Raw genomic sequence first — 72,089 nt, 5'->3', positions numbered from 1 at the left:
ATAAAAAAGTAATTAATTAATTATATTTTAAACATGAAATTTAGACGGCATTACGGACATGGTATCCCATACTTTTCAGGACCTGTATATCAACGTGGACATGGTATAGGTAGTTTCTTCCAAGGATTATTTCGTTTTGCATTACCATTTCTTAAACAGGGTGCAAAAACTTTAGGTCGACAAGCATTACAAACGGGAATACAAGTAGCGGGTGATGTATTAGAAGATAAACCATTTAAAGAATCTGTTCGTGCGCGTGTAAAAGAAGCTGGTGAAACATTAAAGACAAAAGCTGTTAACAAAGTTGGTCAGTTATTAACTGGAAGTGGTAAGAGACGGCCACGCAAGCGTAAAGCTCCTGCAATTGTTCGGTTTGGACCTCCAACTAAACGTAAGCGTACAAACAAAAGCAAAAGCAAAAGAAAAGTAAAAAGAAAAATAAGTCGTGTTACAGATATATTTTCATAATGGCACTACTTAATTCAAACAGTGTGGAATGCTGTACTAACGATTTCGATTTATTTAGTACTCCAATGACACAAACTGCAATTGAATCTTGCTTTAATGCTGAATACCGTCCAATTTCAACATTAAGTTCTGATGGACCTATTGAATTTTTTATTCCCGGTGAAACAGGAGAATTTATTCATACTGCATATCTTTATCTTTACGTACGTTGTAAAATTACAAAACCTGATGATACAGCATTAGCTGACACTGATGTTGTAGCACCAACAAATAATTTCCTACATTCATTATTTAGTCAAATTGACATTTCATTAAATGATAAATTAATTACTTCTTCATCAGGATTTTATCCTTATCGTGCGTACCTTGAAACATTATTAAATTATTCCCGTGATGCTTCTGATACACATTTGAAATTAGGTATGTGGTATAAAGATACCGCTAAACAATTTGATACCATAGGTAATGCTAATGTAGGTTTTCAACAACGTGCTAATTATATTAAAAATAGTAAATCGTTTGAAATGTATGGTCGTCTGTATACAGATATTGCTGGATTACCAAGAGCACTTGTAAATAAAGTAGGTCTTCGTATAAAATTACATCGTAGTAAAGATGCTTTTTGTTTATTATCTCCTGCAAATACTTCTTATAAAGTAAAACTTGAAGATGTTACTTTACATATACGTCGCATTGATGTTGCACCTCATTTGGCAATGGAAATCAATACTAATATGAATCATGAAACAGCAAAATATCCCCTTACAAGAGTACAAACAAGATCATATACTATTCCTGCAAACGTTAATTCATACAATCTTGATAATATTTTTCTGGGTAACGTACCTAAAGGTGTTGTTATCGGGTTTGTTTCCAATTCGGCATTTAATGGAAAATCTGAACTAAATCCATTTCATTTTCAACACTTTAACGTTAACAAACTGCAGCTACAAGTTGGATCAAAATCTTTTCCTCCCAGCCCCCTCACCCCCGATTTTCAAAACAATTTGTACCTTCTAAGTTACCATTCTCTGTTTTCCGGTACTGGTTTATATTATAAAGATGATGCACATACTATTACTCCTGAAGAATATCCACACGGCTATACTCTTTATGCATTTATTCTATCACCTACAGCAACATTAGATGATTGTACGTGGGACCTTGTGCGTGATGCACCTGTAAATATTAAAGTTTCCTTTTCTCAAAATTTAACTGAGCCTATAACATGTATTGTGTACGCTCAGTTTGATTCTTTAATTCAAATTGATAAAGATAGAAATATATATACTGATAATACTTTTTAAAAGTATCATTTTAATAAAAGAAGTATAACTGTTCACTTCTAAGCATATGAATTACATGTGTCCTACTGGTACAAAGTGTGTTAAACATTGTATATTGTAATATTTTTGCTTGATTATTCAAAGAGTTGCAAGGTATCATACTATGAAGTTTGTCAAAAGTATTTTTTATGCGTTAGCACCATTCATCGTTATTGGAAAAGTTATAAAAAACTCTGTCATGAATATTTTAAACATGTTATTTCGTTTTATGAGAATATTCCATATACTCCACTAGGTCTTCCAACATATACGCGTATAAAGTGAAGTGAAGTGATGTGAATTTAAAAAACAAAAGTTATGTACACGGATGATTTAATAAAAGTGTTACTTCGTGATAAAGTTACTGGTGCAAATGTGCATGGCATTTATCCTATTGATAGAATACCAAAAACTGTGCAACCACCGGCTGGACTTATTATAAATTTAAGCAATTCATCTTCAGGTGGCACACATTGGGTGTGTGTATTCATTGATGAAAATCAAAGAGGATACTACTTCGATAGCCTAGCATTACCATTTCCAAAAGAAATAAAAACTTTTTTAAATAAAAATTGTAAAATATATTTTACAAATAGTTCCGCATATCAAGATGATAATTCAATCTTGTGTGGACAATTTGTGTTGTACTTTTTGCATCATATTGTACGAAAGAAAAGCTTTAACGAATGTTTAAATTTGTTCAAAAAAAATAATCTTAAACAAAATGATAAAATTGTATTCAATCATGTAACCAATATAATGAAAAAGAAAAAACAAGTAGATTAGTTTAATAAAAATTTTTTATTTACAATTGAAAATCTTGTATTTTTATTCACAAGAACATATCATATCCTTTTTACAACTTTGCAAATGCATTAGTTAATGTTATAGTACGTTGAAACTTCCACCAATAACATAACTGTTGTGCATTACGAAATGCACATCCTGATTTTTTCTCAAGTTTAATATTTTGTTCATGAAAAGCACAATAATCATTAAATACATTTGCATGCATTGTGTTTAATGGTGGACACTGTTTACTTTCCAAATCAATAACATTAGCTAGTGCAAAAATATTTTTAATCCAAAGTGTTTTTTCTGCACCTTTACAATAAAAGGTTGCATCTTGTTTACAAAGTTGATATATAAGGTTACGTATGTGTGATACAGTATAACCGCATTTATCATTCCAAGTTAATCCATGTAAGTTTAATGTTAACCATTCAATTTGTTTTTGACAACCTAATGGAAGTATATTGTATTCTACTGGTGATTTTATTAAACAATGTAAATTTACTGTATCATCACACGCAGTTAAACAAAATTCACGTATAATAAATTCATGATTTGAAATCTTAAAACCTTGTATGTCAATAATGTATTCATTAACACATGGTGAAATTTTATGTTTACGTTCTAAGAAAAATGGTATAATTTGTCCAACAAATTCAGTGTTCTTTAAACAATCACGCACTTTGCGTATAAAGTTTATACTTGAAATTTCACTATGGTGTTCTTCAAACACTTCATATAAATCAATAACAGTTATGTCGTTGGATAAATATCCTACAGCAAAAGTTCCAATATCATCGTGAAATAAACATTGATGTTCAAGATGCAGCAAGCATTGTTCACAAGAAATATTATTATTAAAACGTAAGTATGCACTTATAGTTTTTAAAACACAAACTTCACTAATATGTTCTTCACTACATGATACACAAAAATTATTTTCGAAATACATTATGTACAGTACGTTTTCTTAACACACTTCACTATACTCGTTCGATCTGTCTTTTTCAAGGAAAATACTTAAAAGTTCTTTTCGCACATTCACATCCACTGATAGTTCACCAAATGTAATATTAAAATAATCTCTTGTCAATGTTGTAATAACTGTATGTGTTTCTGCATAAATGTCAAATAATTCCTCCTGTACACGAGGATTCACTAACACAGACCAAACACGAATGTCTAAAACGTCATCATTACAATAAAAACATTCATGAGACCATTCACATGTATCATGCCAATAACATGCATAGCATATTAAATAATCATTTGGTTTCCATTTCGCAATGCAGTCTCTTACACAGTTCACATCCACATAGTTAACACCACATTCACAATTCCAACTTAATTCTGATAAATCAGGTGAACATGGCGGCGTATCCACATTTGATACCACTTCGTCATTTGATTTTGCCTCAAAATCTGAATTATCTTGCGAAAATTCATACACTTCATTATCTATTCCCGCATCACTATCACTTGCATAAACTTTTATATTATCGTTTTCATATCTTTCTAATTCATTTTCATCAAATGTACAATCTGGAGAATCTGGATATTCACTCTCAGCGTCTAACTTATGCTTCACATCAACGTCTTCTACAAACTGACGGTTCTCCATCGCTAACAAAACTATACATGCCTATTTTTTAAAACCAATATTTAAATAAAAATTTCAAATGACGTCACGCGCTCGCGCCCGCGCACGCGGGTATTTTCCGTTCGCGCCCCCGCGCCTTCCCGCGCCGCGTCCGCGTTTCCGCCGCCGCCGGGTTAAAAACTCTTTTTATAACAATCCGCTATTGTTCAACACCTAAATTAATATTCTTTAACGCATACAGCTGCGAGGTTTCTCTTTACATACATCTGCAAAGAATTGTATAGTTCTATTATTTCTTTATACCCTTGTTCAATGATTTTCCCAAGATTTTTCTTTTATTATTCTTTATAACAAGTTAGCATTGTTCAACAAGTTTCCAAGGTTTCTCTTTTATTATTCTCTTTTGTGTCAGTACTATACATACAATAGTACTACAGCCATTACCTGTCATCATATGTCATTTAAACAATACTGTATTTCTATAGCCCTATACTCTCTACCCATTGTCTCCGGGCACCCCGGTGGTACTTCATTATTACGAATACAATAGTATTTGTCGGCAATCCTTTGTTCTATTACCTCACACGTTGGATAGATCCAGGACCAAGTACTACTGCAATACGTTGATAACGAGAAAAATCTTTTAAAAGTTTGTGAAGAGCACGGATTAATTAACTGTTAGGTAGTCAGAAAATAGAATTGTGCCTATGAAGATTTATGATGAGTTAGGCATAACAAGCACTACTTACTTAACTATGTAAATTTATCTACAATATAATGTTGAAGCAGCATATAATATATATAAAACATTACGTATACTTGTCACAATATATTTATCGTATTTTAAAAGTTAAAACGATATACAAATAAACGAATACATAGAAATTATACAAAAGTTCATTCTAGCCCAAGATGTAACCACAGTGTCCTCTTTTAACTTCTTCTTCTAATCTTAATCATCATAGACATGGCCTAATTTATGAAACATTTCTGATCAACCAAGTACTTATATTTTTCATCCTAACATAAACCTAATAAATTGCAGAAAATGTGAAAAGGAGATAAGAGCGAAAAAAACGTGGCGAAAGCGGACGCCCAACTTTTGAATAAATGCCATTTCTATGATCCAGAGTTGTAGTTTGATATACACATGAAATTTTGAAGAGTTTAATTATATCTGTATATTTATATTTTTATTTTATGCTGCGTCATCTTCCCATGCTGGTGCATGGTTAAATGCGTTACCTTCTCCCCAATTAGGTCCTCACATGTCTAATGAAACCTTTCGAATCGCAGTATCCCTAAGACTAGGTTCAGCTGTTTGTGAGCCACATCACTGTCCAGCTTGTGGGGATCAAGTTACCCAACGCGGCCTGCATTGCCTCTCATGCATGAACAGCACAGGCAGAAACACCAGACATTCATCTGTTAATGACATCATTTTGCGAGCCCTCACGACGACAGGAATTCCTTCGATTCGATTCGTCAGGCTGTTGTCGTTCCGATGGTAAACGACCTGATGGCATGACAATTATACCTTGGATGAGAGGCAAATCTCTAGTATGGGATTTTACATGTTCGGACACATTCGCCCATTCAAGCCTCCCATTGATCGTTGTGAATGCTGGAGAAGTTGCTAGACATAGAGAAGCAGAAAAGGAAAGGAAATACAATAATCTCCTCGATAAATTTATATTTGCTCCAATAGCTATCGAGACCAGTGAAGCATGCATATTTTCGAAATACACTCAGCCCTAGCCAGAAGGCATTAGGTTTGGCAACATCGCACGGAAACGAATGCTCAATTGCATTCTAACCAGTTCCTATTATTATTATTATTATTATTATTATTATTATTATTATTATTATTATTATTATTATTACTACTACTACTACTACTTTTACTATGGATCTGTATAAGTACAAGAGCAAACTTATTTTAAGGAAAGAAGTTTAATGAAAATTTTAAAAAATAATCGTTAAATCACTTTTTCAATATTATGTTAATCTTATTTTAACGAAAGAAGTATTATAAAAAATTTTTAAAGTAGTAAAAAAAACTTTCCTAAAGCAGGACTTGAACCCACGCCAACAACGATTTTACTTACTAGTATGTTGCGCTAAGCCACTTTTATTATTATTATTATTATTATTATTATTCACTTATTATTTACATTATTGTCGAATTACAATAATAAAGTTACATAATTGACAGTTATAATTACATTGTCAGTACAGAATGTGTAATATAAAAATTATAAAGATTGACCATAGAAGAGATAATTCAGATAATTAGCAAATAATATTTTCTTTCTTGGCGGAGGGAATTTACCATATCGTAAACACAGGAAGTCCTTGTACGTGTGACGTGCTTCAGGAGAACAAGGAGACAGAATAAATTCAATTGTGTTCGCACTCAGCCAAATGACAGAATGATGTTTCTGTTTTGGAAAATACTTGAAATCAGGTAACAGGAGCATTTGGACAGTAACACAGTCGCAGCTGATTTTACACAGGTATTGAATCATTTCACAATAGATTTTCCAAACTGGTGTTGATCTGTTGCAAAGCGTGAAACGATGTTCCAACGTATCCACTTTTCCACAGATATCACATCGATTGTCGTCAGTAATCTGGAGATGATGTCGTTTTGCCTTAGTGTCTATGATGTTATTAACAACCCTGTACCATAACGAACGAGCTGAAGTTGATATAAAATTGAAGGAAATGTTCCTCCAGATCTGTTTCCAATTCTCATTTGGTAATGTGAAGATTATGTGATGACAGTGGCTATTTTGTTGTTGTAAAAGCAGAGTATAAAGAAGTTTCACACGTTGAGGAAGATTTTGGGCGCTACTGGCAGACAAATAAAAATAAGTACATAGAACCTCTGTAAAATACCAAAATTCGGGAGGAATGAGAGGCAAAGACACTGGTAATGTTTTATCATTGGTAGCGACGAGAGATGAAAGTAATGTAGTGCTGAGTTGATCTCCAATGCCTTGAATGTTTTGGAATCCTCTGTGGTAAAATAAAGCTTTCATTTTACTTTCAACATGTATCAAGTTCAATCCTCCTTCATGATATGGCAAACATGTAGCTGGATAGCGTACTCGAAAAATCATACCTGCCCACATAAACCAGTTACCTATACTTGTAAATTTGTGAATATAAGGTTTAGGCATTGGCAAAATTTGACAGATATACCACAACTTGGAAAAGGCATATGTATTCACAAAATATGCACGAGATATCAACGAAAGTTGACGATATTGGTGTTGATGTAAAACAGATCTCACCCTCAGAAAAACATCTTCATAATTTTTTGATATGCTGTCATGTAAGTTGCGGGAAAAATAAAAGCCCAATATTTTCATAACCGGCACTACTTTCTGAAAATGGTCATATGAATTTGTAGAACCATTTCCTAAGGGCATGAGTTTAGTCTTTACTCGATTAAGAAGTGCACCTGAATATTCAGAATATTTTTGAACACAGTCTTCAACAAGTTCTAAATCCTGTGGGTCTCTCAAAAACACATTTACGTCATCAGCAAAACTACACACTTTGATAGGAACATTACAGATACGAAGACCTTGTATACGTTGATTGATGTTGTATAGTAAAGGGCATATAGAAATTATAAATAGAGTCATACTTAATGGACAGCCTTGCCTGACACTACGTTTTATAGCAATAGGAGTTGTCAGAAACCCATTGACTTTTAGTTTCGATTGTGCTGCATCATACAAAACTCGAATCCAACGAATAAATAAATCTTCGACTCCCATGTGTTGCAACAAAGACCACAAATAATTGTGATTTACACGATCAAATGCCTGGTTGAAATCTAAGGCTAGCAAAGCATGACTAGTATTTTGAGACTGGTAATTTGCAATAACATCACGTACAGTTTGTAGCACATAGTAAATTTTCTTTTCACCTCCTCGTGCATACTGAAATGGTCCAGCAAGAATATCAATATATGGTAGGAGTCTATTGTTCAAACAACGAGCAAGCAACTTGTAATCGCAATTGAGAAGAGTTATCGGTCGATAGTGATTAACATTTATAGGATGTGCTTGTTTAGGTATAAACACTGTAACACCAGGAGTGCGATACAGAATCTGTGGATTATCACTGAAATATTCGTTAACAAGAGCAGTTAGTGTTTCACCGATGAGAGGAAAAAATTTAGCATAAAATTCTCCAGGTATTCCATCTAGTCCTGGAGATTTTGTTTTAGGTGCTGTTATTACTGCCTGTCGTACATCATCAATAGTGAATGGGCGCACAAGAAATTGTTTTACTGTATTTTCAAGAACACAAGAGGGTGGTGCAAAAGAGTCCTCAGGCATGTTATGAATTTCAGAAAAACTATATAGGTTGTGGTAATACGACAGAAATACATTTTTAATGGATGCAATATCTTCATGAAGTTGTCCTTCCTCATCACGGATGTGATGGATCCACTTACCTTGGCCTCGTTTCATCTCACGAAGTACATGATATAATGATGGTTCTTCATCAGCATCTACAAAGGGGACCTTGCTTCTAATCTTGATTCCAGATTTAAGACGATTCAAATTTAGAAGCAATGCTTGATAACGTTTAACCTGAGGTAACATGGACAAGTCAGAAACAGCAGCACATCGAGCTTCTCTTAAGCATCTGTTACAAAAGTAAAGCAAATTGCGAAGATCTCTGGATTTTTCAGAGGAGTACCAGCGGCAGAAGCTAGTAAACCGTTGTTTGAAGTAACTATGCCACCACTCGCTAAGAGTAGGAAAATATTTCCTTTGCCTAATCCAGTATTGCCACTTCGATTGAAACTCAGCACAAAAATGATCATCTTCCAATAACGAAGTATTTAATTGCCAATAACCCCTACCTCGTTCAACATTTAGACGAGTTAAAGAAAAAGTTACAATATAAGCACAGTGATCAGAAAAGGAAGTAGGAACAATTTCAACTTGTTTAATACATGGCACCAATGGTGGGGAGACATATATACGATCAAGGCGTGATGCACTTTGATATGATAACTAAGTATAATCACGTGCCTGTGGCCTCAGACATATCCATGTATCTTGTAAATGAAGTCCAGTTACTAATTCCTGGAGAGCGTGACTGAAATTAAAGCCGGGCGTTTGATCTTCAGGTCTTAAAACACAATTATAATCACCTGCCATAATTAATTTTTCAACATTGGGTCCTAGTGTGAGAGCTACATCCTGTGAAAAGAAGGAATTTCGCTGGATTCTAGCTTGCGAGCCACTCGGTGCATAAAGGTTGATAACATTGATATCCCCTAGTTTGCCACTTAAGATGCGAGCAGACGGATGATACATAGGAGAAGAAAAACGTGTTGAAGGCCTGAAAGCAATTGCTGTACCTGTGCCACTATTGTCAAAATTATTTTCAACTATGTATGATGGACTTAAATTTAGTTCCGCGATACCAACTTCCTGTAAAAGAGCAACATCAATTCCTTCATTTCGCAGAAAATCACAGAGTGCGAATTGCTTCAGGGGACTTTGTATATTGTTAATGTTAATTGTAGCTATTTTAAGCAACATCACATTGACAAGGAAATACAATGACCACTGAGGAAGAATACAGTTCTTCAAAGAAAATAGCAGAAACAGCATAGTAGTTAACGTAAAAATGAATTTGAGAAAACTTAGAACACAGAAGTATCATAAAGTAAACCTAACCTAACAAAATCAGCACGGTAGTTAACGTAAAAATGAATACGATAAAGCTTAGAACACATAAGTATCATAAAGTAAACCTGACCTAACAAAAACAGCACAGTAGTTAACGTAAAAATAAATTTGATAAAACTTAGCACACAGAAGTATCATAAAGTAAACCTGACCTAATTAATAAAAGAGAACTAATCTAGTTGCATATAGCTTAACTTATTAAAATATAATGTGCAAGAGAAATAATCACATCATAACAGCGCTTCTTGTAGACATACTAAACATATTTGTGTTAGCTTCAGTTCTTTTTGAACAGTTTTTGACTTATTTCGTTTCGTTTGGTACGTTTACGACGAGTACAAGTTTCTTCGGTAATTTCATTTAAGTCTGTGATAGAAGAATCAACATGTATGTCACTAGAATGAGAAGATATACTGTGATCAGTTATACTTTTATCAGACAAGCTATCTTGCTCTTGGGAACCAGGCAAGTTGCAAACCTGACCATTACTGCTACTCTCTGTAAAATTCAATTTATCAGAAGAAATTTCTCGCTCATCAGGTACATTTTCCATTTCATTGGTAGAATGAGATGGAGGGACATCCGCTGATACGTGTGTCTGTTGTACTGGAGATAACGGCAACTGAGAATCATGATCACAGTTATCTGACTTCTCAGTAATAGTGCCACTAGATGTATTTCTTTCAACTACTGAAGAACGAGAATTCACACTGTTTAGTTTGCACACAGAATTTGTATTATTTAAAAGTTGCGGAAAATTTTTTTCGTCAAAAGTAGGCATACTAGGATCAGATGGGCACGAAACTGTATTTGATGTTTTATTCCTGTTGCAAGAGATAACGGGCATGCTATCAAATTTAGGCATAAGAGATGCTGAAGGGTCACTATGTTTAATTGCAGGAGCTACTTTTCCAGCATAACTGTTAGGATCACTAGGAACTCGAAGCGGGCAATTCGAATACATATGTGCCCCATTGCACCTGAGACAAGTCCGTATCTGATTTGGATATGTTACACAAAACTTTTGCCCTTGTATAAGTACAAAAGATGGAATAGGTTTTTTAACTTCCATGCGTATTAGCTTACGTCCCGTTCTTATTGGATACACATGATCTACAGAATACAATTCATCAGAAATATTAGATATAACACCGTATTCACCAAGAACTTTCCTAATTTCTAAATCTGCAAGTTCCATTGGAGTACATAACAACTTAACAGTAATAATTTGAACATCAGCCCATGAAACTGGAATTGCATGTTTGCCATCTGTATCAGTATAATACACAGTTCCACCAGAAGTACGCAAAACATTTTCACATAGGTCTTCCGTACGAAGTTTTACATACAACAACTTACGATAAACATCTATTTCTATGCTTAGGACATCATCAACAGAGAACTTGAAATTATCACTAAGCCACTGGTGCAAATTCAATGTACTTGGTCGTTGGGAAACATTACCAAAATCATATTTTAAGGTATTTACCCTTTTTAACGACATGATTCATTCAATACCAATTCAGTCACAATAACAGACAGAAAAAAAAATAATAATAGCAAGGATGATTGATCAGTAAGGCAACGCTGAAGTTAAACAGCGCCAAGGCTTGTTGCACAGAGCGAAAACACGTCTATACACTTCAACAAGCAAACACAGACTACCGCCACTCGGCTACCAGGACCGACACCAGCTGGCGTTTACTTTGTGGTATATGTAGGTCATGACTCGTGATCGCGATATAAACGTCATTCATTTTTCCTACATTGTTGCCAAGCGTAACCCCGTTCACAATGCCTTCTGGCTAGAGTTCAGTGTATTTCGAAAATATGCGTGGAGCATGGGGTTCTAGAAGTCTTGATTTTATCAGAGAGGTAGGCAGACGCATATCGTTTCTGAAGATGTTTGTTCAGCATCCTTCTTATTCCAACAAATATCCATTTTGGTCCAACGTGGCAACTTTTCGTCAGTTCTTGGTACGTTGCCGCCTGGAAGGGAACTGGAGGAGGTGTTTCTTCTCTAGTACAACAGAAACAAGCGAACAATAGAATCAACGTAATATATCAACGTTCAGAAAAAAAAAAAACAATAAATTATTTTTGATTTCCATTGTTTATAAGCAAGTTTTATCCTGATCGGAAGCTTAGAAGAAAGAAGTCCTGTTGAAAATATTAATTTTGTGATTACTCTAAAAGTAGAGCCTAACAATGGAATATTACTCTGTGTATTTTATATTTTAAATTTCATATTTATGGTGGCAGAGGATATTGGGAGAGGAAGAAAGTCTCTCCCGACCTAAGTTTTCAGTTAGTATTTCATTGCCACTTTTCTGCCACCAAACAACAATTAAATACTATTTATATATTATCTGTTACAGTTAACTTTACAACTTATCCCAGGTTATATTCTGTTGGAATTCGAAGACATTTAATCTAATTTACTTATTTATAAACTTCCAACATCACATCAACACTTTTAAAAATCATTAATCTATGTTGCTTTTTTAAACTTATATTTCGCTTCGAAAAAGTTTTTAGTCTTTTAAATTTAGATCATATGTTACGGACCGGAAAGCTTATCACCACACTTCCAAATATGTAATGCGACGGCATAGATTAAGAATAGTAGCGCATTACAGCCCTACTACTTAACCATTGTGGCAAGTATGGCATCTTACCTTCATACCACACTTCGATCATATTAAACTGTCTAGAATTGGGGGTGAGCTTCTCTTTACTATACTACCTACAGTATTTAATCGAATAGTAAAGTTATACAATTCATGTTTAATTAAAATCTGCATTAAGCGGAAATTTGTTCACAATTCTTCGTAAGTAGCATAGATTTCCTTGTATATGTTATTATAAGATAGGAATAGACTCGCTGAATCTCTTTGCTAGAGATATTCCTAGTTAATAGTAAGCGCATAAGTATTCTTCTTATATGTATTATTTCATTATTCCACTTAAATACTTATTCCAATAAGGGAAATTGTTATTGTAGTGGTCCATTTCAATAGCGTACTCAATGGTGGTTTCAACCAAGATATGGAAAACAAGCATTTATTCTCTCTCTCTTTATATATATATAGGCTTATCCAAAAATGACGCATGTCCTAATGGAAAGGGTGTTTGGATCTCCCATTGATGAAATTGTGCGTAAGCCATTGGTCCACTTAATAATTTTTTTTTCTCAATTTCAAAATTCGGTGTTCCAGAATTGAAAATCCTGATTGAAAAGACTACGTAAGTATTAGTGTTGCGTAATGTTGTCAAAGCAGCTACGTGTGGAATACCTAGTAGTAACAAGGATTATATTAACATACGTTACACAAGTACGGCTAATATTAACCCACCACAAACATGAAACACCACATAGTGGAAAGTGGGAGGAGTGCAGAATAATTTCTCAGAAGTGCAAAGGAATTTGCTTTTCATAAGCTAGATTTGCATCTGATGCCTTTCTTCCGCTACAAGATTATACATATATTGTTTACAAAGTCGCAGTGTTTCACATTCCTCCTGATTATTTACGCGGCAGTTTCTTTCTAAAAGAGTACCCGTTGACAGCTGCTCTTCCATTAAAACTTACGTCAGCATTTGTAATGGTAAGTAGCTAGGAGTCGCAGACAACCAACCTTGAATTCAAGTTTCTTTTTCTTTATTTTGTCTTTCTTTCTTTCTTCACGTATCCGACTGCTGCTTACTGAACCTTTCAGTTGTTTAATCATAGAGTTCATGATGAAAAATGGAGTAACGCTTTTGTTTGTTTGTTTGTTTGTTTGTTTCTGTTGCGAGAAAATCCTGAAATGCATCAAACTTCCCTGAATTTTTTTGATTGAAGACAGGAATGAAGTGCAACTCGCAGCTAATCGTTCACTTGTTGGAATGTTTTTAAACAGCAGCCTCCGGAATGGTGCATAGTTGCCAGGTAAGCAAAGTCTATTTCAGTCAATATCAAGTTTGTGATGAGACAATAGAGACCGACAAGACTATATAAAATGAATTCGTTATGCACTTTGAAATATTCTTCTTAAAATATTTTAACTTGAACACATTAGATTGACAGAAAAAAGAAGAAAAAACTAGGTATAATTATCTTTACAACTTTTGCACTGTTTTAATTGGTAATATTAGTTCATTAAGCTCCTGACTGAAATTTCAAGTTTTCACTACTAGTCGCAGTACACCTCTGGTGCATGGGGGCTTTGATTCGAACCCAGCTCGCACCAAGTGAACTTTGTCGTAGACGAACACCGTGTCTGAGTGGGTTTTCTCGGGAGTCAGGGGCGTCATTTCAGACTTCGCTTGGGAGGGGGGGGGCAAGAGCACCACAGACATAAGACTTTAACGTTTTGTACTAGTATATTAGTAAACAATCTATTAATGTTTATGTATTCCTCAAACTCTTAGGGGGGGCAATTGCCCCCTCCTGCCCTCCCTAAATGACGCCCCTGTCGGGAGTCCTCCCGTTTCCTTCCACTTTCTTCATTCCTCCATTTCATTCATTTCTCATCATCACCGTCTCCTTTAACTTAGCTGGCATAACTGAGACGGGAGGATCGCAATTTCATTTCGGTCAATTAAATTCAATTTCATTTTTTCATGTTCATAAATCCACATAGGCAGTGTTCGAAGTGGAGAAAAAGCAGAAGCGGTATGTTTCATTACGATTTTGACTCGACATACCGGCTATCTAAATGTTGAAATACAGTGAAGGTACGGTATGTTGCCTAAAAGATTGCATTTCTATTCACATAATGACTCAAAACCACGGAAGAGCTTTTCCGTAGTTATATGGGGAGTGCAGGAGAGGCTTTGCTCCCGCTCCTAACTCTGAGAAAAAGTTTAAAAACATCCCCTCATGTTGTATTATAGATAATTTCCTAGGTATACACGAAAATGCTGAAAAAACGAGCTTTTATATTAACAATTTTTAAACAATTTTCCGTGGGAGAACTCCCGACACACACATACATAAGAAAGAAACAATTGAATATGACTCCTCTGTAGATACCTCGTTTTTAAAACAAAATGTAGGAAAAAGATAACAAAATGTCGGTGTTGGCATCTTAGAAATTATTTCTATACAAGAAATAACATAGCATTGCGAAGCTATTCATCAATTACTGTGTAAAAATGGATTTACTAAACGTATATTACCATCCATTTTCCAGTGACGGTATGTTTTGGTCACTGAGAAACCAGAGGCGGTATGTCTTCATTACTGAAAAACCAGAGAGGGTATGACATACCATTGCATACTGCCCCATTTCGACCACTGCACATAGGCCTATGTGAAACATCTATCTGTGCAAGCTGGTTAGACACAACTTACTTGTGAACATTTGCAATTAATCAATAACTCATATCTTCTATACCATAAATACTGTAACTACATTTATTATTCTCTCCGATTACAGGTCACCTGTGATCTACTCACCACTGACCTCTGGTCCATGTGGATCCTGGTTCGATCCTGGCCAAGTTTCTTGTAAATAACATCATGTCCGTGGGTTTTCCCGGAGTACTCCTGTTTTCTCCCACTTTCTCGTTCCACCACTTCTTTCATCATCATTCACTACTGCCTTAATCATTTTTCTCCTTTAGCCTAAAGGACATAATCACAGGACGTTAAACTGAAAGAATTATGCCTGTGTATGTCAAATATTGCACTGAATTATAACTACAAGGTTCACAAGGTTTATCAGAGTACAGATGCGACAGAATCACATTAAAAGTAAGCTACATGTGTCTCTTATGACTATCGTTAATGTTCAATCGACTTGAAAAAAAATTGTCATTTAGAAAATGGTTCTCAACCTTCTGAGCCTAGCGTCCTTTTGGGTATATGCGATTGTCCTGATCCCCCATCCCCCTTCATCTTAATCCAATTCACCCTTACACCAAGGTTGCTTGAAATGACAGGTTGCCTCACACGGGATAAACATCGCGGCGTGACATCACTGAAGGCCTGCTTTCTCCCTGCGAAGGCAGAAGTAGAGGCAAAGATCAACTACTTTTGCCTACGAACGTTGCATTTTTACTGAAGTTATTAGCATTGTTATTCTTTTTGTAAAATATTAGTACATATTGCTGTGTCTGGTAAAGAAATTGAAAAGAAAAAATGAAATACGCATCGAACTTCCTTCACTTCCTTCCTCCTTCGACGCGTAAATACCCCTACAACGGAGGAAAGAAATGCAAAAGATCGTAAATAATAATAGTACAATGCAATTAACATATTTATGAAGTCAATGAAGTGCTCGGAAATGCAGGTTACGAATTCAAACATACCACTTCAGCATATATATAAACGCTTTTTGGTACACGATAGCGGTCGCGTTTGTCAACCGAATCAAATCAAACTTTGTACACAATTAGTATGGAGTAAAATATTGGTCACAGTCGAAGATAGGTCAAATCGTTGTAGGGGTTGGGACTCTAGCCTTCCCCACCCACCCACCCAAAAACAACAGTTTTGTTAACTTAAGCTAGCACCTGCATTTTTATTCGAATCGAACCAACTTTGTACATTGGAAATTAATAAGTTTCTTTAAAATCTGCAATACTTCGATATCTGCCTACCGTATCAGAATGCTCATGCCAGAATGGATTTCTTGTTTTTATAATTATTAGTTAATTAATATAATTTATTAAGACCTTCAGACATTTGTTGCTCATTTCGCGATTGAAGGCGTGGTAGGCGCTTAGTTTTAAAGAGTATCATTCCCGTATATCCCTGTGAATTAAGAGATGCTGATTTTTTTTTTCAGAATTTCCATCAGTGGTGTTCGAACCTGTGACTTCAATAATAATAGTAATAATAATAAGAGTCTATTATTATTATTATTATTATTAAACACACAGATTTCCACACCGCCTTGAGGTACTGTGTGTGGCGCATTGGGTCTAGGAAAATTCGGTGTACGGAAAACTCGGTGTGGGGAAATTTAGGTGTAAGGTGGATTCGGTCTAATACATATTGAATATTACGATAACTTACAACACTTCATATTGTGAAAACGAAAACCATAAAATGTAACGAATAAAATGTTATTACCTATCACAAATAAAACAATTACAACTATAAGTTCAGAGAATAGTTATAGAAACAACTAAAACCACCTTTCAAATAATACATCATAGAACATATACAGGGTGATTTTTTTTAAAACTCACGGATTTCATTTAAGTCCAGAATTTCAAACTGAAGTCCGATTTTCATACAGTTGGTAGCAAATGATCAAGGAAGGATGGGATATTTATGGAACTGTATTTACTGGTTTAAATTTATTTGAGGTAATATCGGCCACGCCTCTAGAAAAACAACAAATACTCGCCATGTACCTTACAATTGGAATTAGGGGAGGTGCGGTGTGGAGATTTGAGTTTCTTCGTTAGATGGCAACTTCGCAAAGAACGGAATATGTTATTGCTATGCAAAGGACATTTACACGCAACTTTGCCCCACGTTCTGCCCAAGACAGGAACATAATATGGTCGTGCAGTTTGTATCAAATGTAACCAACCCAAAAGTTGCATACAACTTGGTATCATACATGTTCAAATTCCACTTTGATGAAATATTTGATACAATATATGATGGAATATTTGTTCATCTATAACAGGATTTATACTAACCCGCTCAATTGATTTTTAAAAAGCATTCAAAATCATGGGAGAAAGTACGCTTCAAGCAAGCAACAGAATATTCGCGCGGGGCAACCGGCCTTCAGTGACATCATGTGTGACGTTTGTTTACCTCGTGTAAGGCAACCTGTCATTTCAAGCAACCTTACCCTTACACAAGGCTGAACGTAAAACTTGAAGAAATTAGTCTGAAAACCAGAAAAGGGCTTCAATTCTTAAATTTAGCCTTGAGCATACATTATTATCTATGAAAAAGTCTAAACTTTTAATAATTTATAAAATGCATAGTGGCTTTCGTCCGATAAGAAGAAAATTCTCTCTAACAAGTCATGTAATCTCAAATAGTTTATCGCACCGTTTTGTTCCAGCGGTCCCTCTGGATACAAGAATTCCCCATAGGGAGTGTTAACTTAACACCCAGGTTGCGAAATACTGGTTTAGAATATAAAAGATACCGCTAAACTCAAACAGTGTTTTATTAATCCTTTTTAAATAGGCTATGTTGAAAACCCACGTATTGGAATACGAATAAACGTGAAATTAGACCTATGTTTGAAATATTCAAGACATGATGTCTTTGAGTAAGACATGCCACACCGAGAATCAAATAAATGAATGCTCAATCTCGAGTAATGGACATCCTTAATCACCTATAAAATTCTACAGTGAGATAACATTTGCTGAGATAACATTTCGGCTGCTTCTGAGTCGTCGGGCCTATTTGGGTCACCGAGTTATCTGGGTCTTCGGATCTGTCCGGGTCAGACCAGGTCTGAGAAGTGAGACCCAGACCAGACAAAAGTCGTGACCTAAGTGCCCAGGTTTCCCGTGACCCATGACCCATTGCATCACTGGCTATTCACAACATAAGATATAATATGCCTTTTAGAACACATAAACTATTCTCCATATAAGCTAATCCATCTTAATCTGTTATAAACATTATTTACCAAGCAACTAAATTACGTTCCAATTTATTTGGCACTTTCTGCCAAGCCCTCAACAGATTCTCAAAACTTTTTTTGTTCTGTCTCGAAATGATGTCGTCTCGTTTCGGAAATTTCTCTACAAAAAAAAAAAAAAAAAAAATGTCTTCATTTTTTTCTTAGTTTCAATTAGATAGAAATTACCAGCGTCCTTAGGCGTCAAAAGTGGTATTACACTTAAACCATATTTACTATTGGAGTATATTGCGTAATGACATGCGTATGAGGGTGGACCGAAATAATACATTTTTTAAAAAAATCGTAATACCGCGGACAAGTTGTGAATCGGTAAGTCTGAAAAAGAAGTTTAAAGAAAGAAAAAGGGTTTATATCTTGCGGGTGCGCATATGGTCTACAGTTGGCTAAACATGGAAAACTGCAGATTTTTACGATGAGATCCTGAACTTTTAATCAAAATTGTCATTCGTGAAAACATGAAACGGAGAGTGACTCAAACTTTGCGAAGTGAAAGATATACACAGACCTATAGATAAGTATTTTGCACCAGTCGGCCCAATAAAAATTTTAAGCTTCTCCCTCTTATTTGTTTGTATTCAGCTATACATAAGGAAAAACAACAAAATAAATTGGCCAAAAAAAAAAAAGGTTATATACTACAACTTATAGTGTATTTGTAAGATATAAAATAAAAGCAAAAACCACTGAAACTAGTTGTATTTTTAATATGCTCCTCTGAAAATTTGTTGCCCTCGGTCCTGGCCTTTGTGGCATATGCATAAATGAGACCTGTACGTATACATACATACAATATATCATGACTCGCTAAAAACGAGGAAAACTATTCTGTTATTATTAGGCTATTATTTATGCGTAGTATTTGATGAAATATCGGCAGAAGCGTCAAAAACTCTTTTTTAAGAGAACTCTTAAGTTTTCATTTATGTGTATGCAGTATACAAACACAATTATATATATCTATATATACACACACAAAGGATAACGTGACAAGCAATCACGCAAATAAGTAGTGTGACAAATTGATCAGTCCCACTGGCTGCGCACATTCGTAACGTAGACTTAGCTCATTACAAAGGACATTAACATGCACTGGCATGTGTGTGTGAGATTAGTACAAGCAGTGGAAATCGAAGTCTTGTTGTGAAGTCTTTCCGTACTTTACTTTAAAAGAAAAATAATGTATGGTCTTTCTTAAACGGATATAAACAATACATTGTCTTTTTAAGCTTGTAATTTCGTAAACTTATATAGTCATGAAGGGGTTTCCTGGAGTAAAGTTTGTCCTCTTTATGTATATATTCAGTCATTCGAATATTCTTGTCATTAATGTCTTTCAAGCTTTCGAAATGTAATAAGCCATTTATTAAAACCCAATTTAGGGATAGATATAACATTTTGCCTCAAATTAATCACTAAGAATGAATTAATATTTGAAAACAGAGAATATATTTTAAGTTTTTATTTACATTTGTGCAGTAGAAAATCAGTTTAGCGTACATGAATAGATTAGTAGGGTCTTGCATCCTGAGTATTCATCAGCAATGCGGGTACTCTATCAAGCAAGGATAGTATTCATAATTAGTCCGACAGGAATACATGGGGAACCGATTTTGTCCATACTTTGATTGAACCATGATTGTCCATACCTTGGGATTAACTGGATGGATCACCTCCACCAACGAACATGATTCCTAATTTTTGACTCGGTATTTCCTGCCGAAAATCAATTGTGATCCATCGAGTAGTTCTTAAGAGTTTTGTTTGCCGGTGAACAAGAAGTTTTGGGTGACAAAACTCCTTAAAATATATATTGTTTTTAATATATAGATAATGAAAGAATCAAGGAGGTACAAGTCCATTTCTTCGATACAATTCTTTTTGCAAAGCTTAAACTCGTAATATAAATTCTATATTATTATAAACTATATATTATTAGCTTTTAACGAATTGAAATGTTCCAAGATGAGACATACAGTACTCAATAAATCTCATTGAGCTGAACAATATGATGTTATTGAGTAGCATAGTTTCCGAGAAGAATGAAGTTCTTTTGTAAACATAAAGATTGATGCTGTATAGTAACTATACTACTAATTAAGGTGAAAGTAAGAGCAAAGTAAATCTTCATCATGACACTAGCAAGACGCCAGTACACGGTATGATTAATGAGGTACCTCCTAGAATTATGATTACCTCTCAAACTGTATTTTTGTTCAGCTTTAAAGCCTCCCCAAAGACTATATCAACTTTACTATCAATCGATAGATGACATAGAATTCAACAAAATGACCTAAATTCTTGTGGGTAGTTTTATACTGCAATGGATAGTATTTGTCCTTTCTGACAGCTCACTGCTTGCAAGTGTTGCTCAATGCTTTGTTGCCAGCTTTTGTCTCGGGTATTGAAACACAAAATTATTCATTGGAAGTAAATCTCAATTTTATAAAATTAAATGACACAAAAGAGAACCAGAAAGAATGCTCTCAATAACTAGCAGGTCCGGTACTCAAGTTGACATTCGACTAAAACAATGTGCATTTGTTTATATTCAAGTTGGCAATGTGCGGAAAGGGTGGAATGTTTAACATTGCAGAGCGAGAGAAATGAGCTACTATAACTGGGTGAATGTGCTGTTGCCATAGAAACAGTTCTTCTTGCCTGATTGTTATGACCACGTACAGGAAGGAAGAAACAGTAAAACAACTGTCAGAAAGGACAAATTGTATCAAACGGACTGTAAATAGTTGTTACATTTTTTTACAAGTTTTTCCCTTTGAAATATTCACATAGAGTTCGCTGTGAATGAAGATTATTAACCTAATCAATACACAAGCTTATTTCAGTAGTTAACTTGATAATTTCTTTGCATACTGAAAGTTATTTTGTAAGAATTCGTCAGTGTACTTCCAATTATGAGAAATTGTTTTTTTTTTTTTTTTTTACTACAGTGTGTCCGTAAAGTTGCGCAACCCACAGTTTGATTGCGTATATCTTTTGAACCAAGAACGACAAAGACCTGAGACTTGAAACAAATGTAAGCGTGTTCTACGTAGATATTTCCGAGATCATGACCAATGTTGGAATTTTTAATGTTTTTCTGTAGAAACGAGAAAAAAAAAAGTACCGAAAGCGTAAAATAAAAAAAAAATGTACAAAATGAAGAAAATCAATATTCAGTTGCAGAAAACTTATTTCCTGAGGGTGAATCCCTGTATATATGTGCAGTATACATCATCAGTGCGAAAATGTAACGAAGTTTATTCGGTGTTGCCATGTAAAAAGGCTATTTAATGCAAGTCCGTAAAATAAATGTTTTTTTGACAAAAACACGGCCCCTGGCAACACTGTTGTTGTAAAATTACTGCAACAGGTGTGTTTTAGGTTAATTAGTGTGAGAATTTACACATAGTTGATAAACTGAGTTTTTGTGCAAAAATTTGCGATAAAAAAATTACTCTCCTAGAGCTGACAACTCTGGAATCGTCGTGAAAAGAGGCGGTCGCTTTGAATTTTGAATCCAATCATTACCAGGTTGTGGTACAGGGAAATATTCTCGAAAACTTGCAGCTAATGCTCTCAAATGTCCTACAAATGTTTTCTGCACTTCAGCAAAGAGTTTTTCACCTTAAAAATCAATGAAGACCCTGAGCACTGGAAATGATGAATAATTATTGTTTCGTATTCCTACTGCCCACAGCTGCAGTTTCTTAATAGTAGCTTCAACTTTACTCTCAACCTGGAAGATATTAATTTCTTCTTTGCTGGCCTAAGTTAAGCTCTTTGAGAAAGGAGAAAATATCCAATAAATAGGCCACTTTACACAACCAATAAAAATCACATAATTACTCGTTTGAAAAAGAACGTTCTTGTCTAGAAGAAACAAGCGCATTTCATCACACAGCTCAAAGAAACGACATAGAACCACGGGCGTCTCTGGCGGGGGAACGAGGGGGACGCGTTCCCCCTAATATTTTGAAGTACAAAATATTCAATATTTTATTCTAATTTAATTTATTTACTAACGACAGAATATCATGTAAATAATAGTAATTATATGTATTTGGAATATAATATTCAGGCTGTGAAACGATTATAATCAAGTTCTTGATATACCTTAGGGGATTCGTGAAGGTAAGCAGAAAGGTAACAAATGGAATCGAAATTAATAAACAGGTTGGGCTAGGTAGTACCATTTAAATCACTTTCTTTGATGTCCCCCCCTCAAATTTTACATGCCAGAGACGCCAATGCATAGAACTTTTCCTCTTGACAACCAACGCACTTCAGTATGTAAGAATAGTTTAGTGTGTTCACTGTCAATTTCTTCACATAAAACTGTGAAAAGACGGAAATTTAGAGAACGAAAGAATCAAGTTCAAGGCGTAGCGGACCCTCTGGTTAGGTCCCGCGGACCCCCAGCGGTCCAGGGACCACACTTTGAGAACTACTGCTCTAGAGTATCGAAATCTGGGTTTCTTCTGAATCAGAAATTTTTACTTCTAACTTTCAGACCCCTATGTCATTACAAACAAGTATATAATTGAAGCTAGCAGTGAAGTTGTTACATTACAGACTTTGAAAGTAATTTTTCACATACTCGTAGCACCATCGATCGTAAAAACAGAAATGAATTTAACAATAGATGAAAAGTGTTATTTGGGGTAAATTACTTTTCGTTTGAAGATGAAAAAAATTATCAGCGTGTTAATTTGCTCTAAGGCAGCGTTTCCCAACCTTTTTCAACTTGCGGCACACTACGGGCGTAACTTGAATTCTCGCGGCACACTCATAGATATTATTATTTGTAAATAAAATACCGTGATATTTTTTTTCTGTGATTAATGATCTTTCTCACAGAGAAGAAAGCTCGATCACTGGTTTTCCCCCGTGGTTAATCATTATGCTTAATTTTCATTCTAATTTAAAAATAGAAAACAATTCAATGAAATATTGGACTCAGGTTTGCAAAACTACGCTTTGTTTTTCGACAACTGTATCCAACCTTTCACTAAGAAGATAGATCACTAAATAACGAACGGACAAACAAATCTCTTTTACTTAAAAAAAAAAATGTAGGTAATTTGTATGCATGTTTGCTTTTTTTAAAATTTCAAGTTACGAAATAGTCTGCAACAATAAAGGAGCAACAATAGTCACAACAATGATAACAAATACTTTTTTCAACATTAAAATTGTACACGAGAGTAACACGGTATGAAACTTAAAATTGTAGATTCATAGTAGAGGTTCATAGTAATGTGAAATACAAATACACATTTTCCCTTATGTCTTGCAATTTGATTTCTATAGAATTAATAATTTTGTTTTGATTTCGCCGCGGCACACCAGCGACCTATTCACGGCACACCAGTGTGCCGCGGCACACCGGTTGGGAAACGCTGCTCTAAGGTTTCAGGTTGAAACACTACTGTTTTTTTTTTCCTACTTATATTGTCTTCAACTCATGAATAACTATCAATAGTTAAATTAAATCTTAAATCTTCGGGACATTTTCAATCTGTTTCGTTATGAATATTTGGAATTCGACATCGCGCCATTATATTCATCTAATGAAACGGAAGCCAATGTCGTAATATCCTTTTGAACACTTCCTTTTATTGTGTAGCAGGCCGGCAGTCAGCCCCAAAATGTAGGGGGGTAAGTAGAATTTAGGGGGGCCGATTGAAGCATCTTATAGTTCATCACCATATTATAGTTCATTTGCAAGCCTACCGTAAAAAAAAAAAAAAAAAAAAAAATAGGAGGCCAGTAAAAATTTAGGGGACCCGCCCCCTCCTCGACCCCCTGGATACGGGCTTATTATGTAGTATTTCAGTAGTTTAGTTATCTCTTTTGAACAACTAGGCAACAAAATAAAATCTAACTTTAACCTCGTGGGTAGAATTTTCACTACATATGATTTAGAAAGTGAAAAACTTATAACTCTTCGATATAGGAATACAATTTTGAGTTATTGTGTAAAATATAGTCAATTTACGTATGATAAGATCCAGCTTCCATCTTTCTATCTGGGTAAAGCAATAATTTTTGTTTTAAAAACATCCACATAACAAATTTGATTAACGTACTTTTTATTTTATTTTTTTTTATTTATTTATTTATTTATTTATTTATTTTTTAGCTAAGTATTAACAAACGAGTCATAGTAACTAGTGGCGTGACGTTAGGACCTGCAGTGCAGGAAAACCCTGGCTTGGAGGCCCACAAACACGAGAAATGTCAAATTATGTGTTACATCAATTTTATAGAGGTAAAAAAGAAATATTCAATAATAATTAATGTGTATGGCAATTATTAGATTTTCGCATAGAAAGTGGTCACTTGAGCCAGGAAATTTTGTGTACAAATAGATTTTCACCAGATCTAATTGCTTACGAAGAGTTTTCTTCTGATTTTCGGATCGAGAAGGGAATGGGCAGGGGAGTCATAAGTTATGTACGTTTCTGGCAGTTTCTAAAAGCACCTCGCACACATGCAACCAACAATGCATATTTATTGTGCGGGCTTACATAACAGGAGAGGATAAAATGTTGCTCTTTGTTATTTTTTTTTACTTCTTTTTTCAGATATCTTGCACAGACCTTATCCTCTCCGTGCGAAGAACAGAATAGTATCAAATGGTTCCTTTATTTTGATTTTGTGCTGAAGTTGGTGCAGTTGGTCAAGAATGCAGAGTAAAAACTTACTAATGTCGCTGATAGTATACTGAAAAATCTTTTTTTCAGTGTTGTCGTATGTACTGTACTAGCGTGAAATCAGGAGATTCCAACGAGAAAGCTTAAATCTGGTGCAGTTGGCATGTTCACAGATCATAGTGCAAAATTAACTCTCACAGTAGGCCTATTGACCATTTCCCACCACACTATGTCGTCTCCAAGAGAGGATGGACGCCACCGGCCGCAAAAATGAAATGAAATCTTGAAGTTTTAGGTCCCGCTGTTATGCCGGCTAGGTTAAAGGAGACGGTGATGATGAGAAATGAATGGAATGGTGGAATGAAGAACGTGGGAGGAAACGGGAGAATCCCGAGAAAACCCACGAGCACGGTGTTTATCCACCACAAGTTTCACATGGCGTGAGTTGGGATCGAACCAGAGGCCCCAAGCACCGAAGGTGAACGCTCTACCACTGAGCCACCACGTCCGCGCCACCGGCCCCAAAATTTATTAATTGTTTTGTAGTAGAACCAAATTATCATACCATAAACCAATTGTATATCCATAATACATAATAACAAAAGTAAAGGAGACTCCTCCTCCTTTATTTGGTGATTAGAATGCGTGGCTGTGGTGCAAAAAGTCTCGGGTTCGGTTCCCAGTGACAGGACATCAAAGGCACTACAGTGGTTGAAATCCCGCTTTAAACCGTAGATACTGTCAATGTAAATACAGAGCTTCATTGTCGACAAAGGCAGAAATACAAATAAATCAAAAAATAAAGTCCACAGCTAGTGTTTCCGACAATACAAGAAATAAAGTTTTCTCGTCTCGTGTCGTCAGTTTTGTCGACGTCATGTCTCGTCTCGATACTGCAAGAACTCTTTCTTGTCGCGTCTCAAGTTTCGAAAAAAGCTTTCCTTGACTTGTCTCGTTTTGTAAATTTATGTACGTACAAAACTTATGTATACCCTGATATTTTTCTTAATTTCATTTAAAAGGCATCAGAATCCTAACCGCGTTACCTGAGGTTCCCAAAAGCAAGGTGCGAAATCCTGAGGAAAAATTTCTCCCACTTAATACTTTTTGGAAGAAAACTCCCTCTCACTAAAACTACGTAACTGAGGGTGAAGATATTTATACTATTGTCAGAGGCTTGGAAATTAATTATTACAGTAATCATATGTAGGGTTAATTAACATATATTTGACGCTAGCGTTGTTTACGTGCTTCGCTGAGTTGAAATAAAAATTTTAAGAGCACAACTTCTTGTCATGTATTTGGTAAAAATGACTGTAAAAATTAAATATTACTATTGTGGGCTGAACTTGGATTTAAGCGGCATCGGAAGTGTCACTCTTCATCTCAGTGATCCCGAAAACTATTGCAAGGATCTCCACGTTGCCGTACCAGGCAATAACCACGTGTGAACTACATGTGTTAGTAATAAATAAAAACAAACAGACGACGGTCCCGAAGAGGAGTCGATCACCATCACCAACAGTCGGAAGGACGAGAATCAACGAAGGAAGCCGACAAGACAGGATAAAAAGGACCTGCACGCTTCGACCAACATCAATCTTCCCGGATTGATCGAAACACCTAATACCCCTCTCACGACGCTTGGTCACCGAGAGGTACCTATCCTTATACCCACGACGCTTGGTCACCGGGTTCCTTTCCTCTTTCTCACGACGCACGTTCACCGAGAGAAAGATACCTAATCTACACCCCTCTCACGACTCTTGCACTGAAAAAAAAATGTAGGTGGCATACTTAAAAAGATAGGTCACATGCGTAATCCCTGTAGTTTTTGGACTTAACGTACAGCAGACGTAAATACTTTCCGGATAAGTGTTCCATCTATACGTACTTTCCGTATGAAACAATATAAGCGCTGAGGATCTCACATACAAATGGACGTATATAACATATAGCTGAGGAATGTAACATAAGTATATGCATGTGATATACGGAAAACTGTTAGATATCAGACATCCTGCAATGGCATGATGTAACATCTAAGGCCTGTGCGTATATAGCAAATGGATAATGTATGCTCCATAGTGATTTCTGTAGTAAGCAAGAGGATTCCGTATATTTGTACAATATACCGCTGTCCGTAGAAAAGATTTTTCTCAGTGTGCTCACCGAGAGTACCTCACCTCAAAGCCCACGACGCTTGGTCACCGGGCTCCTATCTAATCTTACCTAAATATTAGTGGAATTTCTTATTATAATTTGTGTACATAAACTTTTTTTTTATAATAAAAAGGTGAGGGGAAAAGTCTAAATCCCGAGTACATTTTAGTGCTCCACCCCAGAAATTTTACGTGGTGGAGGCGCCGGGTAACGATCTCTTGCACGGGTTCGACATTAATGTCGGTCATTTTCCATATATATATATATATATATATATATATATATATATATATATCCCCTCCCCAGATTGCGGTTCTGAATTTGATTTAAGCGACATCGGAAATCGGAAGTGTCATTGTTCATCTGTACGAGCTCGAAAACTATGACTTTGACACTAATTTTGGTAATTTTCGATCAAAATTTTTGAATTGGCTTGATTGTTGAAATGGATATCAAACCTTTAACAATATAAATGTTCCAACAATGAAGAAAATTCTATATTAAAAAAATCGGCACGGATTGTTGCCTTCAATAGGTTATGAAGTTCCTTGTCTAAAAAATTGAAGTCTCTACGTTAAAATTTGTAAGAGAAATCGTGAATTATCGCGAAAGGTAAAAAATACATGAGATATGTAGACTGTAGTGACATCTATCGGCAAAGCTTGTCCCTTTACACCAACCTTAAAGTGAAATGATAAAAAAACACTCCTAGGCCCGAACCTCATCTATGTTGGAAGTTTGATAGAGATCGGTCGAGTGGCTCAAGCGGTGGAAGCCACAAACATAGTCACTTTCATATTTATATAGATAGATTTAGACCTAATTAATGGGTGAACTAGTTGGTTAACGACATCCGTAGTTTATTTTACTTAATTTATTAATTATGGATATTCAAATATGCTATATATCCATGTTGAAACATTCCAGTGCGAAGAGATTTTTTCTTCTTTATATTTCACAGTTCTCTCCCGATCCTCGACCCCCTACTTCGACTGTTCTCATTTCGGACCCTGTACGAAGGGTGTGATAAAGTAACACTTAAATTATATTTATTATTGTAGTATATCGTCGTGCAATGAATGGCTTGACTGACTCTCTTTAAAACTTAATAAATGCTCTTTCATTGTGTTCATGCAATCAATTTACCAATTTATATTTTTTATACTGTGAAATTATGTAACACTAAAGTGGTGTTTGAGATCCAAGGACTTGGGTGAACTATTGTTAGCCACGAGATCCGAGAAATGTCTCCTCTCATCTCGAAAACGGGGCTAGAATTATCGAGCGGTATTCAGAGAGAATTAGTTAATCAAGCGTTTAGTCACGCGAATAGTTAGTGTCGTATTAGTTATTTACTAAGGAGGGTAATTGTTGGTATTCGAGGTCTGCTTGGAGATCAACTAATAAGTTGACTTGGGTATAATTAACTAATATAACCACATTACATCGGATGAGAAAAATAAAAATGTGATAACTACGGAAATCTAGACGTGTGCATGCATAGTCTGTAAAAATGAAAATATACGAAATACGAAATTCAAAATGTTTTCTTTTGTGGTTTGACATCGCAACAACTTATAAACAGTTACGATATAGGATTTTAATTAACTTATTGATTTCTGAGGGATGTACGAGCAGGAATAAGTAGAAGTCAATTAATATTAGCGACAATAGAAGAATTATGTTGTTATTATAAGGGAATATAATTTATAGATCAGTTGTATGTATCTCTCAGAAAACTCGAATTTTTCTACTCATCTCTCACTGTTCACTTTAACAAACAGTTTTGCTATTGTAGAGGACTCGGCTAAATAGCTGCTTCATACAGTAGATAATTCACCTGAGGGGAAAGGAAGAAAGCAAGCAAGGCAGGAAAATAATTGCCTTTGTATTCTAGTAATGTAAATTTATTCCGCCTTATGCACAGTCGTTTTGACATATGATTAGCGTCATACTAAATGCTTGACTACTGCAAGAAACATATATGTTACTCGAACACTTTAGTATGGCACCAATCATGCGTCAGAACGACTCTGTATAAGGCCCATTTTGGCTAAACCGTCGTTAAACCAGGGTACCCTCTGTTCTAAATTAATTAGTCATATGTGATTAACTTAGTCAACTACTACGTGCTAATCAGAGATTCTATATAGACTTCTGATAACCATGTGTTAGGCAATCCTTAGTTATAGCACCCCTTAATCAAAGTGGAGGCCCCCTATCTACCTCGAGACCCGGGGCTATAGCCCCCTAAGCCTCTCCCTTAATCCGGCCCTGCATAAGGCCCATCATGTTTGTCGTTTCGTCTTGAATTGGAAAATGTATTTCACGTCTCGTGGGTAACACTGATATGGCCACCCATGGTATATCATATTTCAACATGTAACACGTTTACGTCAAGAGCAAATTATCGATATTAGTTTCATCGATTATAATTAAATGTAGGATTTCAAAACTAGCAAAATCAATCAACCGTGAATTACCCATAACCTTGTCCAACTGTGAAGGTTAGGTGTTGCTCGACGCTGAACTTTTATAAATAGACTGTCAAAAGATAGTGGAAGGTCAAAGGACACAAATGATGTTAAAAATACGTCACTCATATAAACCAGAATCATCTCACTCTCCATGGATTTGTTTTTTGTGCTCTTGTTTCTGGTAACATTAGCGTTTGCCATTCATAAGTTTGACTTCGTCTTTCACACTGTGGAGCTGCTGCATTGACATATAAAGTATTTCTTTTTCTTTCTTTCTTTTTTACAAATAGTGCCTAATTGATATCAGAAAAGGGAAAGCTTTTCAACATGGCTTCCAGGTATGTAATTTTCACATATTTAAAATTTTCTCGTGTTATTATTACATTCTCACACTATGCTATGCATAATTATTGAAAGTCTTATAGAACGGTTTTGTCCGTCTGTCAATAAGTATCAAAAGAATACGGTAACAACATATCGGAAACCGGTTTCTTCCAATCGATTTTGCGCTCCAGAAACAGGTTCCATCTTATCCCTTAACTCTCTATTCAAACCGGAAGTGGTAAAAATTAACCATGTCCGGTATCAAGAATGACCATTATAGAACAGAAACGGTAACAGATAGTGCCAAGAGTTCCTTCGTGGCTAAGCGGTTAGCGTACGCGCCTTTGGTTCCCGACGGGAGCTCATGTAGTTCGGATTCCACGTTAATCAGTAGGTCCCGTCTCATATAGCCTCCCTGCTGAAAAGGACGTTAAACTGAAAATTAACTCAACAGACAGTGACAAGGGCCTTTTGGAATCGATTTAGCGTCTCAAGAAAAGAACAAATGCGTCTTCACTCACATCTCTCTACTAAAACTGGAAGTTGTGGAAAATTACTTTATTTCCGGTTGCAAAATCGGTTGCTATTGAATATAAACGGAAAGAAAATGCATTCAATGTTCCAGGAATAGATTCCACCTCGTTTGTTAACCCTCTATTCAAGCCGAAAACCGAAAATTGTAGAAACCATCAGTTTCCGCTTTGAATATTGATTGTCATAGAACAGAAACGGTAATAGTGCTCTTTTAGAATAGATTGACGACTGAAGCAGTGTTGCCAGATCTACTGATTTTGCAGGAGATCTCCTGCTTTTTCTACGTTCTACGGATCTACTGCGAAAGAAAATGAAAAGTTAACAATCTCCTGCTTTTTCCTTACTTCGGGAAGTTGAAAAAATGTGTTATTAATAATGTTGAATTTTCAATGTTTCCTCACATAAAAAGACGAAATTTCTCTGTTATAATACACAAAGCTCTATAGAGCATATAGTTATACAGCTTTACTGTATATAATATGAATACAAAGAATACAACTGTACGTCATCTTCTATATGCATTATGGTTAGCGTTTTTATGACTTTCTGTAAAATTTACGATTTTATTTGTTAACTTTCGGGGGGATTTCCTGAAAATGTGAAAATTCTGCAAGATATTTCATATACTTTACTATAGTAAGTATGATTTCGGGGGGGACTTAAGCCCGGAAGCTCCCCCCTAAATACGCCACTGGACTGCACCATGTAGCTACGTTATCGTTACGTGCATGAAAAGACATTTTCCCACTCCACTTTGCTCTTTCACTACGTTTTACTTCACACATGTGTGTATCAAATAATATTAATATAAATCGGGACTTTTCCCTTTTATTTGCTCAACGTAGTTCATCGGAAATGAATTCTGGACTGCTTGTTTTGACTACTGCCCCCTTAATAATGGCAAATGTTATAACCCCCCGGATTCACATTCAAACGCCACCACTATATGTGTCTACTGCTTTCTCCTGTTTTTTTATCTTCGAATCTCCTGCTTTTCCAGCTGACTCGTCTGGCAACACTGGACTGAAGAAAAGATACCATCTCCAGCTGTAACTCTTCACTAATAAAAGAAGTGGTATAAATTTACGACTACTTCCGGATTTAATATTCAATTCCCATCGTTTGGAAGTCTACCATAGTTTTACAGTGTGAGACGAAACTCACATGTGAGACTCTGTTTTTGATATATATTTTAGAAACCTCTCCCTTCTCCTTTGTGTATTTATTTCAGTGAAAGTAACATGATAGAAACCATTCTCGGGAACAGTGTTAACTATCTTCCAAAATTCATTTCAAAGGCTTTAGCTGTTAATGATGAGACAGACAACGTCAATTTGAATATGATGGAAAAGTTATAGAAATTCATCCGTCCGTCCTTAAAAATCAAATCTTTGAAAACTCAGGAAACATATCTGCTTATTTTAATGAAGAATTTACGCATCCCCTGTTTGTAACAGCATTACAGGAAAACCATTAAACAGGTTAAAATAAATTCTGGAACACATACTGTGACATTTTCTATAAGTAGAAGCTTTGCTTTGTTATAATTAAATACAAACTAATTATTTGCAGAGCAAAACTATATATTTTCATTAAAATTCAACACGTGTTACAGTTTCGCCAACTAACTCTTTGGCTTCATCAGACACTATGTGATACAGGATAACTGTACAATCGTATATACAGAGTGGGATTGTACAGTTATCCTGTATCACATAGTATCTGATGAAGCCAAAGAGTTAGTTGGTGAAACTGTAACACGTGTTGAATTTTAATGAAAATATATAGTTTTGCTCATTAGTTTGTATTTAATTGGAACAAATAGTACCTAATTTGATTGGGTCGTGAGATATTGTATTGTTGGTAGAGAAATGCCAACAATACAATATCTTACGACCCATTCAAGTTAGAAAGATGAAACTCGGTATATAAGCTTATTAAAAACGCGGTAACACGTGTAACGAAGATTTTGAAAAATTCCTTTTTAAGAGGAAAGGGGGCATTTTCTATAATTTCTTTCTTGACATTGAAAACCAAATTGTGTGTTATTTGTGATTGCATCCTGGGGAACGGTTGAACAATTAGAAATGAATTTTGCAACAGCTAGTATTTACCTTGACCTAAGTTTCTATCATAATGTTTTGATTGAAGTGGCTATCATAATGGGGTAAAGGGGTTTCAAAATTTCTGCCACAAGTACAGTATCTCAGGAGCCCGTCAAATTAGGAAGATAGAAAAATGGAATGGAATATTTCAGTTTTACGTTCCACGTTTACGTCTAAGCTAAAGAGATTAAGATGATGGTGGAAATGAATGCAATGGTGGAATGAACAAAATGGGAGGAAACAGGAGAACCCCGAAAAAACACGAACACGGTGTTTGTCCACCACAAAATCCACTTGGTGCGAGCTGGGATCAAACCAGAAACCCCACTCGCTCTACCACAACCACTGCGCCCCCTAAGAAGATGAGACACCTGCCTCAGTATTTTTTTTTTTAATTTCTCTTTAAAGGGGATATTTTCTTGATTTTCTCCCCTCATATTGAATGGACGTTGACTGTTGTTTGTGATCGCATCCAGGGATAACGCTTAAAGATTTTAAAATGCATTTTGGAAAATAGTAACTACCTTGAGCTCAGCTTTTATCATGTTACTCTGAATAAAAGGTGTATCCTTGAGGATAGAGGGGGAGGGGTCAAAAGTCTTGCGATAATTACAATATCTCACAAGCACGTCAATAGAAAGATGAAGCCCTGTATGTTAAGTCCTTATTAAAAACAAAAGAGTACGTCACTCAGCGTTTCTGAAAATTTCCTTTTTAAGGCAGAAAACAACATCGGTTTTAATGCAAGAAAAGAAATTATGCATTCATTTCTTACATTGAAATCGATGTCGTTTATTATTTGTGATCGCATCACAGGGAAACCGACTGTCCTGTTCGAAATGAATTTTGGATCTTAGTTATAAAGGTAACCAAGAAAGTTCTCTCGCTTTTTGTGGAGGTTTGTGTTCAATTGTCAGTCACACCGTGAGTTAAACGCGAATGGAGATGAGGCGAAGGTCAGTTGTTGATGTGGGTATATCTAACATCCTACCTGGTTGTGGCAGTTCAGTTACACCGTAAACTTGCATAAGGACAGAGTGAACATGGGACCTCCTTAGAACGTCATAAGGGCTTGTATGCTGTACGAGTTCAAACTGGGATCAAACGCGGCTGGAGCGGGGCGGAAGATATGCCAGGCCTTTGGTGAGGATGTCGTGACTACGCGGACAGTGCAGCGATGGTTTAACATGTTTAAGGATGGTGACGAAATACTCGAAGACGACCATGTGCTGGAAGACCAACACATGTACAAAATGAAGATCTTCAGGCAGCAATTGAGTTGAACAGTGGCCAGACATATGAGGAATTGGGACTAAAATTCAGTGTGAGTAAAGAAACCATTCGACAACACCTCCATCAACTTGGGAAGCACTACGAGTTGGATCGATGGTTTTCATATGATGTCTTGTCTGCGAAAGGAGCCACTTCTGGACAAGGTGTTAACATGTGATGAGAAATGGTCCAGTACGAAGCTCTACGACGCAGTCATCATTGGTTAGCAACCCATGAACCGGTTCCAAAACAGCCGAAATCAAGAAGGTCCTCTTGTATGTTTGGTGGACTGTTCGCGACATCATGTATTGGGAACTGCTACCAGCTGGTCAGAGCATCAATGCAACTATGTAGTGTCAACAGTTGAGTCGTGTTCAAGAAAAAATCAAAACTCTGGAGCCAGCACTTCTGAATCCAAAGAAGTCCTCCTGCTATAGGACAACACTAAGCCCAACGTGGCTAGGATGACCCGGGACACCATTCTATGCCTTGGATTGGAAACACTATTGCATCCGTCATACTGCCTGGACATTGCACCATCCGATTATCACCTGTTCCATACCTTGGACAATCACCTTAGAGAACGCCAGTTCAAATCCCTAGTAGAGGTGCAAAATGCAGTTGATACCGTCTCCGCTTCAAGGCCCACCAAGTTCTACCGCGATGGAATCCATGGCCTTCCAAAATGTTGGCAGAAGATCGTTGATGCTGATAGGGACTATTTTTGATCTTTGAGGTTCGTCTTAGGTGACATATCAATTTTCGAAGGTGGTGGATGAAAAAGTGACAACTTTGTTAGTTACCTTTATAGTACCTACCTCAAGATGGTGTTTAATGATGCCGTTTTGATTAAGGAGCGTATTCTAAGGGGTAGGGTTTCAAAATATATGCGAAAAATATAGTATGTTACTGGTTTTTATTATTACACTTTGATTGAAATAAGTAGACTTTATCCTATAGGGAACGGGAAAGAGGGTTCAAATACTCTCCAAGACTTATTGTCCCCATCCAAAGATTTAGTATTTCAGCGAATTCTTTTACATAATAGTATAGATTTATAATATACTTAGTCAACTTCCAGATTTTGCCCGTAAGGTCAATTTACATTGTATTTAATAACAATAACAGCAATAAACTGGAAATGTGTCAGAGCCTATATAGAAATATAATCCTGTCATTTACGTATTGAAAGTAAGGAAAATCTCTAGAAAATCCTGAGTCATGATTTAATTACAATACCGGATTCGGAACTGGAAGCTCCTGATTTAGAAGCAAGAACGATATAACTAACCTTCTCCCTGCCAGGTATATTGTTCTGTAGAATATTTCATTGAACTGTAGTTTCAAGTCTGTCTTAAGCACAAATTGAATAGTCTGAAATTCAAATTTGTGCTTAAGACATTTTATTGCTCTAGTTTGTTTTACTTTTATAAGGCAGTATTATTTTTATTTGTTTTTATTTGATATTTTTATATAATGTGGGAAATCAAATGAAGTTAAACCTGAACCAATGGTAAGAGAGCTCACTAGTCGGCAGTTGTAAAGCATGCTAGGAGGAGCTTAAAGTTAGTTCAGTTTTCTTTAACAGGTTTGGGTACAAAACCTCGCGGCCAGAACCTCGCGGCGACAACCTCGCGGACCGAAACGTCGCCTGGCCAAAACCTCGCCTCCCAAAACCTCGCGGCCCAAAATCTCGCCGGGCCGAAACCTCGCCTGGCCAAAACCTCGCCGCCCAAAACATCGCGGGACAAAATCTCGACTGGCCAAAACCCCGCCTGGCCAAAACCTCGCCGCCCAAAACGTCGCGGGCCAAAATCTCGCGGGGCCAAAACATCGCCTGGCCAAAACCTCGGCCCGGCGAGATTTTGTACGGCGAGGTTTTGGGCGGCGAGGTTTTGGCCCGCGAGATTTTGGGCGGCGAGGTTTTGGCCACGCGAGGTTTTGGCTCGGCGAGATTTTGTCCCGCGAGGTTTTGGCCAGCGAGATTTTGGGCGGCGATGTTTCGGCCGCGAGATTTTGTCCGTATCCCTCTTTAACACTGTCCTGCATTACCTGTGCCTCTCGTTTAGGATTGTCTTCGAGAAAAGAATTGAGACTACATTGCCTGTGCCTCTCATTTAGGATTGTCTACGAGATAAGAATTGAGACTGCATTGCCTGTGCCTCTCGTTTAGGATTGTCTACGAGATAAGAATTGAAACTGCATTGCCTGTGCCTCTCGTTTAGGATTGTCTACGAGATAAGAATCGAAACTCTATTACCTGTGCCTCTCGTTTAGGACTGTCTACGAGATAAGAATTGAGACTACATTACCTATGACTCTCGTTTAAGACTGTCTACGAGATAAGAATCGAGACTACATTACCTGTGCCTCTCGTGTAGGACTGTCTACGAGATAAGAATTGAGATTACATTGCCTGTGCCTCTTGTTTAGGAGTGTCTATGAGATAAGAATTGAGACTATCTCGTCTCGAAAATGTCTCGCCTTAGGAAATGTATCTGTTTCAACCCAAAGAGCTCTGTTTCGTCTCGTTCGTGGGAAACAGTAAATGAGAGGTACGAGTAGTGCAGGACAGTGTTCCCGAAGACAACTGGCCTAGTACGATGTTGTATAACACATTCAATTCATACATACATTGTAGTACACGCAAAATTAAATATTATGACCCTCATCATTCTTAATTAATATTTTGAGAATCCAACACTCAGTATACTACCGCAATAATCTTGTTGAGACAAGCTGAATGCTAAAGGATTTTTTTTTTAAAATATTATTTAGTAGTATAGCTTATGTATTATTTACGAGAGAATGTCGAATATTAAGGTTCTTCAGGCTGTTATGAACAATACACTATTGATATACACCTTGTAGAGTCAACGTTAGTGCACATCTTGATTCGACTTTCGCAAATCTTGAAAACTATTCAAAAAATCACTATAACACACAGAAAAAAAGAATCATAAAATAACCCAAAGTGGTAACGAATAATGTTTTGTTTGATCCTCTTCACCTTGTCCTTTTGAGAAACCAATTTGATCCTTTTAATCATGTCCCATCCCTCAGTGTTCTAGATCATTGGTGTTTGACACGTAGGCAGAAATTTATTTTGGCAAGTTCCAAAACTTTTCGGGAGCTCCAAATTCAATATCAGGATAAATTGTATTAAAATTTGTAAAATCACCTCTCAAATTAGATTAAATTTATAGAAAAGTCAAGATTTTGGAGGGACCGTACCTCCAGAACCCATACCCTGCGTACATCCCTGATAGGTGTAGTTAGAAGAGGAGCAGATCTCTCTAGAATCGCTTTGATCTCTAGAACGCCATTTGACCACAGTCTGAATGTATGGTCGTTCTTGACTATTCAGAAGTAAAAAGCTGTGCCCCACTTTCCAAAATTTGCTAGTTACCCCAGTTTCTAAGTATTGAAGTTGTGCAAATGAAGACAAATTCGTATTATATAAGGAAAATGGCCAGCGTATATAAACTTTCGTGTCTTTATGTTTAACCCGGCTCAGAAATTAACTTCCTTCCCTCCCTGCCTCCTCTATATAAATTTTTCTCTTAGACTTTGGGGTTGATTTTCCAACATTCACGGAAGTACAAATATAGCATTTGCTGTAGACAGTGGTGCTATGCAGCCGGTTCGCACAGGTTCGCTAGAACCAGTTGTTAAAAATAGAACCAGTTCGCAGAACCGTTTTTTATACCCAGACATAACAGTAAATTTTACCCAGGTATACCCATGAATAGTAAAGTTTAGTTTAACTATTTTTGTTTCTAGAAATTCTTAGACCTACAGGGTTAAACATATGCCGCCTTATGAAGAGTCGTTTTGACGTGTGATTAGTGTCATACTAAAGATCTGACTACTGCAGAAAGCATCTGTTAGTCGAACTCTTTAGTAAGCACTAACCACGCGTCAGAACGACTCTGCATAAGGCCAATGTTGTCTCAGAACAAGCTAGAAGCATTTATCTATTTCTTAATCTCAGATGCTCAGATATTAAGAATGAGAACTGGGATCACAATGTGTAGTGGAGAGAGTTATTTATATTTGAAACGGGTACACACCATTATCAATAATTGTTAATTCATTGCTGGATTAAGGCCTTTGCAATACTTTTTGACAACCATCTGTCTTGCATAATTTGTTTTCAAGACATTCGCAGTAGTACCTAATTTTGTCATATCACTTTGTATTAGGATGCTGTGTAGGTCTCTACTTATCACTTGTGATATCCAGTAAAAAAAAAAAAAAAAAAAAGGCTTCTGTCTACCTTTTATGATTTGCTTCCTAAGAGAGTTATATCTATCCATTTACTATTTCTTTCTCTCTCTCTCTCTCTCTCTATCTATCTATCTTATATATCGGGTGTTGCAAAATAAGTGTTACAACTCTTGGGAGGTGAATCCTGCCACTGAGACAAGAAAAAAAGTTCTCTTGAACTTTCGGCTATCGGACATAGTTTCAGATCTACAAGGTGCCGAAAGCGTGGGAAAATGACTTTCGGACGTCAATAGTTCGGAAACTATCCAAGGTAAAGAGGGCGGGTAAAAAATTCACTGAAGAAATCATACCTGCTGTATTGAATTTTGCATGTTTCACAATCCTACCATGCACGCGCAAGGGATTCCCCAAAGGAATGTAGGGAGTCCCGGATAATGTGCTAAATGAAAGTTGGTCTAAATGGATATTAATTGATGGAGTTTCTACCAGGTAACAATAATTCGTTTGTATTAAGTCGATATCTGGAACAAATACAAAATGGCGGACACTTTCATGCTTGTTGTGTGTGGTTGCATAATCGCCAGGTACGGATGCTGGCCAACAGTGAAGTTCTGAGTATTAAGTGTAGCGAATTTGTACTCAAATGCTCTAGAAAGACATCTGGAGTGTCGGTAGAGCACAACAGATGGAGCAGGGTGATTCACATGTGTGGAAACACGTAACGAAAATTGCCCAGAAATGCACTCATACTCAGTAAACGTGAGTTTAAAGCGTCGGAAATGTAAGGATTAGCGTCAAGAACATGAAAGTCAATTAACCAATAATATTCCCTCAAACTGACGCAATATGATGTGCACGGTTGCATACCAATAAGGATGCAACAACTGATTATAAGTTGAAATTGTGAAAGGGGACTCACTAAGAAAGTGGGTAAACTAAATGAATGTCTCTAGTGGATCACATAATCGATATTGAAATGCGGACAATTTGTGTGTTGATATGGATATGTAGCTAGTGGAGAAATGTCAACATGTGCCACTACTGCTGGGACACCGTCCCACGTGGGAAAAATAGGAAAATAACTACTCGGGTCTTGAATCTGAGACCGTGGGCTCCCAGTAGGATTGGAAACTGCGACCACGCGAGCGAAAGCGAGCGCTCTAGCCCTGAGGCTCGAGGGAGCCTGACTTTCTCTGTATACATTTCTTTGAGGAGTACCCACTTCGTTTGGCAAGCGCTCTTGTACAGCCTCCCGACATGCGTGTGTGTTACATTTTGTTACTCCTACTGCACAGTTGTAAACAATCAGAGCTTTAAGACGTTTCTTCCTATTTCTCATGTCGTTTTATTTTCCATGTATATGGTGTTCCAGCTGTAGTGTTACATGTGCCAAATTGGTTCATTTTCGTCTTTCTCTTGGCATGTGTACTGTGTGTAAGATACATATTTCTGGAGGTATTTTAATATCGAGTACGTCATATGTCCCAGAAGACGTGAGACATGATACAAGTTTGTTATTTTCACGTTCTATCACAATTTGAACCATGGATTAAGAGATTTCTTTCCATATTTGTCGACTGTGGGACAATGTCCCAAACAAAGTGGGACATTGATTCAATCTTGTTCTAGTTACGTTCTACCAAAAAGTGCACCAGATGTAATAGCAGAGTGTACAACGTTATTTTCCTAGTTTTCGCATGTGAGACGGTGTCCCAGCAGTAGTGGCACATGTTGACATTTGTCCATTAGCTACATGTTGATATCAACACACACATTGGCCACATTTCAATATCGATCATGCGATCCCACTAGAGACATTCATTTAGTTTACCCAGATTCTTAGTGAGTCCCTTTGTACAATTTCAACTTGGCCTCATATGTTGCATCCTTATTGGTATGCAGCCGTGCACATCATATGCGTTGGTTTGAGGGAATATTATTGGTGAATTGGTTTTCATGTTCTTGTTGCTAATCCTTACATTTCCGACGCTTTGAACTCATGTTTACTGAATATGAGTGCATTTCTGGGCATTTTTCGTACGTGTTCCACACATGTGAATCACCCTGCTCCATCTGTTGTGCTCTACCGATACTCCAGATGTCTTTCTAGAGCATTTGAGTACAAATTCGCTACACCTAATACTCAGAACTTCACTGTTGGCCAGCATCCGTACCTGGCGATTATGCAACCACACACAACAAGCATAAAAGTGTCCGCCATTTTGTATTTGTTCCAGATATCGACTTAATACAAACGAATTATTGTTACCTGGTAGAAAACATCAATTCATATCCATTTAGACCAACTTTCATTTAGCACATTATCCGGGACTCCCTACGTTCCTTTGGGGAATCCCTTGCGCGTGCATCGTAGGATTGTGAAACATGCAAAATTCAATACAGCAGGTATGACTTCTTCAGTGAATTTTTTACCCGCCCTCTTTACCTTGGATAGTTTCCGAACTATTGACGTCCGAAAGTCATTTTCCCACGCTTTCGGCACCTTGTAGATCTGAAACTATGTCCGATAGCCGAAAGTTCAAGAGAACTTTTTTTCTTGTCTCAGTGGCAGGATTCACCTCTCAAGAGTTGTAACACTTATTTTGCAACACCCGATATATAACCTGTTGAAAAATTAGAATAACACTACTGACTGTAGATAAAAATAATATTTTTTTTGTGTCTATATGTCCAACTGTTAATAAATAATAAAACTCTTTTCTCATCTGCTATGTTCGTCGAAGTCGACAATATATTATTGTTATATGTGTGTAAGAGAGAGAGTTTGCTTACAAAATTTTGTGCCTTTATCTTCAACCTTTAAAATGCAACATGTTATAATAATAATAATAAAATGAAATGAAATCTTTAGTTTTACGTCCCACGGTTATGCCGTTTAGGCTAAAGGAGACGGTGATGATGAGAAATGAATGAAATGGTGGAATGAAGAAAGTGGGAGAACCTCGAGGAAACGCACGCACATGGTGTTTGTCCACCACAAAGTTCACTTGGCGGGATCAGGGTTTAAGCCCGGGACCCCATGCACCAGAGGTGAACGCTGTACCACTCAGCCACAGCGGCTCCAATAATAATAATAATAATAATAATAATAATAATAATAATAATAATAATAATAATAATAATAATAATAATAATTATTATTATTATTATTATTATTATTATTATTATTATTATTATTATTATTATTATTATTATTATTATTATTATTATTATTTACAAGTTTCTCGGATATTTCGTTCCACTTTTACGCCACTGATCACGTTCATGGAATGACAGTAGGAACTCTGTACCCGTTTGGATGAGTGATGATTTAAGAAGATTTCACTCACCCTCTCCGAGAACTTAAGTACAAAGAGAGTGTAAAATAGAACTTTGATAGTCGACATTGAGCATGATTGAAGAAATAATCCTGGGGGAATGTGATAAGGAGGATCCGGGGCAAAATTCCTCAGAAGAACGAAATTTTACCAATACCGGGGCCACAACTCCTATCGTGCTCAATGTCAATTCCCAATATTTTCGGAATACTACTTTTCGGCTCCGAAAAGTACTGAAAATTTCCCCTGGAGTAAATCTAAAATTATCACTGCTAGGAGCTATTTCTCCCAATCCACCCCTTGAAATCATCTATGATTTGGAAATAATATTGTTACCAGTGGAGATATAATTAATCAAAGCGGTTTGAGTAGTTGTAGAGACAATGACAATGACAGTTTTAATTTCTGAGGAGGAGAGGAAAGCAAACGGAGGGTTAGAAAAAAAAAACATTGAGAGTTTCTGTTTTTTATACACCGAAAAGGGTAGTTTTATATTACTTAATCGATATTACAATACAATAGTCTAGAGGGCAGACCTCCAGGAGGTACCTGCCTGCTTGCTCACTCTATGGCGTCGTCACTGTTCGGAGATTATATCAAAGAAACAAACATACCTACATTCTCTCTCTATGATAGAAGTAGCAGCCTATGTATGATATTTACGCAAAGGTAAAATGAGCCAAAAATCTATTTTATCATGAAGTGTCAATTTTTGTTGCTCTCTCAGCATTTACATATTAATGACGCATATGCAATTACGTATTTATACTAGAGTAAATAAAACATCAAGATGTGACAAGATTAATCTGGGTAAATTCAGCGTTGTAGGCGAAGAGCAGCAAAAACCAGTCGGAATTGGTTGCTGATAAGTCGTGCGTTAGCATTCGTAGACATTTGCCCTTTTTGATATTTTATACTACTATACTAACGGACAAAATATGTTTTCAATTGTTTTAAATATCAGTATATTGGTACCATAACTACTAGCATTGTTTAATTGACAAAGGAGGGAATATCAAGGATTTCCTGTTCTCAATATATTTCCTAATTTTGAAGACATGAGTAAGGCTACCAGACGTCCCGATTTAATTGGAAGAGTCCTACATTTTTTAATCTTTTTTTTTTTTTTTTTTTTACTAAAATTAGTACTCTAAAAGTACCTATTTTCCCCCTAAACAGTCATTGTTATTTTTTCTCACGAAACTTGCTAACACATATAATTTAAATAATCAGATGTGCATCTTTTATCCAAAAGCATTTACATTTCTAAAACAGAAATGCGATTAACAACTCTGTGATTATGATAAAGAAAATCTCAAGAAACTACAGTAGAAAGAAAATCATTATTTATTATATTTAAAAACCTTACCACAACAGTGCTTCTAAGAGTTGAATGGAAACTGTAAACAACAAGCTATTTGTAGCACATGTCGCAGCATCCTTTGTGAGTTGAGTTGAGTTGAATTTGACTTTATCGTCCCTTCCAGTAGCGAGGCTATATACGACGGGACCTACTGATTAACGTAGAATCCGAACCACATGAGCTCCCACTGGGAATCGAACCCGGGTCTCCCAAGCATCCTTTGTGAGTAAGCCTCACAGATTAATAGTGGCTTGATAAATAATAATAATAATATTAATAATAAACAAAAGAAAATGTCTATTTGTTCCTAAGAGACAAATGACGCACAGGAACTGAGTTATGAAAAAAAGTGATTTGCTGAAACGAAGTTCATGTCCGTCCCAGTCCACTTTACGCCTTACTCTTGTAACCCAAGTTTCATGCTGAATTAAATTCCCAATAATTGTCATGTATTATCTTCCTATCATTCAGTTGGAATGTTTCAGGAAAATGTCCCGGTTTTACGCTTTGAAAAAGGGATATCACCCGTTCCTAATTTTCAAGAAAATATCTCGTGTCCCGACGTGGCTCTGTCGGGACTTTAAAAGTGTTTCGACTTTCATGTTTATTATTATTAATATTATTATTATTATTATTATTATTATTATTATTATTATTATTATTATTATTATTATTATTATTATTATTATTATTATTATTATTATTATTATTGAAATGTAGTTTTCAATTGTATATAGCTTTAAAACAAGAGGAAACCTCACAATAGCGGCAGGGAGGTAGCAACGTATTCGGAAACAAGGGGCCATATGCAGAGCCGTTCTGACGCTTGATTAGTGCCATACTAAAGAGTTCTACTAACATGTGGTTCTTGCAGTAGTCAGACCTTTAGTATGACGCTAATCATACGTCAAAACAACTCTGCATAAGGCCCAAGAAGTCTAACCTATTGATTAGAATTCCGTTACTTCGGGAGAATGAGGGCGGGGAGCGTTAGTTGTCTCTGCCTCCCCTCTTGCTCCAGCAGGATAGAAAAGCTGACGTCATCATTATTTTTGCCATTAGTTTAAATGACTCACCAATGACCAAATTGTTTCACCAAATTATATTTACCAATTACTGTAGATCAATAGGCCTATGATCTACTCTACATTAGAAAGACTTATATTACATTATTATAGAAAAAGGACCGCTAATACGTTTCTTCTCCATTGGCTAATTTTCCTATTTTCGAAAAAAAACTCATCCGTCATTAATTTTTAGTGGGAGCACCAAGGGCGCCGATCCTGGGGGGCCCGGGCTTCCCAAAGCTCATGTGGGCCCCTATTGTATTTATGAATATACAATATTTGGCATAATTTGAATGCAATTTGTCTTAAAATCCTCATATATATATATACCTTTTGCATCAGAATGTCCCCCCCCCAAAATTTACAGAGAAATCGGCGCCCTTATCTCTTGGACTTGAAGTCCCTGGTTCGATGTGGTGTACAACATCATATTCGTGGAATTTCTTGGGGTACTCCTGTTTCCTTCGACGTTCACGTTCCATCAGTTCTTCCATCATCATTCATTTGCCTTAATAATCCGTCTTTCTTAGCCCAAACAGCATAAAGTGGAACTTTAAACTGAAAGATTTCACTTCATTAATTTTAGTAAATCTTCTTTATACGTTCACATTGCATCAACTTAACTTTTGACAATTTGACGTCTAACTTCAAATTCGTTTAACAAGTTTATTTCATATTAAAGTTGCATGAAGTGTCCTACATTCTGGTTTCGGAAGGTATCAACCTTAACAACAATACACTATCAGTTATGTATCAATCACTTTGTTACTCTAATCTAGATTTGATTATTTATGTGGCAATTAATATGTTATCAAACTAACGAATAACTTCTATTTTTTCTCTGTCATTTTTTAAAAATAAATTATAAGAAAACAGTGTGTGTCGTACGCAAAAATGCAATTTACTACAAAACTTATCTGATCTTGACCAAACTTGGCAGTTCTTTGGCTCCCGTCTTAGTGTCCATGAAATTTGGGGTTAGGGCTTAGTAAAATTTTTGTAATACAGTATATGTTTCACTGTATTGTTATTTAAAATAAAAATCAATGCAAAATACAAGCAATTTTTTTGTAATTACAGCACAAATTTTATTGTATTGATATTTAAAACAAGAATCGGTAAAAAAAAAAAAAAAAAAAAACTAGCAAAATTTTTGTAAACAGTAGCTATATGTTTCATTATATTGCTATTTCAAACAAGAATCAGTTCAAAATACATGAAACAAACTTGCTAATGTTAATTTGAAGTTACACGTTAACTTGTTAAAAGTTAGGTTAATGCAATGTGGACTATAAAGAATATTTACTAGCATTAATGAGAAATGATTTTTTTTTCGAAATCTGGAAAGTAATTACTAGTAAGAACATGCATCTCTTAAATGTTCTATCAATTACTTTACCTATCACTAATAGTCAATATCATGCTAACTGACTAATAGTCAACGAAGGAATAACTTAAAGTAAGGGAACGGAATATTTTTTCTTTTAATTTTTACGTGATTATTCTGTTTAAGCTAAAGGAATTGAGATAATACGTGAAACGTAAAGCTTTACTTTTTTCTTCTTTCTTTCTGAAATATCGAATTCTATATTCTCTATCACCTTGTAAGATTTATCCTTCCTTTCGTCACTTCATAGTAACATTTTTTTTTTAATATTATCAATAAAAACCAGGGATGGAATATAAAGTTCTTGTGAAAACGCTCCGGACAGGTTCCTATCTTTAGCATGGGTTCTTGGTGTCTGAACCGGTTCAAAAGCGGATCACTACCGGTTCTTTTTCCATCCCTGATAAAAACTGTTTGAAAAGGAAGGGGTAACGCCTTCGTGGAACGAACTTATTTTTCCTTAAATACTTTATTGGAGCTAATAACATGTTTTCCTGTTAGAGGGGAAAAAATAAATGTATCTTTATTAAGTAATTGGTTTTATAGTTTTCAGCGAAATAATGTAAGAGATATGTTCTGACTGACCTTGATTAGATTTGTTTTATGAAGTTTCTCTTTCATTGATGTTAATTGCTGTTTCATTATCTAATCTTGTCTGTGTTGGACATAAGTATGCACTTTAGTATCAAAATAACTTAAGATTAGAACATCTATCCTTTCAGGTAAATGAAACAATTACCTATCATACGGGTGTCTATCGTTTTACAAAAGTTTAGAGACTTATATCTTGTATATCCTATTTGTCGACGTGTATTTTTAGCTCATCATTTATTTGTTTTATGGTTGATAGGTGGTCCAAACATCTGAATGTAAACAGAACGAAGGCTCTGTTTGAGGTTCCACACGTATCTACGAAGCAGCATCGCCGTCATGGAAAACAGTCACAAACGAAAACGGACTCGTGACCGAGACAAGTCAACATTTAAGGCAACCATGTTTCAGGTAAGACCATCATATCACATATTAAAATACGATATAGGTTTATGTGTTTCTCAGTAATAATAAGTGATGTAGGGCTGAAATAACCATTAAGAAAAATCTGCACACGCTTAAGGTATTAAGGGAAAGGGGTATTACAGAAGTTGTCCGTAGTTGAATATACCATGGGCCATGGACCATGTGATGTAGCTGAACCAGGATCCGAAAATAGCAGCCCAACATTAAATGAATAATATGCGTGGTGTCATTGGAAAGTTTTAAAACTGGGCTTGTAATTTAAAAATGACAGTACTTACAGGGTATTGCAATGAATCTCCTCATCGCGCGCCAAATGAGTTTTGTGGTGGACAAACACCATGTGCGTGTGTTTTCTCGGGGTTCTCCCGTTTCCTCCCACTTTCTTCGTTCCACCATTTCATTCATTTCTCATCATCACCGTTTCCTTTAGCCTAGCCGGCATAATCGTGGGACGTAAAACTCAAAGATTTCATTTTTGCAACAAATCTCCTTCAAAGTAGTTCCCTGCTACCTGAACACACCAACCAACGGTGTTTCCACTTCTGGTAGCATTCCTGAAAATTATCTTTCCTAAAATTGTGAAGAATTCTCTCCGTATTTACCTGGATGTTTTAAATTGAGTCAAATCTTCTCCCCTTCAGCGACAATTTTAATTTAGATAAAAGTCGACAGGTGCCAAATCAGGGGTATAGAGGGGGTTGCGAAAGCACAGGAATGTTGAATTTGGCCAGAAATAACTGGATCGATAACGCACAATACGCCAGTGCATCGTCGTGGTAGAGGACCCAACCAGAGGTCAGGCACGCGCTGAAGGACGCTTTTGTAGTATTCCTGGCTGACTGTCTGCCCCTAGGCTCAAATTCATGATGCACGATACCCGTAGAATAATAATAATAATAATAATAACACCAACATTATTTTCACATTCGACCGACTTTATCGCACTGTCTTCGGTCGTTGTGAATCTGGGCTCTTCAATTGGGAAAATTGGACCTTTTTTTCTGGGTCATGCCCATAAACTCAAGTTTGATCACCTGTTATTACGCTCTGTAACAAGTCTGGGTCAATTTCCGATAGAGAAACCAGTAGGGTAATTATATCATCATCAACAACAAACAAAAAGACTGGGTAAAACGGTTTAGCGAAATTTAGTTGGAGGAAAAAAATAAAATGAAATCTTTCAGTTTAACGTTCCACGATTATGCCCGTTGGGCTAAGGGAGACGATAATTAAAGCAAATGAATGATGATGAAATAATTGTTGGAATGAGAATGGGGGAGGAAACAAGAGTACCTCGAGAAAACCCATGGGCATGATATTGTCCAGCACAAATTTACTTGGGCGGGAATCGAACCCGGGACCTCACGCAGCAGAGGTAAGCGCTCTACTACTGAGCCACCGTGTTCTGTTTAGTTCAAGGAAATTTATACTTAGAAAGGACTTTTCCAACCAAGTCTCCATTTTTTACACTTTGATTTGTGTGTGTTTTTTTTTTTTTTTTTTTTTTTTAATTTTCATTGAGCGTTATGCTTGTCATCAAATAAATCGTTACATGTAGGTGTTAAATACTGAGAAATATTTTGTTTCTTATCCACACAATTTCTAAATAAAGTATATTTATTACCTTTGATTGATTGTTATACTTAATTAACACTTGTACTTCTCACTATATTTTTAACATTTTTATTTTCCTCATTTCCTCACTCAAAGCAATCTCTATAAGATCATATAGTTAATAAACGTACAATTAAAGAATAAACGAACACATGAGGATTTCACATATAAATTCACAAGATGTCACTATATAATACTACCAGGGATGACAAGCAAGTCATTACGGTCTTTCTATTGGGTATCACTTCGGTATTTCCTTGTTAAGGTATATGACAAGAAATCCTTATGTTGCTGGTCATTGGATACTAACTCTTGAGGTCCTGAATACAGCAGTCACAAGTTATTCTTCACTACAGCACACCGTACTTTGCCAGTCTTCATAAAGATGATAACGTGCTATTTCGATCTAATAATTACACATGGAAGTATCTTAAGAACGGTCTGTGGAAAGGATAGATAGTCACATTAGGCAAATAAAGTCAGTTATGAAAACAAGCACTGTAACAGAACCCGAGAAACTTTATTTTGAACCAAAAAAAGAAATTGCCGTGTAATTATAAGCTTATTATATGTGTCTTGTGATATTTAAATTAGTAAATAAAATCAAAGTATAAAAGTATTTATTTATACAGACTAACAGAAGAAAAGTTAAGTAAACCGTGGTACTCCATGCACTTATTTTGTGAAAAGATGGATTGGGAGATATAATGGACTTTGGAGACGAATCTTGTGCGGATTTTCTGTCGTTTTCAAAATTGCATACTTATGACGTGCTGCTCGTCAGTTTTTTTTTCTTGAAACCTTTGTTTTGATAACTTAATCTTAAACATAGATGTTTCCTTACATGATCCCACGCACCAGAGGGAACCTCTCTACCATTGAGCCACTTCGGTTCGGTAAAACTATGAGTCAAAATATTTTTGACCAGAATCCACAACAGTTCTGTAACGACGGGATTGTGGTGCTAGGTCGTCGAACAAAACGGAGAAAATCTGGTTCCATAATGTTATTTTCGAATCACAGTAAGTGTATTGTATGTTTTGACCTCTAAATACTCAATGCTTTTTAGAGGAACTTAATATGAAATTGAAAGCTCTACATTTAAACCATATTTATAATTGGAGTATATCGTGTGTAATGATTTGCGTAACTTTAAAGGTTGGTAAATGATCTTTCATTATATTTACAATCACTGTATTTTTTATACTATGGATCATGTAACAATAAAACAGTGTTTTGATCCAAGATTTGATTGAATGACTGTTGCTCTCAGGACTCACGAAATTTATTTGCTACTGATACTTTATTTAGTCAAGGAGACGGTTGCAAATTAAAAGAACTTGCATTAGACGTTTCCATCACTGAGGTAACAGAGGCACATACTGATATCCTTTTCCTACTATGTTTGATATATAGTCCAATGATATTGGTTTCTATAGTACAGTGTTGGGCAAATTTCAATTGAATTAACAATTAACAATTAATCTGTAAATTTAATTGTTAATTGCAATTAACAATTGAAATAAGTAATGGTTAATTGTTAATTGAAGTTGGCCATTAAAAAAGGAGAATCAATTGCAATTGATCAATTGATTGAAAGTAATTGCAGTGGAAAGTAATTGCAATTGAATTCTGTAATTCAATTGCAATTGAAATTAATTGGCAATTGATTCAATTGCAATTGATTTCCACAGCAATTACTTTCAATTGATTGATCAATTGCAATTGATTTTCACTGATTAATTTTCAACACTGTAGTTCAGAGAGGGCGTGGGGCAATGAAAACTTTAGCCACTACCAATTGACTCACCACCCGTCGTGACCCACGACCCACCGTGACCCACTCTGACCCACCACCCACCATAAATCACTCTTACCCACTGTGACCCACAGACCCGCCAAAACCCATTGTCATCAACTCTGACCCATGATTCACGCCCTCTTCTCTACTGACTAAAGAGTTTAAACTTGTAATAAAACAAGCCTATAAAATTATCACTCATCGGAGTTTGAATTTCTACGATCAATCGCTCAAGCATCGCACTAATACAATAACGGCAGATCTGACCTTTCTAATATAAATAAAATAGTTTGTTCGTGTGTCTGTGTGTCTATCTTTGTGGGGCCTGTGGACGAGACGAGTGGACCGAAACTTTTCAAAATTTGGTCACAGGTAGCTTGGTCTAGGCCCCAGACCAAGACGAAGAGTTTTTTTTTTTAAATTCCTTACTATGGGGTCTCCACGAGACGTTTACCGCGACCGGCCTGGGGACCAGACAAGTCGACCGAGAGTTACCAAATTTTGGTCAAAGATACCTTGGTCCAGGTCCCACACCAAGGCAAAGCTTTTTCGAAAAAATTCGAACCAGGGGGTCTCAGGGGGGCGTTTACCGGGACATGTAAAAGTAGTAGAAAATGACCGATATCAGTGTCGATTTCATAGTTTTCGCGGTCGCTGAGATCAATGGTGAAACTCCGATCGCATTAACTTCCAAATTCACCGTATTCTGCTACGGGCCGTGGGTCAATGGGGGGGGGGGATACCGAAACGTACAAGTAATCCAAAATGACCGATATTAGTGTCAAATCCATAGTTTTCGCGGTTGCTGATATCAATGGTAACACTACCATTAGCGATGACTTTCAAATTCATCCACCGTTGTATGCGGTCCTTGGGTCACCAGAGGGGGAATTCCGAGACATGTAAAAAAATAATCGAAAATGACCGATATTAATATCAAATTCATAGTTTTCGGGGTAGCTGAGCTCATTGGTGAAACTCAAGACCCGGTTTACTTTCACATTTAGCCCCCATCAGATAAGAAACGGGGGCATTATGAAGGGGATCACGAGACATATAAAAATAATCCACAATGACCGATGTCAAATCCCTAGTTTTCGCGGTGGCTGAGATCAATGGTGATACTTTCATTAGCGATGATTTTCAAATTTTGCCACCATTGTATGCGGGCCGGGAGTCACCGGGGGTGGGGAATTGCGAGACATGTAAAACTAATGGAAAGTGACCGATATTAGTGTCAAATCCATAGTTTTCGCTGTCGCTGAGATGAATGGTGATACTTCCACAGGCGTTGACTTCCAAATACAGCCCCCATCGGCTGCGGACCAGAGGCATTGTTTTTTTCAAAATTGGAACCAGAGGATTATAGGGATTTTTACCGGCATATGTAAAAAGTAGTAGAAAATGGCAGATGTTAGTGTCACATTCATAGTTTTCGTGGTATTAGTTGGGGGTTGGTGGGGGCCAGAGGAGATTGTTTCACAATACGAACCAAGGGGGTCTGAGGGGGCGTTCACCGGGACATGTAAAAGTAGTAGAATTTGTGTCGAATCCATATTTATCGGGGTTGCTCAGACGTATAGTGACACCCCCGATAGTGTTTACGTTAAAATTCAGCCCCATCGGCCTTCCCAATGAAAACACATGTACGTTGTTGGATATATATTCACACAAAATATATCCAATGTTAGAAATGTTTCTTAATTGTTCTCCCGTTGTTCAGTTTGTTTACATTGATATTTTATCTGATCCGTGCGAAGAACGGGCATAACAGCTAGTACGAAATGGTAAAGTGTTTGTTATGGACAAAATTACAATGAATCCAATTATATAGATAATTATTATAATTATAACTAATAAATATTTCCTTGTTGAATCATAGAGCTCCTCCGTGGCTAAGCGGTTAGTGTACGCGCCTTTGGCGTGGGAAACCCGGGTTCGATTCCCGGCGGGAGCTCATGTGGTTCGGATTCCACGTTAATCAGTAGGTCCATGTCTCATATAGCCTCGCTGCTGACCGGGACGTTAAACCCCAAAAGCAACTCAAAATCAAATCAACTTGTTGAATTATACATATTTTTCAGTGGAAAAATGAATACAATTTAAAAGTCCCAAATCAACGTAAAGGAAAAATGTATAAAATTTTCCATATAATTAAGCTTACAAACTTAAAATGTCCATGTAATTAAGCTAAATTTCCATTTTTGTGTCGTTTTGTGCGCCTGTTTCCTCGTTTTCTGCGTCACCGGAAATGGGTCAATGTTATCCTACAAATATGGCGGAACAAGTTAATGCTGTTCCGTCAGGAACGATTTCGAGGTCGTTTCCTTCACATCGTCTTGTGCGTGTTTTCTACCGTTTTGTAAGCCTATTTCCACGTTTTGTGAATCAATGGTAGTGGGTCAAAATGGGCATTCAATGTGGGAAGAAAACTGATCCACTCTCCCACCAGTATCGAATTTCAAGGTCGCTTTTTTCGCATTGTTTAGTGCATATTTATACCGTTTCTGCGCATACTTTCACGTTTTGTAGGCCAACGAAAGTGGGTCAAAGGTGACCTACAAATATGGCAGAGAAAGACATATTCATTCCACTTTCAAGGTCCATTTTGACCCTCTTCCACTGATGCACAAAGCGACACAAATCATGTATAAAAAGTGTGAAGGAAACGACCTCATTTGATGGTGACGGAACAGCATTAAGTTATTCCGCTACTTGTAGGCCATTTTGACCCATTTTTGTTGACGCACTAAAGCGGAAAAAGAAGCACTAAAGTGGAAATAGGAGCACAAAACGGTACAAAGCAGGCACTATACGATGCGAAAGAAACGACCCCCCAAATTCGATAGTGGCGGAACAATGGCTCTATTTTCTCACACATTGATGGACCATTGTGACGCATTTCTGGTGATGCTCAAAACGTGGAAGTAGGCGAACAGAACGGTACAAAATACACACTAAACGATGCGAAAGAACCAACCCCGAAATTCGATAGTGGCGGAATAGTGAGCCATTTAACTCCCACTTTAAAGGCCCGTTTAACTCACTTCCGGTGACGCACAAGACGAGGAAGTAGGCACAGAAAACATTTTTAAAAAATAATCACTAAACGATGCGAAAGAAACGACCTAGAAATTCGATAGTGTCGGAACAATGGGTCATTTTGGTCACACTTTGGACGTCCATTTTCACACACTTCTGGTGACGCTCTAAACGTGAAAATAAGAGCACGAAACGGCACGAAACATTCACTACTCAACGCGAAAGGAAGGACCACGAAATTCGGTAGGTATAGTGGCGGAGCAGTGGGTCATTTTCGTCCCACCTTCGAGGCCCATTTTGACCGTCTTCCAGTGATGCACAAAACGTCGAAATACGCGCACAAAAGGGTATGCAATGTGAAATTAACGACCTCGAAATTCGATAGTAGCGGAACTCTTGGTCATTTCCGTCCCATCTTGGAAGCCCATTTTGACCCACTTACGGTGACGCACAAAACGTGGAAATAAGGGCACGAAAATCCACTAGTCGATGCAAAAGGAAGGATATCGAAATTCAGTAGTGGTGGAACTCTTGGTCATTTTCATCCCACCTTCGAGGCCCATTTTGACCATCTTCCAGTGACGTACAAAACGTCGAAATAGGCGTACAAAAGGGTACGCGATGTGAAATTAACGACCTCGAAATTCGATAGTGGCGGAACAGTGTGTCATTTTCGTCCTACCTTGGAAGCCCATTTTGACCCATTTCTGGTGACGCACGAAACGTGGAAATGAGGGCACGAAACGGCACGAAACGTTCACTAATTGATGCGAAAGGAAGAACCTCGAAATTCGGTAGTGGCGGAGCAGTGGGTCATTTTCGTCCCACCTTTGAGGTCCATTTTGACCGTCTTCCAGTGACGCACAAAACATCGAAATAGACGTACAAAAGGGTACGTGATGTGAAATTAACGACCTCGAGATTTAATAGTGGCGGAACTCTTGATCGTTTTCGTTTCACCTTGGGGACTCATTTTAACCCACTTCCGGTGACGCACTAAACGTGGAAATAAGGTCACGAAACGGCACGAAAATCCACTAGTCGATGCAAAACGAAGGATATCGAAATTCGGTAGTGGCGGAGCAGTGGGTCATTTTCCATTTTGACCGTCTTCCAGTGACGCACAAAACGTCGAAATAGACGTACAAAAGGGTACGCGATGTGAAATTAACGACCTCGAGATTTAATAGTGGCGGAACTCTCGGTCATTTTCGTCCCATCTTGGAAGCCCATTTTGACCTACTTCCGGTGACGCATGAAACGTAGAAATGGAGGCACGAAACAGCACGAAAATTCAGTAGTCGATGCGAAAGGAAGGATATCGAAATTCGGTAGTGGCGGTGCAGTGGGTCATTTTCGTCCCACCTTTGAGGCCCATTTTGACCGTCTTCCAGTGACGCACAAAACGTCGAAATAGACGTACAAAAGGGTACGCGATGTGAAATTAACGACCTCGAGATTTAATAGTGGCGGAACTTTTGATCGTTTTCGTCCCACCTTGGGGACTCATTTTAACCCACTTCCCACGACGTACAAAACGGAAGTAGACGCACAAAACGCCACAAAACGATGTGAAGGAAACAATCTCGAAATTCATTGGTGGCGGAAGAGCAATAACTTGTTCCGCCATATTTGTAGGCCCATTTTGACTCACTTCCGGTGATGCACAAAATGTGGGAATAGGCGCACAAAGCGACACAAAAGATGCAAAACAAAGTACTTTGAAATTCGTTGGTGGCGGAACAAGTTAATGACGCCGTGAGCACCAATATAAGTATATACTGTAGTTCTTACCAGTTGGCGCGGTGGGTCAGTGGTAGAGCGTTCACCTCCGGTGCTTAAAGTCCCTGATTCGATCCCAGCTCGCGCAGTTTGTACTTTGTGGTGGACAAACACCGTGCTCGTGGATTTTCTCGGGGTTTTCCCGTTTCCTCCCACTTTCTTCATTTCATTCATTTCCTATCATCACCGTCTCCTTTAGCCTATCCGGCATAATCGTGATACGTAAAACTAAAGATTTCTTATCATTTTTTGTAGTTCTTACCATCAAGGCTGAGAACTGCACGGTCCAATTTTTTAGCCAAAGTAGAAGCCCAACCGGAATAGTGATGTCATCCGACTCGGCTTGGTTCAACTGAGCGTACAGCTTGAGCTGGCTTGGTTGGGATTACCCATCGACTGGGCTCAATTGAGCCAATGGCTTGAACCGGCTCGGTAAAGACGAGTCATCGGCTCGGCTCGATTGGAGCCAATGGCTCGAACCAGCTCCGTTGAAACGAGTCCATAGGCTGGGTTCGAATCAGCTCAACTGAGCCGATGGCTCGAACGGGCTCGGTTGGGGTAAGCAATCAGCTCAATTCGGCTCGGCTCGTGTGAGCCATCGGCTGGAGCTGGCTCGGTTGGATGAGCTTTTGGCTCGGCTCACTTCTCGGTTCGGCTCGATAAGTGAATAAGCTGTGAGCGAGCCGCTTGAGCTGTTGACAACCCTAAACCCGGGTCGAGCAGTTTTGAACATGTTTGGCTGGAGTCCCATAACTTCTAACAATTTTTGGCTTGAGCCCGAATACTTGCTCCTCCTGAACTCAAACCAAGAACCTCGTGACCGATGTCCTTGCCTCCTGAAGATTTCTTGACGACCGAGATCGACAGTCAACTAATTTTTAGTATTCCGATACAAACCGCCTATATTCCATGTTTATACAGGTACACGGTGTTATAATGATAATTAATTATAGTAGTAGTAGTAGTATCATTGATTATTATATTGTCTATGTAGGATACTTGAAGATAGTAGTACTTGGAACTACACAAAGGATTTAGCTCGAATTGGCTCGACTCGACTGGAAACTCGATCCGAATTCGAGTCGAGTTGGGGGAAATTTTTCGAGCCGAGATCTCAAGTCGAGCTCAAAGATGTCTGCTTCGAGTCGAGTCGAGTTTTAAAGAATACACACAATACACACACATCTTCTTATCTTCAGTTTTAATTGCTGATTTCAATTGCAATTAACAATTACAATTAACAATTACAAGTTTCAATTGTCAATTGCAATTAACAATTAAATGTTTCAATTGCACCCTTTGCAATTGACAATTAACAATTAAAAGTTTCAATTGCCTGGTGACCAATTAACAATTAACAATTGACGAAAATTTAATTGCAAATTTTATGATTGAATTCAATTGCAATTGAAATTAATTGTCAATTACAAATTGAAATCAATTGCAATTGAAATCAATTGCAATTGATTTTCAGAGCAATTACTTTCAATTGATTGATCAATTGCAATTGATTTCAATTGATTTTGCCCAACACTGCTATAGTACATGTTAGTGATGCGACAAGACGTTATAAACTGATATTAGTATTTATAAAACTGTATCTTCAAGGTATTGGCAACTGCAGCAGCAAATCTTGCGACTGTGTCGCCAGGAATGAGTTTGGGCTTTTCTGCTGTGGCGTTACCACAACTTCAGTCAGAAAACAGCACCATCCCTATAACTGAAGAAGAAGGATCATGGATAGGTATGTTATACGTTAATATCTAGAAGTTAACTCATTAAATATTACATTGTTAAAAATTCGCTTGAAATACTATTCTATTGAAACACATTCAACATTTTGCACGTAAAACACTGAACATTTTAGATACTACATTAATTTTCCAATAGAGAGATTCTGGAAGGTGTTTGGAGTAGTTCTCCAAATTTACGGCTCCAAATTCCAAATTTAAGGCTCTTATCACATTTGTTACACATTCCAGTAAGATATTCAGTTACATATTCCACTTGTCACATGTACACAACATCAGTTGATATTTTGAACAGCCAGTACATACATACATACTATTTTTAAAGTAATATTAAAGTAGTAGTTTATATTACTTTTACGATATTCCAATAATAAACATTTCTAGATAGTCCACATTAAATCTACAGTTAATTAATAATTTGAAAACATATTTTATAATCATGTATGAACACCAGTAAACATTCTTTTAACTTTACCAGTATTTGTAGCTACATGGTTAAGTTTGTTCAAAATTCACGACAGCTTAATGCTTAAGCTATAGCTGAAGATGGATGATAAACAATAGCACAACATGCAACGTTCTCACCATATAATTGACACTCAAACTATAAGGGATTGTAGACGAGTGCTATGACTTATTGTAGTATTATGAACCTTTATACCATTTGAACGTGGATTACAAACTCACGAGTTCTGTATTCGAGTAAGTGGGAAAAGATATGTTTCCTTGTTCGTAAAATATATTGGCAGACAGGAAGAACAAGATATCTTTTTCGACTTCCCTGGTTGTAGAATTTGGGGGTTCGTAATCTATGTTCAAATGGTCCAATGAGTTATAATAATACAATAGCTTTATACCGAAATACATTATCTAGTGTTACAAAGTAAATAAAACTTTATATGTTTTAGCAAATCTGTTACCATGTTGTATTATAAGAAAATGCATGTATCAGACAAATTGCTAATGTCAGGAGCACTCCACCATCGCAGTGCGAGACTAAATTCTGATATAATTTAAAAGTTGCTCAAACCAGTTCTAAAATCGGACGTTAATTAAAGGGAAACCAAAATGATTTGTGAACTATTCGTATCAGCTAAATGTACATGGGTTAAATGGAAATTGCAACTTTAAATAACAGCTTTGATCTCACCCACAAAGACTAGTCCAACACGAAGTCCAGAATTCTCACTCTCGAGAATCTACACAGACGATCTGAGTCGTCTTCCAAAACCCTAATCGAGTGCCTGGAGCAAACTGATTCCAATGATTTTGTTCCCGACTCGTGTATAACGCAAGATACGAAATGTTGGACGATTTCCAACGTCAGACATGTGTGGTCAAAAGTCACTGTAGAATAATACCAATCACCAAATCAGTTTGTCTTCCATGTCCTGCAATTCTAAGTGTAAGTCCAGATGTCCAAACTTCCGAAAGGGGCATAACATAGGCGTCTTGTTCAAAATGAGAGAAACTTACCACATCACAAAAAGTGAAAAGGAATTTCAAGCTTTGCAGATCTTACACCCTTGATCTCAGAGCATCCTCTAGAATTGTATAGATGACTTTTTACAAAGCACAACGTTGCGTGACATGCGAAATACACGAGCAAGGAACAGACCATTGGAGAGTGCAAAGTTAATACAAACCTCGAATATAATGCACGGAAAGCTGAATAATTAAGAAATGAAAATTGCAATTAAGGAAATCAAAGGTAAATGTTGGGTAGTGGGAAGAGCTACTGACCTAATGTTTGTTACTGAAAATTACAATTAATTGAATTCTTTCAATTTTCAATGAAAACATACTAATTAATTTGTAAGAAGCTTGTCTATCAAAGTAAAGGAAGTTGTTGTGTATTCCTCTCGTTGTGTTATGGAATGATGATCTTCCAAACGACGATGAAACTCCAGAGTAAATCCTCCGATGTAAACAGCTTGGCTTCCGTGTACAGTAGGACGCACAATGATAGTAAAGATGAAATAAATGAAGTCCGCGTTCTTGTCTTGGAGACAGGGGATATTCATACAACACTAGGAAGATCTCTGGAAGATCATATTACTAATGAAACATTCTATATGTAGCTAATATTTCTTAGGTCCATTTTAGACTGAAGCATTTATTTGATTGTTTGTTAAAGCTTAGTATCCCTTTTCAGCACCAATAACTATTTGAGATTTACTGACAGTTGAAGTTCGAATCCGAACCCATTCCAAATTTTAATGCTCTCCCACCAAGAATCGAATCCAGAACCACCTCCACAACTAATGCCCGCGCTTCCACTAAACCCAGGAGGGAGGGTTGAAGCATTTATCGTACGATTTCTCATCGTTATATTATAGCATAAAATAGCATACGCTATAGCATATTTCATGCTTGATCCAGTAAGGCTTCTGATCCGAATCTCTAAAACATGAGATTATACGTCTCTTCAACTCTCTCCATAGAATGATTCAGCTATACAAGCAGAATATTTATTTAGCCACATCTATATATTTAGCTATTGGCGATCAACCATTATTATTATTATTATTATTATTATTATTATTATTATGTGTTGTATAGGTACAGTATTTAAATATACATAAGGACACCTAATTTATATTAGAGGCTCACTAATTATCCTTTTTTAGAACAATATTACTTAAATAATTAATCTATTTCTGTCCAGAGTGTGTACTTCTTTATTAAAATATGTCGTAACAGTTTCAATAACATAATGTTAAATTATAATTTAATATCAAGTTTGTATTACCTACATTAATATGAACATATACTGTATATATGTCAATTAACGTCTGATGAAAATAATGTTACGTTATTGAAACTATTACGACTTAATTTTAATAAAGAAGTATATACCCTGACCAGAAAAATATTAATTATTTAAGTACTTAATAATTCCAGAGTCAAGATGGATGGAGTAACAGCATTACATTTATGACATTTCCGTGGCAAACATTCCAGCACATTGAAAACTAAATTTATATAATTAGTTATGTCATTAGACACATAGGACGAAAATATGTATGTATTTACTTCACAATAACTTGTGCAATATGTTTCTGATTTTGATTAAACATGGTGTGTGTGTTTTTTTTAGAGATTCCCAACCAACTATATTGACTCAAACTCAAATTGTTGAAATGATCAAAGCGCGAATGCAATCGTAGTGTAATTAATTTGTTCATATTAAATTATGCAACATCTTCTACAGTGTATGGTATCACTGCTACATCGACTATCTGTGTTTTTAATGTTCACTTGCGTTAGAATCATTTTATTTGCTAATTTTAGCTTTTCTTATAATTAATTGTTTCGAAGTATACCACTAGGTGCAAAAACCTAGATATTTTGCTGTTGCTTAGTAATAAGGATCATTTTCAACTTGTTTTGTACTAATGTGCTCACATTCACCTTTCGAGCAGTCGGATATTAACATTTCTATTCTAAACAACTCTAAAATTTCATCAAGAACTCTGGGGTTTGTACGTAAGAATTAGTATCTCAAGGACATATTCTGTACCATAGATACCCGTTTCTTTTGCCTAATTTAATTTTCCACTTCCTGGTCGACCTAGCAATCATGCCACTCCGCAACACTGTAATCAAATTCTCCTACCTTAGTTAAATTAGTCCAGTTTATGTTATTGATGAACCTGTCAGGATCGTTTGCATTCTGCCTATTAGTTTAAAAGTAGGACAAAATGTTGGTCAGCTATATTCAAATTTCCATTTAGAAAGAATGAACGTTGTATATACTGTATCTATCTTTAAGTGTTGTGTAAATATGAAGTAATTAGATCTTTTATCAATTGTATAGCAAGTAGAGAAGAAGGAAAAAGTTTAATCTGAAAATCAACTAATTTTATCTACTCATATTATTCTTTTAAAAATATCCATAATGGTTGTAATTTCAGAAGAATTAGAAACTTAGATGTTATTAATCATATGACAATTGGGAAATATATTCTTACATAAAGTGGTTAATATTTTTTATGGTACATTGACTATACAATAAAATATGCATAAATCGGTTTCGTAGAGCTGAAGTATAGCCAACTCTGTTTTGCAGGAAAATATAGCCTGTTAGCGAGATGTACCAATAGGGGCGCACCCACCGGGGGTCCACCAGGCACAGATACCTCCAAACTTCAATTTTTTAAAATAATATACTTGTGTTTGCATCAACTCACGGTGGTTCACTCAATTCGGACTCTCTTCAATCTTTCGACTTTGAAACCCTAAAAAAAATTCTTAGTGTGTATCTGTGGTCCAAAGACATACAACCTATATTGACATTTCAGGAGATATCACGTTTCGTATAAGTTAAGTATAGAAAATTTCATTGATAAATTTAAGCTTGATACTATTGTAATCTTTATGTAATTTTATGCGGAAGTAATCTAAACATTAGCTATTATTCAGAATGTATGTATAAATGTAATAATTACATTATTAATAGTTCTACTGCAGATTTTTAACATTTCTTAAATAATCTTTTATTTTTAGCCAGTATAGCAGCTATGACAACCCCTATTGGGTGCCTTATCATTGGCTCCATAATGGATCGTTTCGGACGGAAACTGGCCATCCTTTCTATCAATGTTCCTTGCATATTTGGATGGTTACTCATTGCCACAGCTCAAAATTTACCCATGATTTACGTAGGAAGAGCTCTCACAGGATTGGGCACTGGAATGTCTAGCACGCCAGGTCCGGTATATGTGGGTGAAGTAACGCAACCACATCTAAGAGGAATGTTAGTGTGTTGGAACTCCATATCAATGGCGTTGGGTATTTTAATCGTGTACGTAATGGGTTCGCTTCTTGACTGGAGAATGGTGGCTGGTTTAAGCACATTATTTCCTTTAACGGCATATATTGTGATGTCCCTATTTCCTGAAAGTCCTTCATGGTTGATGTCCAAAGGACGAGTTGAAGACGCTGAAAAGGCATTGCTATGGCTTCGAGCTGAAAGTCCATATGCAAAAATTGAATTCGAGGATGTAGTGTCGAACGGCCCCAAAAACAGAAGAAAGTCGACAAGTTTAAGTGAACTCTTTGATATGTTTTCTCGTCCTGAAGGATACAAACCATTTATCGTAATGAACGTCTTTTTCTTCTTCCAACAATTCTCTGGCATATTTGTTGTGATATTTTATGCCGTTAACGTAGTGCGTGAAGCCAGTGACGACATTAACGAATACCTTGCAACAGTTCTTATTGGTTTGTCCCGGTTGTTAGTGACAATTTGTATAAGTTTCGCGTTGAGAAAGCTCGGAAGGAGACCGCCAGCAATTATATCTGGTGTTGGTATGACAGTGTGCATGGGAACACTTGCTATTTTTACATATCTTGAAAGTATTAATGCTTTAGAAAAGGACAGTCCTACAATAAACTGGATCCCTGTTGCTGCAATCATTTTGTATATTTTTACTAGCACTATCGGGTTCCTTACTCTGCCGTGGGCTATGATTGGTGAGGTTTTCCCTTCCAAGATACGTGAGATTGCGAGTGGTGCTACAACTTGCATTGCTTACATATTTAGTTTCATCATCGTGAAATTTTATCCTGATATGCTGCGTTGGTTTGAAAATTACGGTGTGTTCTTTTTCTATTGTGTCCTGTCCTTATTAGGAACAATCTTCGTTATACTTTACCTTCCCGAAACGAAAGGTAAGACATTGCAGGAAATTGAGGATTATTTCTCAGGAGTCAATAAAGTCCAGGTAATTCCTGGGAATAACTACCCAAAACGTATTCTTGTCGATGAAGACGACGAGAACATGGAGGTCTGAAAATGTGTGAGAAAATCAAGAAGCATCCTGAGAATAATTATTTATTTATTGTATCGATTTGCTGTGCAGAAAGAACACCATTTTGCTTTTGTTTTTCGTGGTCATCTAGTGTCGTTAACTTGTTTGTGACTTTCATCACGCATTATGCAACTTCTAAAATAATACTAACCAAAGAAATTTATTTTTTCCATGAGTCAATGTCATATAGACTGATATCTTGCGAGCAGATTATCAGATTTGAGTGTATTTATCTGTAACAGAAAGACAGTTGCAACACGAAGACAGTTGCAACACGAAGACAGTTGTTCTTCCGTGTAGTGAATGCTATAGTATAGTAGATCAACTCATTCGTAGAGAAATGGCGTCGTTTCTTTTACAGCTGTACCAAATTTCACAAAATTAAATCCCCACGTTAAGCGGGTTTGCATATCCAGGTTCCTAACTATGAAAACATTTACGCTCAGTCCAACCTCAATCATTTCACGAATTCAACCTGTTTTACGTATGTTATTAGGACATAATATCGATTGTGATTTATTCTAAAAACACTTTTATACATTGCAAGAGCTGTAACGTCCAAATATTTACTGAGAACTCATAGTCGTATCGGAATAAACAAAAGCGAGTATAGAACAGTAAACTGCTTTCACAAAAGGAAAAAGAATATGTGCAGAAGGCCTGCGAAGCGGTCGAGTGGTTTGGGTCGATACACTGTCAATCACATGTTTGTGAGTTCAAACCCTGTAGCAAGTTGTTTCTTTTTTAAGTGTCTTCCTATTTTCACCCGGAGGCTAAAAATATTTCTTTGAGTAACTCATTGAAAACTTCTTTTGTTTCATATTCGATTAGAACGGAACATTATATGAATTGCGAATCTTAAATCCATAGCTAAAAAAAAAATGAAGTATACTCACTACTCCATTATCCTCTGATTTATAACGAAAAACTATTTATAAACAGTGGTGACTTCAGAAAATTATTCTTGGGGGGAATTTCAATATGCGGGTGGAGGGCAAACATTGGTAGCCCACATTGAGCGCGATCGAATATATGGTCCTGAAGGCGGAAATTTCTTAGCTTGAGAGGGGTCTCAAATTCTCCCTCAGATCACGTCCTGAAAGCATCATTGCTTAAAAGCTTTTCGTAACAAATATAATATTACTCTTGTTTCTCGTTCTACATTTAGAATTGGTAAAATCATAACTTATAGAGGATTATAATAAAATCATAAAAATTACAATACCGATCATGTATAAATTATCCTGTAAGTTACCAACTTTGGGTCAGATTAAAACTCAAATATTTGTTTTCGGATTACACTTAGAAGTAAGTCCTCTCTATATAATCCTGATTGGAAAGCCATGTTTAACACTAATTAATTAATCAATATTTATACGAATATTTTTTTATTTTACTATTTTTTTTATTCAGTATTATATACACTTCATTTCCAAAATCAAAATCTCGAAAATGTATATTGTACGAGTGCAGACTCGCAAATAAATGATTATTTATCATATATATTGGTCTCTATTCGAAATTCTATTTAATCGAATCCGACAGGAACACAGACAGAAACATCGAGCACAGGTGAAAAAAAGAGAGAGAAAAAGACATTGTACTCGGCGGGGACACGAAGTAAGTTCGAATGGTGCTTTACAAGCCGAACGCCTTAGACCACTCGGCTATGGTAACAACTAGTGATTGTAGCAAAGGCTTCAAGTAGTAGATCTTATTACAGAATAACATTTTTCTATTGCCTAAAATTTAAACCTAATATACTTTGATATAATATATCTATTAATTTGTTACATGAACACGTTTTCGTTAGTTTGATGAATGATGTATGTTGTTGATATAGATTCTATTAAACATTCTTTCGTAAATATTATAGAAAGTATCAGGGTTATTTATGATCTTTCATGGAAATTGACTGGCGCATGCGCAGTACACAGACAGTTCAATTGGAAGGCGAGAAAGGGAACGCTAACAGGCTGTTAGAATGTTTCATCGCTATGAAGTATAAAGAATAGCTAAAATGTATTTTACGGTTGTCATTGCGTAAAGAATCACCAAGTTAATGTTTGTCCAAGTTCTCACTAATCAACTGGACTCATGAAAAATAATTAATATTGGCATTACTGCACAATATGAAGAATAAAGAACTTATATTTCACCAAATTGTTCTCGAATTCGAACTTAGCTAAGGAAGGGACAATAAACAAAATGTGATTTATTCATTAGAATTGAGATAATTCAATGAAACTAGAAATTACACAATCAAAAGGAAAAATATCGTTAAAAAGACAATAACACTTTTATCCGAGATGTGAAATAAAGTTATTAATTAACTGAAATGAAAGTAATATTGGGCATGATATAGAGTAAGGAAAAAAAGTAAATGTATTCTTAGAAACGTTCAAAGTAAATTCTCAAAAACTTTTTGAAGATATACTACTCTTCCTTTACGTTTTAACGAACTAATAAGTAAACAAGCAAAGGAAAAGAATGAAGAACGAAAGTATTGCTCTTGAAAAAAATATAATAAATAAATGAAACTTAAATGTTTACACAAAAAATAACAAACTAGTACTTCGTGTAGTCACCTGCAGAGTCAGTAACTTCTTGAAGTCTGGAGGGGATACTAGATACAAGTCTCGAGCAATACGACGGTGTGTCACGAAAATGTTGCCACAGTTCCATAACATGATTTTGAAGAAACGTTTGGTCTCTGTCTTCACGTCTCTCTTCCCATTCTTGCACCATGTAGGCCCACAGATGTTCATTTGGGTTCAAATCTGGGGATAGAGGGGGCCACTCAATACAAATTAACTCTGGATGTTCATTTAGCCACTCTCGTGTTTGCCGGGAAGTGTGAACAGCACTGTTGTCATGCATAAATATATATTCTTCCTGTTCGGGGAAGTTTCTAAGGACGGTAACAACGTATTTTCGAGGATATTAATGTAAACACTGCTGTTCATTCTCTCAGGCACCGCAACTAAATCTCCAGGACCAGCAGCCGTCATGTATCCCCAAAAGTGTGTTGATATTCGTCCTGAACAAGAAGTTCTGATAATATTTTGTTCAGCATACGTGGTTCCGCGCGGTCTATACAATATAACTCTGCCTTGTTGGTTAGACTTGAAAACCTTCTCGTCGGTCCAAATGACTAAGTCCCAATATGACTGAGGTTGGGTTATGTTATTCTGTGCCCATTCCATTCGTCTGGCCTTGTGAGTTTCAGTCAGGAGAGTCTTCCTAGCGGGTCTTGAACAGTGTAGACCAGCCCAAATAATCTTCTTATTGTTTCGTGAGAACAATTATATTCTCTGGCTTTGTCCAAGAGGATTGACGTGTGGCATAGAGGTCTGTTGATTACTTCTGTAACTAAAGCTTGATCTTGAGCTGAAGTTGTCACTTTTGGCCTTCCACTTCTTGACTGAGACCTGAACCATTCACCACCTTCTTCATGTTGCTGAACCCATTTCTTGACCGTTTTCTTGTCACATCCCAGATCTCTAGTAATCTGAGGCACAGTTTGTCCCATTTTTGCTCGGCCTATGATTTCTCCTCTCAGAGCAACAGACAGTTCTCCACAGCCTTTAGAGCGAGGCATTTTGAGAACCTGTTAGAAATTTGCGTTCTGGCGTGTATGACAAATGTCGGTAAAGTGCATCTTTCTGTTTCTACTGCGCATGCACCAGTCAATTTTCATGAAAGATCATAAATAATCCTGACAATTGCTGTAATATTTATGAACGAATACGTAATAGAACCTATATTAACATCATTCGTCAAAGTAAAGAATACCGTAAACATAAAACAATTTCAACAGACTATTTATCAGGCCAAAATAGGCTTAAACTTCAGAGAATACAGAATAAATTTCATACTGTAACAAAAGATTGAACATGAAACACGCTTACTATATTTTCAACTTGTCACATTAGCCGAGTGGACTAAGGCATTCGGTTAGAGATTCTGAAGTATCATTCAAGAGTAGTTCGAATCCCACCACAGTACAATTTCATTTTACCTCTTTTTGACGTTTCTGTTTCTGATCCTACCGGATTCTATTAAATATAATTTCGTAATACGCTAAAATATACGTAATATTTGAAGTTCTTAACCTCCCATTTTTACATTTTTCAAGCTCAGTTGAGAAGAAAGAGGGAAAATGAAAGTACAAAGATTTACAATAATTACTTAGCATTTACTGTCATTGTAATTGTGGATATTTTATTTATGAAAATGTATAATTAACTAAAAATATATTTAGTAGGTCACATGTCTCCATTTTTCGATTCTAACTTGAAAGTTACAGTTTAGGCGGTGACATATCGAAGACCCAGGGGGTTGAGGGGGTTGTAACCCCTCCCATTGAAACTTTTATATTCTATTGAAATAAAAAGTGTTTCAGTTTATAATCTTGAAAAAGCAACAATCACTGTATGTGGAGGACGGTTTATTTATACTACGATTTATCACTTCCAAATGTGTAGAAGATGTGACTGGATATTGTGTATAATCATTCAAGAAATATAAGACAACGAAGGAACTTCGTAAATCCTTCACGCCACCCCAGGAGGAGGAAGTGCGTCCCGCCGTCCTTCGGTTGGGAACTACTGCTTGCGAGGGAAACATTGTAACAGTGTGTAAGCGTTTCATTCCTCGCCTTCCAATTGAACTGTCTGTGTACTGCACATGCGCCAGTCAATTTCCATAAAAGATCATAAATAACCCTGATACTTTCTATAATATTTACGAAAGAATGTTTAATAGAATCTATATCAACAACATACATCATTCATCAAAGTAACGAAAACGTTCATGAAACAAATTAATAAATATATTATATCAAAGTAAATTAGGTTTAAATTTTAGGCAATAGAAAAATGTTATTCTGTAATAAAAACTACTACTCGAAGCCTCTGCTACAATCACTAGTTGTTACCATAGCCGAGTGGTCTAAGACGTTCGGCTTATAAAGCATCATTCGAGCTTACTTCGAGTCCCCACCGGGTACAACGTTTTTCTCTCTCTTTTTTGTCACCTGTTCTCGATGTTTCTGTCTGTGTTCCTGTCGGATTCGATTAAATAGAATTTCGAATAGAGACCAATATATATGATAAATAATCATTTATTTGCGAGTCTGCACTCGTACAATATACATTTTCGAGATTTTGATTTTGGAAATGAAGTGTATATAATACTGAATAGTAAAAATAGTAAAATAAAAAAATATTCGTATAAATATTGATTAATTAATTAGTGTTAAACATGGCTTTCCAATCAGGATTATATAGAGAGGACTTACTTCTAAGTGTAATCCGAAAACAAATATTTGAGTTTTAATCTGACCCAAAGTTGGTAACTTACAGGATAATTTATACATGATCGGTATTGTAATTTTTATGCTTTTATTATAATCCTCTATAAGTTATGATTTTACCAATTCTAAATGTAGAACGAGAAACAAGAGTAATATTATATTTGTTACGAAAAGCTTTTAAGCAATGATGCTTTCAGGACGTGATCTGAGGGAGAATTTGAGACCCCTCTCAAGCTAAGAAATTTCCGCCTTCAGGACCATATATTCGATCGCGCTCAATGTGGACTACCAATGTTTGCCCTCCACTCGCATATTGAAATTCCCCCCAAGAATAATTTTCTGAAGTCACCACTGTTTATAAATAGTTTTTCGTTATAAATCAGAGGATAATGGAGTAGTGAGTATACTTCATTTTTTTTTAGCTATGGATTTAAGATTCGCAATTCATATAATGTTCCGTTCTAATCGAATTTGAAACAAAAGAAGTTTTCAATGAGTTACTCAAAGAAATATTTTCAGCCTCCGGGTGAAAATAGGAAGACACTTAAAAAAGAAACAGCTTGCTTGAACTCACAAACATATGATTGATAATGTATCGACCCAAACCACTCGACCGTTTTGCAGGCCTTTTACACATATTCTTTTTCCTTTTGTGAAAGCAGTTTACTGTTCCATACTCGCTTTTGTTTATTCCGATACGACTATGAGTTCTCAGTAAATATTTGGACGTTACAGCTCTTGCAATGTATAAAAGTGTTTTTAGAATAAATCACAATCGATATTATGTCCTAATAACATACGTAAAACAGGTTGAATTCGTGAAATGATTGAGGTTGGACTGAGCGTAAATATTTTCATAGTTAGGAACCTGGATATGCAAACCCGCTTAACGTGGGGATTTAATTTTGTGAAATTTGGTACCTGGACAGTAAGCATTTATTTATGACTTATGAACAATTTGAAGAACAATTAGTAATACAAAACTCAATATGCAGTCTTGTTCAAAGAAACCTGGTCACGCACTCCTCTTGGAAGAACTCTGTATTTTAAACCACAGTTTGAATTAAATCAAACAAATATGAAGTTTCTTTGATTATCAGATCTTTATTTAGAGCTAAAGTATAGTATTTTCTTACGTAAGGTTGCCAAAATAGGGCTTTCTGTATCAAAGGTGGTAGCCAAAATTTTGTGAACAAAACTGTATGAGTACAACTTTTGTTTCTCAAGTGCAATTTGTTTTGAAGCATTGTGTTACTAAGGAACAAAATAAAAATAAAAATAAAAATATATAAATTAGTAAAACTTTGAAAGTTAATGTGGACTTACGTACTTTGTGTATTTGTTAGTTCTAGTATATTAGTGTCGAATCCGATTTAAATATATATTAAAATTCTGGTCGCAGTAATGCAAAGATTTTAATTTTTTCTTTTTATTTATGAAGTTCGTAAATACTCCAGAATAGTTCATTTTAACTGAAAATTTATCTTAGAATATTTAGACTATAAAACAATAGAACGGATTACATGTTGCAATAGAAGAATGTTAGTTTATCATGTTTATCATGTTTATTATGTTTCAGTGTGGATTCCAATTAGTAAAATATCTTTTAAAACACAGTGTAACAAAAAATGTTGCTGGCGCTAGAACTAAAATACAGTAAGAAAGCAAGCTTTAACGTAATTTTTTTATTATTATTAAATCAATGATATAGTAAGCATTTCTGGGATCCGAAATCAGATCTCGATACTACTTTATTTGATGTGCGTGTTCTTCTTCAAGTGTCTACCGTGCTAGGTGATTCCTGAGAATCTGAAGCCTTCAGCTTCTCAGATCTACATATTATAATCGAACTATACAATGAGAAGAAATTCAGCTATGTAGAAAGCTACAAAGTCACTGGTTAATTTTCTATATTTGTTTGAGCCGCTGCGAGGTTAAGTGATAGCATGGATTTAATATTAAGTGTTGGTCAAAGAATTGAGGCATTCTGGCTAGTAAATAGGGATGCGCACGAGACGAGTCGAGACATGGCTCTTCCAATAAAGAAATATACATTTTTCGAGTCGAGAAATCACTTTTACAGCACATTTTCGAGACGAGACAGCCACAAATCTTGTCTCGTGCGCATCCCTACTAGTAAAGACAAACTGAACAAAAGTTATGTAAAATCTGAATGCTCTGGAATTACATTTGAGCAGTGGTGGCTCTTAAAGGAAGTAACATTCGTAAATAATAATAATAATAATAATAATAATAATAATAATAATAATAATAATAATAATAATAATAATAATAATAATAATAATAATAATAAATGTTATCACTACAAGATAAGGGAAGAAAGCTTCATACGGGAATAAGTACATTAAGAAGATTTCTTTTTCAAACTTCTAGCAATAAAATTGAATTTTTACTGATGTGACTTCCTTCAAAACTCGCCACTGCATTTGAGGTGTTTGAGTACTAGTACGAAACTGCTCTGTGCCAGCCAGTTCTCGTGCATATATGTATAGTTTCTGAAAGCCCATACTGTTTCCTTTAGAAAGTTTGAAAATAAATGGACAATTATTTTGACAGCTCCGAGTGGTTTTCAGTGTCTTTGTTGAGTTCGTCCTTACCACCAGGAACGCCTCGATTATAGTGTAGTTACCTAATAGTATGGATACCTACATCAAAATATTTCGAGTTCTGTTGGCGAAAATCAATAAAATCCGCGATGATTGCAAAGGATTAAAAAAAAAAAAAAAACTTCAGAAAACAGAGTGTTGAAAATGAGTCTGAAAAGCTTTAATATTGCAAAAGTAAACGGCAAATAGTAATTATAATGAACACAACTGTAAAGTTATCTAAATGACGATTTTAGAAGTAGAATTTTTAACGTATAAATGTTTCGCTTTGAGATGGGATCAGCCTCCTTACCTTTCCGTCACTACGAAATTGATTGTTACGAGTAAACAAGTTTACTTAAGTTTAACAATCCTCCTTGTCAACACCGAGGCTACCTTACGCAAGACATGTAACTACAGTTTAACGTGGAATACAAGCGTTCACCGTGCGAGCTAGAATATTACTAGAAACAAAGTGTATATATTAAAAGAACATTATGGCGGTGTCTACTTCCGCGTTCCTTCATTAGTCACCCAACTCTTAACAATACCACTTTAACAATGTTAAATTAGTTTTACAGTGTCTTCTAATTTGACGCCGCTCTGTGTCTAACCAACATCACAGGGCATGTGTTAACCGTAATACCAAACCCTTAATGTTCAAATAACAAACTGAAGTAGTCAGTCATCCTGGGATCACTGGCCTGTGTTAAAATTGGATTGTTTTAACATCATAACTTTTTTCCTTTGCTGTGTATAAGTTATTTTGTTAAATTTTGTTTATCTGTTTAATTAATGCTAATTTTTAAAAAAAAAAAAACTTCTGAATATAGTACTTCATTTTGTGTACAGTCTTGCAGTCGGGAAGAGAGACACAGGATCTCTTAAACATCTCATGTTTTTGTAAATTGTTTATGTAAATACTGTATATATCAGGAGCGGATCCAGGATGAATTTCTGGGGGAGGCGGTGGATTGTAATACTGCTACTTAGAGCTACTTTTAACAGCTCCAAACTCTGGGATGGGTTTTATTTATATATAAAATAAGAGTTTCCTCTTCGAAGGGGGGGTCGATCACCCCGATCGCCCCTGGATCCGCCCCTGGTATATATTAATTAGAAAATATGCAGAAACTCTTCTATTTCTATGTTCTCCAATTTTATGGTAAACATTGTACTTGAGTACTACTTACACCCAAAATATTCTGTTTACAAAAATATGTATATTTCTTCAGATAAATGATATTTATTAAATTATTGTATGTGTATGTTGTATTATATATATATATATATATATATATATATATATATATATATATATATATATATATATATATATATATATATATATATATATATATATATATATATATATATATGTGTGTGTGTGTGTGTGTTATGTTATTGTTTAATGTACTGTGAAAATTCATATCATCTTTTTATTTATTGTCTCAATAAATCTATTACTTTTTATTTGTGTAATTTTAATCATTGTGTATTCCATCTTTCATATGCTCTTTTTCTAGCAAGAGTCTGACATCTAAACTTTATAAGAAGTCTGAAAGGTTTACGAAATATTAGTACTGACTGTGTAAATAAATTTCTGTGCAATGAAGTCACTTTTACCTAATTCTCGTGTAAGTGTTGTCTTTGTGTCCTTCATCTGCAGAACTCCTTTGATTTTTGTAACATTTTGCATAGGGGTGACCCTGACGTGCTTAGTTCCATTTATATTATTTTCTTGTGCAAAGCTTTGGTTCTCGAGTTTTTCACCATCAAAATTGGGGTCTACACTAAGTGAAATGATCGTAGGAAAATAAATAACTGTTATTTAGGACAAGAATTATGGGAAAATACGTGAAATACATGCTTAATGTTAATATAAGGTTATACAT

At 36.2% G+C, this 72,089-nt stretch overlaps 1 protein-coding gene across 1 annotated transcript; it reads left to right on the top strand.

Annotated features, from left to right (window-relative positions):
* The first annotated feature begins 29,974 nt into the window (after positions 1-29,974).
* LOC145671128 (facilitated trehalose transporter Tret1-like) lies at positions 29,975-71,477 on the top strand. Its single transcript, XM_081739924.1, has 4 exons — positions 29,975-30,166; positions 46,299-46,450; positions 56,313-56,448; positions 60,965-71,477. The coding sequence occupies exons 2-4, from the start codon at positions 46,379-46,381 to the stop codon at positions 62,251-62,253; spliced, it is 1,497 nt and encodes a 498-aa protein (XP_081596050.1). The 5' UTR covers positions 29,975-30,166; positions 46,299-46,378; the 3' UTR covers positions 62,254-71,477.
* Positions 71,478-72,089: the final 612 nt, after the last annotated feature.

This window comes from Thermobia domestica, chromosome 15 (assembly GCF_964235325.1).
Source record: "Thermobia domestica chromosome 15, izTheDome1.hap1.1, whole genome shotgun sequence".
Taxonomy (NCBI): Eukaryota; Metazoa; Arthropoda; class Insecta; order Zygentoma; family Lepismatidae; genus Thermobia; species Thermobia domestica.
Note: the sequence above shows the minus strand (reverse complement) of the source record. Positions and strands in the feature narration are given on the sequence as shown.

Bases quoted from the DNA above. Each gene is read 5' to 3' on its own strand.
- LOC145671128 (XM_081739924.1), top strand. From the start codon at position 46,379: ATGGAAAACAGTCACAAACGAAAACGGACTCGTGACCGAGACAAGTCA. The intron at 46,451-56,312 runs GTAAGACCATCA...TGTATCTTCAAG, and splicing joins TTAAGGCAACCATGTTTCAG to GTATTGGCAACTGCAGCAGC. The intron at 56,449-60,964 runs GTATGTTATACG...TTTTATTTTTAG, and splicing joins AGAAGAAGGATCATGGATAG to CCAGTATAGCAGCTATGACA.